A 72,089-nucleotide genomic window follows, 5' to 3' on the forward strand; every position below is an offset into this window, starting at 1 on the left:
CAAACCACAAAATACATGAGATTTAGGACATAAAATTTAACAGAATAATCATCTATAAAAGAGATGAAATATTTGTTTCCTCTTCGAGCTTTTACATTCATTGGAGGACCACAAAGATCTGAATGTATTAAATCTTGGCCCTATAACATTTTCCACTAAAAGATTTTTTGGTCATTATTCCCTCAAGACAGGATTCACATGGTAGTAATAAATCATCTTCTAACTCATTTAGAAGTCCATTCTTTCCCAAACGCCTGATCCTATCGAGGTTTATGTGACCTAGTCTTAAGTGCCAAAGATAGGTGTTGTTACTTTTAGGAGAAATGTGTTGCCTTTTACTTTGAGTTTCAGCAATTTTAAACATCTCATGATTTAAGATTGATTTTGCTTTGGTTGGTCTTAATACATATAAGTTATCTTCTAATCTAACTAAATATATAAGAACACCATTCTTGAAAATGAACGCTTCATTACTTTCAAAATTTACACTATAAGATTTTAAGTAGACAAGAGATAGAAACTAAATTTCCCTTAATTCTTGGTAGAATGTACAAATCCTTAAGAAAACAAATATATCTCTAAAAAAAAAAAAACTTTGCAGCTCCTACGACACTGGCTGAAAAGACATCTCCCATTTCGACCCTAAGCGTAATTTCACCTTCTTCCCAACTGTTGAAAGGAACTATTTCCTTGTAAAGAAGAACAAACATAATTAGTTGCTCCCGAATCAAATATCAAAGTAAACTCATCATGTTATACAAAACACGTTTCTAAAAAAAGTAAATCGTATTTACCTTCTTTTTCCTTCTTTTTTCTCAGCAAGGTACTTAGGGTAATTCCTCTTCTAGTGTCTATCCACATTGCAGTGGAAACACTTGCCCTTATCAGTTAATTTGGCCTTTCCTTTGCCTTTTACAGCAGCGGTGGGAGCCTTCCTCTTATCTCCCTTCTTCTTCTGAATCTTCTTCGAAGCAGAAGATTGAGGAACAGACTTAGTTCCAAAGGATGAATCCTTTTAGAACTTTCTTTTAGATAAGCAACGTTTGTCTCTTCTTCAAATAGTCTCTTATTTTTTATAAGAGACTGGTAATTCTGTAGCTCATTAAGGACATTGGTCAAGTTGTATTGAATTTTGTTCATCATCGCATTGCTGTGAAATTGTAAGAAACTCTTCGGAAGAGATTATATGATGAACGCAACCTAACTGCGCTCGTCTATGACTGCTTTTTTTGCCTCTGCCACATTAAGTTGGACCATCATGTCCAGGATATGTTCCCGAATAGATGTGCCCTCTTTCATGCAGGAATTGTAAATGTATTTGAGGGCATCATGGTGGAGCTAATAGAACGGTTGTCCAAACATCTCCTTGAGAGATTCCATAATCTCCCTCGCAATTACCATGACCTCATGCTTCTTGGATGGATCTTTATATAAGCTCACCAAGATGTAGACATAGGCCTTTTCATTGGCCTTTATCCACCAGCCATAAACATCCTTCGTAGCCTGGATGCATTACAAGTAGGGATCGGAGGAAAATCCTCCGATAAGATAAATCGTAGACCTTCAACAACAAGAATCGTATTCAATTTGGACTTCCACGTAGAGTAATTATAATCGATAAGTTTTTCTTTTTTAAGTAGTGCAATTATTGAGGAAGACATTGTTGAAATAAAAAAACAAACATTGACTGTATTAGTTTTCTTTGCCTTAACCCATCACACAAGCAAATAATTGCAAACTATCCAATGAAGTTAGTAAAAAACAAGCAAATATAGAATCTTAATAAATTATTGATTTAGTTTTTGCAATAATTTTTCAAAGGTTTAAAGCAACAGCCACCGAAGGGTGATCGGCCACTCCTTCTTTGAAATGAGACAGCTTTCAGCTAATTCTGGTTAGAATTAGAAAATACACAGCGAAAGTAAAACGGATCATTAAGCATTCTAATTCATTAATTTTAGCTTTAAATTAATCATGCACATAAACTAATAAGAGGGTTTTATGACATACCTTTGAAGAACCACTTAAAACTCGAATCCAGCTGCAAATCTTCTCCAAATCAATTATGAACTACTTCTAGGCCTTCCCTACTATCCTCTCGGTGCCTTAGATTAAGTTGTGGGATTCAAAATAAGCTTGGATTAAGAGAATTTGGAGATGAGGTTCTGGTTTATCAGCTGAAGAGCCTTCTTCAACCTTTGAAGTTTTTCAGCTTAAAACTTTCAGTTGCATACCCGATTTCTACTTCAATCTTCTTTATTTATTCCATGACTTTCATGCAAAATAAATTGTTGCATGAATTGCACCTCATGCTTGGAAGATTGACTGAAAAATATGGTGGAGTATGTGTGAGCTTCTTGGTTGGAATGTGGAAAAATCCCACTTTTGGGATTTTCCATTTTCCATCTCTTTTCTTTTTCTCTTTTTTTCTTTATTTTGTAATTGATTTCTAAAATAAATTCTTAAAAAAAAATATATCTTTATTAATTTTAAAACAATTAATTCAATAATTAATATTCTAATAAAATTAATAATAAATAATTAATTAAATATTTTAATTAATTCTAATTAATTCAATATCAAATATTAAATTAATTTAACACAAATTCCACCATAATGAATCCCTATTAATGAATTTAATATTTAAATCATATTTAAATATTAATTGATTGTCCAATTTCGTTTAATTCCAAAATTAAACACATAATTATATCACATATAATTACTAATTCCCTTAATTCTAAGTTGAACGTTTCAACTTAACTTATCACGCTACTCTAAAGCTAATCCATTTGTGAGCTAGTAGGGGGACCTCGTGGACCTATAGATCATGGGCTCCAACGATCTGAGATTAATTGGCTAAACTCTTTACACCGAATTAACCTCATTCGTTAATTACTAGGTCACTCCACTAAAGCCTAGAGTTGCACTCCCCTCATTGTAGATATATTGTGTCCATTTGATATAACCATGATTAGTAAGTTAACCCTTCATAGGTTGTTCATAATAACAGCTGGGTCAAATGACTATTTTACCCCCGAGATTACCTCTTGTTCCATAAGTCCCACTGATGCTCTAATGAACAATTAGTTTGTGATCCAATCATTAAATTGAGTTCCTCTCGGGCCAATGAGAGGGTGGGGCCCCTTGTTCAAGATCTAGAGTCAGCACTTAAGGGAACAACCTCTCTACTATCCCTGAAAGCGAGTAGGAGTGAATTCCATCTTGCACCCTATGTCCCCAGTTATCTACCCGGTCTTACCCCTAAAATAGAGGTTTATTGAGTCGGCGCTGTTGAGCCAACCCTCACCTATGCAAATCTAAGGATAATCCCGAATAAACAGGAGTTCATAATTAGCTCAGAATTAAGGTCAATTTACCTAGGTCATTGCTTTGAAATAATCAGTCTTAAAATAATAAACAACGTTATAAAGTAAGAGTGACTTATTTCGTGGTCCAATCTTGTACAAACTCATTACACAGGACGCCCCCACTCCTCATGTCATGACATGTACGATTCAAGATCACTTCGTCTGTAGCACTTTACAACTCCTTGTAATAAATACAGAGTGGGTCGCATCTGATAGTGTTACCAGAATAAGGCACCCAACCTTATTCATATACTATAAATCATTTTGACTATTTACTCGAACCTGATCCACTTTTATGTCTCCACATAAAGTTCATGTACTCATGTAATAGTTATGGATCTTTTAATTTATTGGATTTATTTCTAAAACGAAATAAACAATTCATATATTCAATAACAACTTATTGAATATTCAGAATAAGTTTTATTGTTTACAAACCATGAGTTTTAGGATATAAAACCCAACAATTCTAATACCAGAATAACTCATATTCCTATAGACATTAGCCATCGTTGTTCGGTCAAAGATTCATTAATTTTTAATTCATCCCCGTAAGTGTAACCCTTCCACTTTCAGATCCCAGATGTATACATCAACAGGCTACTGTTAGAAAAGATAATTATTGGTAATTAACTTAAGTAACCCTATCCTTTTCAGGAGCTTACTGTGTCCTGAATCCTATGATCAGGCCCTCCAAAGGGATGGTTGCTCCAGGACAACACATAGGTGGATCATGGGAATTTCATGGTGTGACCTATGGGTGGAGACTAAAGGATACGTCGACACGCATCTTGCTCCCACTTACTATAGACATTTTCCCCATTCACCTTGTTATTGACCCATGTAAACACTTTCCAAAGGGAAGTCGTGCCCAAGGAGACACAAAGCCGAGCATGGATCTCACTTATGAACATACAGGGACATAGGAGTAAAACTTTATATAAATATCTCGTTTTGTACTTTTCCTCCCACTAAAGTGTCTTACCGTATTTTAGAGTTATTTAACTTAGATAAATCCAACTAAGTCAATCTATCTAAGTTTATGCCTATTATAACTCTTATAAAAAGGTCTTTACACTATTTTCTTGCTGAATTAAACCATTTTAATTAACCTAGTGACATTACATACTAGCATTAAACTATGATTAATTCAACTCAAGTTCTAGGTAGTTCCCAGGTAGGAGGTGTTCCATAAACCGTCAACTTAAATATCTCCAGCTTAGACAGAACCTAACTGGTAGAGTTCCTTATAAACATAGGAATATTTTTCCTACTTAGTTCATTAAAACTATTTTAAATACTAAGTAAGAAATAATTCTAATCCTATTAGAATTAAAGTGATTTTAGGTCTAACTAATTTTAAACAAGTTAAAATTAATTGATTTATCCTATGATCCTATGTTTGCATGCAATTCTTAGATTGATGGTTTCTAATCATTAATTTTAAAAACATTTTCAAATTTTAATGATTAGCCCTATAATCATGCTCTATAAGGTTTAATTTAATTAACAATCATATTCTAATTAATTAAATAATTAAACCATAAAAAATGAGTTGCATGACTTTAATATAACAATTATATTATTACTATGGATGTGTCATACTCAATGCATCTTGATTTTTATATTTAATTAACATAACTCCTTATATATAGGATTTGAACCGATAAATTGGCCCTTCGAATAAAATTAAAGAATAAAATTACATTAATTATACAAATTTTATCCTAAAAAATTTCAGCAGACCAAAACTGCTCGAACTAAGTCGGGCCAAACCACTGAACTAGGGTTGATGTCAACATCTTCTGTGTTTCCAACCTCTGTACATCTGCTTTCCGCCGTTTTGGCCAAAAATGGTCTCGAATTTCGCCTACTTTATACCTAATGTAGACTATGACTTATAAAAAGAGTTAATTTACAATTTACATGTCAGGGTCCTTACATGAATGAATCATACAAAAAATGTAAATTCTAAGGTCAATTAACAAAATTAGTTCACAGCAAAACCTAACATTCATAATGCATATCCCACCTTAAATTTTTTTTAAAAAAAATGATGGCTCTGATACCAATTGCTGGGTTGAAATTCCAAGCACAATAAAAAAACAATACATATCAGATTTTAATAACAAATTAAAAGAGGAATTGAAATTTAGAATCTCTTAGTTTCGTTGATGACTCTAGAAGGCTTCACCAACATTTGGATCTACGATCTTGACTCCTCTACTGTAAATCAAATGAATATAACAAAAATAGTTTCACCAGTATTCTCCTTGGGCTAGTGAGATAGAAAGAAGTGTGATCCTTCGAGGAAATTAGAAAGCCAGAAGCCCAGAGAGAAAATTCTAGTATCACTTTTTTTCTTCTGCGATGCTGATAACTGGCAGAAATGCCAGTTATTATAAGCCTTTTATTTAGAATTATGAGGGCTAATAAGTAGAAAATGCGGTGATAATACATAGAATATGCGAAAAATTGAATTTTGCGTCGATTAGCACCTAAATCCTCACTGACTACAATATTATGCATTATTCCATGCCAAAATGTCTATTTTTGTAGCTATCGCAGGAATCAAACGCATGCGTTGGAAATAAGTAATCGCAGACAAATGCATACGCTGAAAACCGAGCTATCGCTAGATGAATGCGCCCATCGCATGGAAGTTACGATGATCGAATGCGTCCATCGCATGGAAGTTGCGGTGATCGAATACGCCCATCGCATGGAAGTTGCGGTGATCAATTGGAAATTGTGGCCATGGAGTGACAACCATAATAGAAAGACAATCGCAAGATTGGTAGAACGCATTGATACTTCAGCTGAATCAAGCTCGGACGCATACCTTGGGAGTATCAACAAGATAAGACGATGTGACATTGCCCATGCCGCGACAAAGACAGCAGTGAGATATAATGTAATCATGATAGTTGTCGACATTTAAACCATATAAATAGCCCTTTCGACCTTCATTTCAAAGTATTCGAACTTCTGCCTCAAGGCAGAGGTTTGCGATCACATATGAGTGCTTAAGCAAGATTTTCAGTGAGAATTCTTCACCTCCACAAACCAGACCGAGTGACGACTGGAGCTTTTGCCAGAGATAGAGCTCGAGAGAGACATCTCCACCATTCATCCATGGCACCACCAGCAGCCTTGACGCAGAGTCCTTCATTTCTCTTTTACCCTCTGTATTGTATTACATTTTAGCTTAAGATATTAAGACATTTTTTAATCAATGCATCTCTTGATTCCTTCAATGCCATCTTCTTCATCATCTTTATCTTTATCATCATTTACCTTCATCGTTTATTTATCAAAGACGATCGCATACTTAATCGTGTAACCTAGAGATAGGACCATGTAGCAACCCACTGAGAGGTGTGTGTTATGCGAGTATAGTGAGTTAATCCTCTTTGCTTGGTGAAAGGCTGTAGCAACGCTTGTCTATGGGTTGTTGCACTGCTTGTCTATAAGTTAAATAGCCGCGTCTAACTGCCTGAGAAGGTAAGAGATGGAATGCACTAAAGCAAAGTATGCATTGTTCCTAGAGATAGACACAATCTTATGTTCGACGTAACCATGCATTATAGAGATATAATCATGCGGCTGACCACCGAGAGGTGTGCAATGCGTTAGTATGACGAGCTGGGATTACTCGAGCGATTTAAGATAATAAACATCACTATGCGTTAATGGTTGTTGTGTATCTATCTATTCTCATCGCAAGTCTTTTATTGCTTAATCTGTTTAGATAGGAGTAGAAGTAATATGTAAATCCATTAAACTTCTTTTTATTTTTCTTTTCATCACCTCAAACGCATTGCTTCACAAGCATTATTGAGTGACAAGTCCCTGTGTTCAACCTCGGATTACCCGAGAAACTTGTGTTCGCATAATACTTGGCGCGAGCGTAAGAAAACTTGTGATAGGAACGCATGGTCATTGCACACTAGATTAACGCATTTTCATTCCAACGCATGACCTCTGATGCATGGGCGTAAACGCATAGCTTAAACCATGTCTAACGCATAATTGCATGTACAACTCCATCCCTAATTCTCCTTCCAACAAGTTTTTGGCGCCGTTGCTGGGGACTTGGGAGAATCTCTCTCCCACTCCCATATAACTCCCACGTTGGAGGGTTTGTTATAACAAAACAAATTAAACTCATTACTTATTTAACCAATAAATTAAATCAAATTTAATTTATTTAATTAAATAACAATAAATTCATTTACTTTAAAACATAAATTAAATCAAAATTTAATTTATTAAAATAAATCAAATAATAATTAATTAATTAAATTAATTAATAATAATTAAATATCTCATATTTAATTAAATATGCATTAGAATCATATTCTAATACATCTCACTCTCACAATCTATAGTTTTAATTTAATTAATTTAATCAAATAAAATTTAATTAATTTAATCAAATCAAATTTAATTTAGTTTAATAATTAATTAATTCTTCAATTAAATATCACATATTTAATTTAACCGTATAATTGAATCATATTCAATTATTTTTTGGCAGCTATTACCTATAGTTTTATTGTGCATCTATTGCGCATTAATTTTAACATATAGTTTTCATATGAATTCTTTCTATTCATATTAAATTTAATATTTGAACTTCTTAAAATATTTAATCCTCCCATAAATTAATTTTTGAATCAAATTCAAAATAAATTTATATTATAAAGTCTAATTAAAATATAAACTTTATATTATAATATATCACCATACATTATATTCTTTCCCTCAGTAAATTTGAACATTTCAAATTACTTTAATTACCTCAATACCGTTTAGAGCTACCAGTAGAACCTAATGGACCTACAGATTAGAAGCTTCAACAATAAAAGATTATGGCCAAACTCATTAACCAAGTTAATCAATATTCGTTAACCGTGGGTACACTCCATTATAGACCCACAGTTGCACTCTTCTCACTGCAGATATATTTCTGTGTCCACAAATATTGATCAATGGTAGTAAATTAGTCCTTCATAAGTGTTCATAACACCAGCTGAGTCAAATTACTGTTTTACCCCTAAGTTATCTTTGTATCCTTAAGTACCAGTACTTCTCTAATAACAACCTGTTTGTGGTCCAACCATTAAACAAAATTCCTTCTCGGGCCAGTGAGAGGGTAGGGCATTTTGTTCAGATCTTGGAGACACCACTTAAGGGAACACTCATCTACTTACCCTAAAGTTGGGAAGAAGTGAATTCCATCTCATGAAATTATGTTCCTAACTCCCTACTCGGTATTGTCCCTAAAATGGTAGGCTTATTGAGTCGGCGAATGGGCCACCCTTACTCATACAAACCAAAGACAACCCCTCGTAAACAGGAGTCCATAATCCACTCACTAAGTTGCTTAGGTCATCCTAGTGAAATAGAAATCTAACTAGTCAACGAAGTTACATCTAGAGGTTACTATTTCGTGGTCCAATCTTATGCAAACTCGTTGCATAGGATACCCCCATTCATATGTCCCCTACACGGACGCGTTAAATCATTCCATTGTATCAAATACAAAATGGGTCGTATCTATAGTGTCACCAGAATAAGGTATCCAACCTTATCCATATACTATAGACCTTTTAGGCTGTATCTTGAACACTGATCCCTGTATGTCTCCACATACTGTTCAAGACTCATACAACAGTCTAGGATGTTAGTTTATTGGATTAAGGTTATTTAGGCAAGACAAATATAAGATAAGTAATAACTATTTATTGTAATAAACATTAACAACACTTTATTAATGATCGGTCAAATGTTACATTTACTATTGACGAGTTTTAAGGTATAAAACCCAATAAACTCCCATTTGAACTAAAACTCTAGTCAGTGGGATGTATATACAATAAATAGTCCAAAGTTTGAAATATCAAATGTATAATGTATATTACATGAAAAGTAAATATACAAATACAATAAACTAGGGCATCCTTATATCCATTACACATCTCCCACTTGCCCTAGATTATACTATATACATGTGTCGTAGACCTAGACTCTCTATATGACTTTTGAACACTTTAGCCAACAGAGCCTTCGTAAATGGATCAGCGATGTTGTGCTCTGAAGCAATCTTGGTGCCGATTACATCTCCTCATTGCACAATCTCCCGTATCAAGTGATACCTCCTCTCTATATGTTTTCCTCATTTATGGCTGCGAGGTTCTTTTGAGTTGGCTATTGCCCCACTATTATCACAGTATAATGTAATGTACAAGTCCATATTTGGAACAACTTCCAATTCTATAAAAAACTTCTTGAGCCAAATTGCTGCTTCACAGGCAGCTACATACTCAACCTCTATAATGGTGTCTGCTATGCATCCCTGTTTGATGTTTCTCCAAACTATTGCTGTCTGTTAAGGGCGAAAACTGACCCTGATGTAGAATTTCTAGAATCCTTGTTAGCCTAGAAGTCAGAGTCGGTGTACCCTATAAGGATCAAACTCTTAGTCCCATACACCAACATGTAGTCCTTCGTTCTCCGAAAATACTTAAGAATGTTCTTAATCGTTGTTCAATGGTCTAAGCCTAGATTGGACTGGTACTTAATGACTATTCCCACTGCATAACATATGTATGACTAGAAGAAGGTAGTAATAAGGTGGGTCTCTGATAAAAAGAAAAAAGAATCATGGCTAGCTAGCAACATGATAAAAAAGACGTCTCTTTTCACCAGCTAGGCAAAGCAAAACAAGAGGAAGAAGGTTTAAAAAAACTGAAGTAAATAAAAGAGAAAGGTTGAAAGCATGAAGAATATTTTTCAAAATTGAAGAGGCAATTACGATTTTCTCAAATAATAGAGATGATTTGGCCAATTTATAGGGAAGAGTTGAGAAGGAGCAAATTTTTATGGTGTACTCAGATCTCCAATTCGAATCACATCAAATTAATAAAATTAGATTCAGATTCAAGATTTGAAAGCTTCAACTTCAGATATCTTGGTAATCTCTTGCTTCCAATTGAATTGATAATGGCAATTATGTCCAAATCAATTTCAAAAGGAGATTTAAATTATTTTGATTATGATTGTCATGGTTAAAATTTGGCTACAATTCAAAATTTGTCCCAAGTTCATTCTATCCAAGTTGGGATTTTTAACCTAAAATCAAATAAAATTGGGGATAAAGTCGTAAATTTATGTCAAATTAAAATTTGACCACATTCCAAATTTTATCTCAAATTCAAATTAAGTTTAGCTTTTATCCTCAATCCAAATCAAAATGAGGGTAAATTTTGAAATTAAAATTTGGTCATATTGCAAAGTTTATCCCAAATTCTAGTTAAACTTGTGTACTAAATTTGTAGTTTGACTAACACGTCAAATTGGGTCAAATTCAAGAACAAGTAAATTTGAATTTTGATTTCAACTTTACCTTTTTCGAGATTCATCCACTCATATATGTGCATAAATCTCGAAAATGGGCATTTGTTGAATAAAAAATTTTGGATCAATCACAAATCGTCACGTCATTTACCAAAGTAATGATGGAATTACAAGTAATTGAATTTTGACTAATTAAAAGTTGACATGTGTCCCAAGTAGAAAATAAAGTCATAAATTGGCGAATTCTAATGATGTCATGTACTTTTTTCTTGACCGTTGGATCAAATTAATTATTTTGATCTAATCCATTATTAAAATTTGGGTAAAGTTAAATTGGGCCCAAGAATATGCTTAATTTGACCCAAATGTTAAAGAAGACCCAAATCCAATTAACTAGGCCAAGGATCAGGTCCGGAGTATAGCAATTCTATATTCCAGACAGCCTAGAGAGACTTCTCCCAACAATCAGAAGGCTCTTAGATTCCTGAAGCTACATACTTCTTGAAGAAACAAGTCTCCTAAAGATACAAAAACTCTTTCAAGACTTCAACTTCAAGAACATCACGCGTTCTGCTTCTTTAAGTCAAGCGTACGTATTCAATTGAGAGAGAATCAGAAGATCAAATACTAGAAATCGAACTACATCGTATCAAATCAACATCAATATCAACACAAGTTCAACTCCACAAAACAAGTTTCTCAAGAAACCTTGTGCGAACACTCACCTTTGAAGAAACTTTACTTCAAAAAAATTTTACATCTTCTTCTTCCTCAATGAACCAATTTTTCACGAACAATATCGTCACACCATCGTATGGGTCTTCCCTGCTATTCTCTTAGCAAGAACTTGTTTGTGGGAATCGATGTTTGAAAGAGATAGAGGGGAATTGAATTTTGGAGATCTTTTTATAGGGAACTCATTTCTTTGTTTTTTTTTAAAAAAAAAAAACATACACATTGAAAAAGAAGAGGAGGAGATGGCCCCCTCCCCCGGTCTTCTACCTTTATCTAAAAAGTAATGTGGGATTAAAACATAACTCTCACTTCTTATTGTTTAATTTAAATTAAAATGAAATAAAATTCATTTAATTAAATTAAATAATTAATAAATCAATATTTTAATTAAATATCTCATATTTAATTAAATGTACATTTAAATCATATTCAAATGCACATCTCTATCATAGTCTATAGTTTTAATATGAATCTCATTCATACTAAATCTTAATCTATAGTTTTAATATGAATCTAATTCATACTATTTTAATATTTGAATCATATTCAAGATATTATATCTCTCTTTATTATAAATTTTAATTTTGAATTTTATTCAAAATTAACTTTATATTATAATATATCTATATACATTATATTAATTGTATCATATACAATTAATGTTATTCCCTATAATAATTTGAACAATTCAAATTCTTCCAAAAATATTGATCTTTGTTTGCCCGTTGTGAACTAGCAGGGTGGCCTAATAGACCTACAGATTAGAAGTTCCAATGATCCAAGATTAACTAATTGAACAATTACATTAATCAACATTGATTAGTTGTGGATCACTTCACTAAAGACCCACAACTGCACTCTTCGCACTGTAGAATATTTTGCATACATGGATTTAACCATTACAAGTAAGTTGAACCTTCACGAGTTGTTCATAATTACAGCTGGGTTAAATTACCACTTTACCCCTATAATTACCTCTTACTTCTTAAATACACCGGTTCTTCTAATGAACAATCTTTTATGGTCCTACTATAAACCATGTCCCTCTCGGGCCAATGAGAGAGCGAGTACCATTTGTTCAAGATTTGGAATCAACACTTAAGGGAACAACTCATCTACTTATCCTAAAGGCAAAAATGAGCGAATTCCATATTGTGTAGCTATGTTCCCAACTCCCTATTCAAACATATCCTCAAAATGACAGGCTTATTGAGTCGGTGACTCTGGCCACTCTCACCGATAAAAATCAAAGGACAACCCTCATGAATAAGAGTCCATAACTCACTCGGGATTGAGATCGAGTTACATGATTATACTATGAAATATAAATCTCTTCAGTCAACGACGTTAGAAAGAGAGATTAAGTATTTCGTAGTCTGGTCTTATACAGTATTATTGTATAGGATACCCCCACTCGCATGTCTCCATATGAACGATTTAGATCATATTGTTTATAATACTTACAGTATGTATAACATTTACAAAGTGGGTCGTATCTATAGTATTTGTTGAAATGCTTTGAATCTGTTTGCTGGCGCTTCGAAAACCTAGTAGTTGCCCCCGAAACCTATTCAGATTTTGTATTCAGCATATTTATTTATTTGCAGTTATTTACGATTTTGACCCTAGGGTTTAGAGTAGTGCGCTATATAGACTCTTTAACCCTAAAAGCGCCGTTTTGATGTAATTTTGAAAATATTCTCTCAAATAATATTGTTCTCCCTCTGCCCGTGGACGTAGCTAACACACTATTAGTGAACCACGTATATCTGTGTGTCGATCTTCCCTACTTTATGTTCCTTTTTGTGTTCTTTAATTATCGATTTCACAACAGTGTTACTACAATAAGACACCCAACCTTATCTATATATTATAGACCCTTTAGGTTATTACTCGGACATGATCCATCTATATGTTCACTACATACTAAGTTCTTATGCAATAACCATGGATTTTTTCTATAATGGATAACTCATTATTGCATTTAAAATAATCAACTATGATATCAAATAACAAATTAACTACGAAGCTTTAGGACATAAATCCCAACAATCATGACAGGAATGGTATTAGGATGTTAGAGGGATATTAAAGTTATATTAGGTAAGGGTGTTACTTATGGAATTTGGTTATAAATAGAGATAAAGAAAATAAGTAAGATAGGCAATAATTTGGTATTAGGATATTAGAGGAATAATAAATGACTATTTTTAAATATAGAAAAATGAATTATTTTGTAACCATCAATGATAGACACTGATAGACACTGATAGAAGTCTATCAGTGCCTATCAACGTCTATCATTTATAGTTTCGAAATTTTGCTATATTTTATAAATATTTTCAACAGTTTTACGATTTAAAATAATTTCCCAATATTAAAGGTATATTAGTTAAGGAAGTTACTTATAGAATTTGGTTATAAATAGAGATAAAGAGAATAGGCAAGATAAACAATAATTTGGTGAGTGATTTAGGACTTGAATGTGATCTTAAGAGGAGAGTCCAAATACCTCGAATTACTTGGTTTATCTTTGACTATTGTTTATATTACAATATATTTGGGTTCTGTCATATTAAAAACATTCGTGATTAAACTTGTAATTTAACCAAATATTAATCACGATCTAACTGAGCTCACTAATACAATACGATAGGTAATAAAATAAATTCGTACTCCTAACAGAAAAAAAGGTTCAAAGAGAGTGAAAGCCAAAGAACTATCTGGATTGATAATTATAATAGTTCCCAACAATTTATTCTAGAACAATAAAAACAACTCTACCATCTCAACAACTACATCAAAACGTGAATGATTCTCGTTTCTGGTGGGTAAAGAAGATTGAGGTCACCCAAACCTGTGATGAATCCGTTCACGATCCTATCTTCTAGCTTACACATTGGCTCACTACTCAGCTCTTTTTTAGCATGAAGAACCAATCAGTACATAGTTTTGCATCAGCCATAAATCAATTGAAGCACCACAAGAATGGAAAAGTGAACAAAACCTCATGGTGGTTGCTCAAAAGCAGGTAAAGAAACCCTGCAAATTTGAGATTTTTCACAGAAGATCAAAAAAGTAATCCAAACCTTGCCCGATTTCCCATATGGAGATACCGGTGCCAAAGGATCGAGCTTCCTCAAGACGTATGAAGATTGATTTCAGTGATGGATAAAAAACTGCATGCTTGTTCCGATTGTAATCAGCGTACAAGAAGAAATGTTCGGAACTGATATCCTCCCACTGCACCACAGGCTCGTACTTCTCCAACAATGATACATAATCTCTTCCAGTGATAGCTCCACCTCCTGTTAATTGCAGCAAAATAGAATCATTATTTAAAATAAAAAGGGGGCACTTCTTGAACTAATGGTATACCTTGACAAACAAGAAAATCTCCAGAAGTCAAATTAAGATTTGTTTATGCTTCGGATAGATAAATGCTAAAAAATGACAGTTCCTGCTACTACTAGAGGATAAAGTGGTTGAAGATCTGCGTTCATACTCGATGCAATTTGAGTACTAAAATTCTTAGAAAGAGAGGAAGAGAAACTGCCTTATTTGCTTTTAGGAACAGTGACAATAAAGATTAAAGAACAATCAACTAGGTTCACTGCCATTGAAAGACGTTGACAATCGAGGATGAATGTCAGAAGCCATGGCTATTTTACCGATAGGATTGCACAGATATTCTAAATTATAGAAACTTGAAATAAAAATTCTATATTACATCGAGACAGTCGTCATAAGTTTGTAGTTATCACTGCTAATTTGATATAGAACAGTTGAAAAGAAATTTACCAAATGTACAAACTTCAATTCTTTATTGATATTGAATAACATATACTTTTTCTTATTACTATATCTAAAATTAATCTGCATTATTATCAAAGAAATATGTTGGATATTAAAGTACATATATTTTCTATCCCGGATGTAGTCAACTGATGTAGAAATTAACCTCTTGGTAAAAGAGAAAGATTGGACAAGATAATCCACAACTACATGATGTTAGTCCGTTACTCGCTAAGGAAATATACTATTGTGAAAAAAGTTTAACTGAAAGATGCAGTTTATCCTATATGAATCCATAATTGACTAAGGTACCTAGATAATAATATTAGTATAGTATTAGTAAGGGTTATCATGGTAATTAGATAGGAAGTTAGTTACTGAATATTGTTAAATAGAAGGATGGTGAGTGAAGAAAGATAGGAAATTCTGTGGAGTGGTCTAGGGGTTGAGTGTGCTCACTCAAGAGGGAGGTTCCAAGTTCCTTAATACTTGGGTTATCACGTACTATTTCCTTTATATTTCAATATATTCTAGATTATCACGTAGTATTTCCTTTATATTTCAATATATTCTAGATTGTGATTCCAGTTAGGAAGTATCCTAACAAATTGTACCCAATGAAAGGAATATAAAAGATAGAATGGTTTCTACCTCCAGAAAGGCTGAAATCATAGCCATAGAAGTTGATTCCAAGAAATATCTTGCTAGCCTTGTGTTGAACAAGGCTAATGTCCTTAGTACCGAGGATTAGCCGTAAAGTTGAACGAATCCAATTCACTGGAGCATTGGGGCCTGGGTTATGAGGACCGGAGTAATCATAGGTCATAAGTGAGAAACCATCCACAGCACCAGTCAGGCTCTGCATATCTTCTGGCCCAAATTCATGATCTTCTAAGGTCTCTGAATGGGGTGGACCAATGACATACACAAGTTGCAACGGTTGCTTAGATCTCGTACTCTCAATCTCCGAATGCAGGGCATTTCCAAGCTGCTTTATAAATTGCAGTGCCTGTAATAGGGAATCAAAACAGATCCCTCAGTTATCCAACATCTGAACTGAAAGACGCATGTATATTCACTTTGACGGCCTCACATACAGGCCGACATCATTGAAAATATAAAGATAAGTTGACAAAACCAATGGTGGCCACCTACGTAACTAGAAAGCTCCCATGATATGCAACAAGAAAGCCTAGGTAATCTGATCATACTAAAAAACTAATTCTAATCTTCTTTTTCTTTTTCTCTCAACTCCTCCAATTTTGGCATGCATAAAAAGAAAGAAAAAACAAAAACAAAATAAAAAACCGCCATTTTTGCCATAAAAATTCCAAAACAGCGAAAAATAAGAAATCCATTCTTACTTTTTTAAGGTAACAGGAAAGCCATATTTCAAGGTGCATATGCATTCTTCATATGAAGAAAACAGGAAAGCCATATTTCAACAGATATCTATCTGTTGAAATATGGAAAACCTCAACAGATAGATAACAGAAAAGCCATATTTCAAGGTGCATATGAAGAAAAATATCAAGGACAAAATCTCAAACCCCGTCCCTAAACTAAATTAATTCCTGTTGAAAAAAGGAACATATATTAAAATCAGAAGAATAAAATATCAAGTAAGCCAAAAAGAAATAAGCATTTAGAACCAAACAGAACCAAGAAAAACATATTGACAAATGAGAAACAATATAGGTGATTTTTCAATGACAACGTTTTTCATTTCTTATGCGACACGTAGTACACAACATCTTCAAAACAGGGAAGGAAACTAGTTACCAAATTCCTCATGTCTGGGTCATGCAATATCCCATGAGTAACCCACCTTGACCAGGATTCTAACACAATACCATCATAACCCATTTCCCTAAACAAAAGAAGACAGATTGTGAGAATTATCTGCAACATGCAAACTAAAAAAAATTGAATCTCCAATTACACATTTTACACCAAAATGATCGAATATATCAAGTTGGGTTATAATCTGAATTTGTGAAAACAACCTTGACTCTGAAATTTGTAAGAGCGTCTAAGAGTTTGACTCTAAGCATGATATAAAAGAAATCCAAAAAGACATACAAAAGTCAAGCAGACCATCCAGTATATTCTTACTTGCATTCTGTTACAATTAGATTGATAGCTTTGTCTTTCAGCTTCTTCTTTCTAAGCAGATCTGCAGGAGATGCTTCAACAGCCACTCTGGGCAATACCTACTTCAGAATTACTGAATGAATTAAATGAATCATCATCCATCCAAGCTCATATAAAATGATTTAAGACTACTAGTCATGAACAAGAGGTACATTCAAAGGCGAGCCTTGAATCAATGCTCCCTGAATGACCTGCAATTTTTCAGAAATTCACAACCTTCCTAAGACAATTCCCCTACCAACAATTGCTCACAAACTTAAACATAAATCCAGGATTCATTAAAGCTTCTTCTAATGAATGTTATATGTTATATGTTCAAACTAATATCACTATCTGTTTGCCTCAAAATAGCCCTGAACATTGCCATTTTTTTAAAAAATACTCTTATTCTTTCAAAAGTTGCAATATTACACTTCCCTTGGAGCAGAGAAATCATTATAAAGAATGGGGTTATTTTTTAAACAAGGGGAAAAGTTGGCAAAGTTCAGGGTTTATATAAATATATAAGTTAGCCTACAAAATATGCATCCTTCGTTGTACCAGTGCATCTCCAGTCAGTCTTAGCTCTGAGATCCATTCTTCATCAGCATTGTGTCTTCCCTCCAACACTATGTGGGAACCATGACTGTATCAGAAAAAAAAAAGTAACATATCTCTTAGTAAGATGGAAAAGAAAGAAATATAAAAAGAATGTAGAAAGCAAACTGCACGATTAAAATTAGCAAAGAATGCTGCTGTCATGTGTTTCTTTCCCGCAATTACACTCAGCCAAAACCCACCAAGTAGAAAATGTAAGTAGAAGTGTGCTGAATGTGCTCCATTATTGCTATTCAGTGAACGTGCGGCTTATAAATAATAGAAAGCTTTTAAAGGTAGAGCAAAAAGAGTCTTGCAATCCAAATGTTCTTAATTATTCAAGTTTGTCATCCATCCTCTAGTTAAGTAAATTACCTCTCTGATTTCACCAAATGATAGATGTTTCATAACTTCCCTTGGTTTTCAGGTTACTTCTTATCCCCCATTTTTGGTATTTCTTCTCTTTATTCATGAAAAGGTCCGTTTCACATCAAAAAAAGAAAAACCCACAATGAAAAGAGGGGAAAAAATGGGCATCATTTGTGTACCTCTTCAAATCATACCACACTGGTGATAAATGTGTAAACTTGGAGTTGAACTTTTTTGCCATATCATATCCCTTGGAGTTCCTGCACAATTTAACATGTGAACTGCGTTAAAGTTTTAAGTTGAGAGATATGCAGACCCCCATGACGATCAGAAAATGCCCCAAAGTTCAAAGTTAGAACAAAGAAATGAAAGGAAAAGAAACGGGAGAAGAGACAAAAAGTGGCATTGACAAGGCAACGACATATAAAAGTTAACAAAAGAATTTAAAGCCCACAAATACTAAAACGATAAAGTTCAGTAGTATTAATGCAGAGAGCTTCATGCAACTCCAATGGAAGTGAAATTCTTTTACGAGCAACGCCCAAACTGGCAATAAACTCAACCCCAGTCATCAACAAATACACTTCCCTGACCCAAAATTACAAAAAGAGATTAAAAGTGGCACGAGTGAGTTTCCAAGCGGATACCACGGAGTAATATAAGCAAGTGAAGGATAATCATAATGACGGTGAGAGACATTTGCTGCGACATTCGAATGCTCCTGTATCCAAAAGAAAATTCTTAGCAACTGAATAACATATTTGCAGAAGTAAATTTAATGAATAACGCTATCCTGTCAGATTACTCTCTATATTGAACAGACAATGAGCTCAGAAGGTTAACAAAATTAATAAAACCCTAGTGACCAAAGCAGTTTATAGTACTTTCGAAGTTGGTGGAAATTCAAAAAGACAGAGTTGCATTCAGCAACTCGAATTATACGTACAGCTAGAATTTCTTGATAGCTGATATCAGTCTTGACGAGGCCCCGTTCGAATACAGATGCGCCAGAAAATTCACCATTTGACGTGTATTTGTGATAGACGAGAACGGAAATGGCGGGAGAAATGACAAAGAAGACAACGAAAATGATGATGAGCCTCCGGTCAGAGGAGGAATTATGGACGATGTCTGGCCGATCGGAAGAGACGACTTGGTTTTTCCGGCGATTCGAGACGGCTTGGCGATCCCGCTTCTTGGACATGGCGGCGCGTCGGTCACGACGACCTTCTGTGGCGTGACTGTTCTGTTGACGGAGTGAACCTGTTTAAAAAATGATGATAGTAAGATTAAATTATAATAAAAAAAAAAAATTAAAAATTACACGTGAATTTTGTGCAAGATTAAGAAATTGTTATAAAAAATTATTTCTAGAAAAGAAATAAAATATGAAAATTTATGCAACTACTCACATCTAAAAGTTACAAGGTTACTAGAGGTGATATTATTTACCACTATATGCAAAATTAAGACTTTATTTTATAACCATTTGATTTTTTGTTGTTTGTTTTTTAAAATGAAGCTTATAAACAATATCTTTACCTTCCAATTTCTTTTTTTATTATCTAATTTTTATCAATAGTTTAAAAAACTAAACCAAATTTTGAAAACTAAAAAAAATAGCTTTTAAAAACTTGTTTTTGTTTTTGAAATTTGGTAAGAATTCAATCATTGTAGTTAAGAAAGATACAAACTATTATAAAAAATTAAGAGAAAATAGGCTTAATTTTCAAAAACTAAAAACGAAAAACGAAATAATTACCAAACAGGATATAAGATTTTTCTCATTATTTTTTTTATTTTTACCTCTCAAAAGTATCATCAAAATCATTTGCATAATAGCCAAAATGGGAATATCTCATCTGTAATTGTCCCCTAGAGATTCATTTTTTTTTAGAACAACAACGGTAAAGATGGGAGATCGAACCTCTCACTTCTAGGATGGGAGGTAATGTCAATTATTGTTAAACTAAGTTCAATTTGACAATTTTTACACATCAATTAGACATTAATTTACATAAGTCATGTTGTAAAAGATGTCTTATCACTACAAGAAAACACCCCTTTTTCAACACTTAAAATATCGAAAAATGGTAAAAAATGCGTCGAGAGATCCACTCTCCACGACGAACTAGTCGTCGGGAGTTTGGTCGGGATATATCCGTCTGGAGAACATCTCCCAATGCGGTAATATAGACCGTTGGAAGTTAACATATCTACCAATACTTGATATATGGCATCAATAGTTCAAAACTCCCAACGGATGTATAGACATCGTCGGGAGTGCATGAACTCCAACTTTCGAGAATGGGAGTTCAATTCATAAAATGAGTTTCTGAATTGAACTCCCAACAGCTAAGAACTTCTAACAATTTTTTATTTGAGATAATTTTTTTTTAATTTGATTTGAATAACCTAAAATTTATAACATCATTAGGAAAATATAAAATATTTACCTAAGGAACAAAAAAAAAACAAAGTTGATAGTATTCTTTATTACACAAAAGAGAGAAAAGTTGGGAAAATGATCTACAAAAGAAAAATGTCTTGACCAATACATAGAAGAAAGAACTCCCAACATCATCTCCAAACAGCATCTCGAACAACATTTCCAACATCATCTCTAAACAGTATCCTACAAAACAAATAAAAACCATAGGTGAATCATACAATCCTACAAAACAAAGAAAATCAACACACTTCCAAGGCCATATGTTCTCAACCTTAAATCTCCACAATACACAAAAACCACAAGTTCAACTCCAAAAGAAAGACACTAATCTCAGCTCACCCCACACAACATTCAAACTTCATAAACCTCCACAAGCACACACAAAAACTCCACAAACACACAAAAACTCCATAAAACACACAAAAACTTCACAAAATACATTAAAATCCAGTTGTTTGGCTACCATAATTGTAGGATAACAAAAAAATCATTATCATAAAGCTAATAGTAAGATATAACTATTTTGCTACCATAACTGTAAGATATGGACATATTGGCCAATTAGATAATGAAGTAATCATACTTAACTAGATGATTCTTCTCTCTGTGATTGCATCATATCTTCAATCATTTTTTTCATTTCTTCCATCTATCTTGCATGATCATCTCTCATTTACTTTTAAACGTCTTCAAGTTTCTTGATCTTCGATTGAGACCGTTCAACATTGCTTTTAGTTCCCTCGCCTCCCTATCATGCACTTCTTGGGATAAGGAAGACTTTTATGACTGATCCCAAGTCCCGTGTGTCTAGTTTGTCCGGTTTCAACAGTCTAATCCCAAGTCCGTGTGTCCGGTTTCGTTGGAATATCCTCAACAGTTTGATCCCAAGTCTGATCCTAAGGAAGACTCTTCGTTGGAATGTCCTCAACAGTTTGATCCCAAGTCCTGTGTGTCCGGTTTCAGAATAAAAAAAGGAAATAGATATCCTTTTCCAATTGGGATAAGGAAGACTTTTAGGACTCAACTATAAATAAAACATAACAGCCTCATGAAAGGTAAGCTCATCTTCTTCCTAAAAACTACTTACGCTAACATTTGTGCAAAGTACCGACTTAAGCATTAGAGTGTCTGTGGAAAGCACCACACCGATGTGTTAGCCTTTTGATTTTCTTATAGGTAGTTCCCTTTCCTAAAATACAAATTTACTGTTGAAAGCACATGAAGGTCAGATGAATTTCTTTGGCCGAATTTTATCATTAACAGTTGGCGCCATCTATAGGGAGAAGTGTGATGCTTGTATGAAGGTTTCAAGAACACATTATTTAAAGAAAAGAAAGAGATGAGTTGACAAGAGAACAAAAACCTTTTCTAGAGCTTGCCTCAACCTCGATCTCTCAAGAAAGAGGCGAAGGCAAGATTCACTATTTTAGAAAAATGGGTGAATGCTTTAGATCAAAACCTAGCTCTAATTAAGGGACTTTTAGAAGCGCAAAGAAACTTCCCAGGTACTGCAAGCTCTAGTTGGTCTCATTCCCTTAGGAAAGAGGTAGAGCCAAAATCCAAGAAATCATGAAGTAAGAAAAATGGACCGAGATTTAGCTTGGATTCCAAAAAATATGATGAGGCAAGACCTACTAGGGAAGATCCCAGGGGTCAACCAAGGAGATGTGCACTTTCGGTAAAGAGGGTATTTCTTAGGAAGGAAATATGAGGCAATCTAACATCCAAAGCCAGGAGCCGCGTAAAAGACAACGTCAAAACAAGAATCAGTTGAGGCAAACAGAAAAGGTGAAAAGAGACAAAAAAAATCCACATGGTTCACATTGCCATTAGAAGCTGAGACCAAGACAAACTTTGGCTAAGCCGAGGCCAAAGTGAAAAATCTAGGACAGGTCGAGTCTGAAGTGAAAAATCGAGGCCAGGATGAAGCTGAGATGAAAAACGGTCGAGGCTGAAGTGAGAAATTCAGGCCAGACCGAGCTCAAGGTAAAAAAAACTTAGGCCAAGCCAAGGGCGAGGTGAAAAGCTTAGGCCAGGCTAAGGTCGAGGTGAAAAATCTAAGCCAAGCCAAGGCCGAAGTGAAAAATTTAGGCCAGGCAGAGACTAAGGTGAAAAGCTTAAGCCAAGGTGAGACTGAAGTGAAAAATTCAAACCAAGTCAAGGCCGAGGCCTAGAAGGAAAGCTCAGGCCAGGTCGAGGCTGAGGGAAATTTGGGCAAAACCAAAATCGAAGTGAACTTAGAAGGGTACGAGGTCAACCAGAGGGGGCAACCCGCAGAGGCCTTGGAATCCATCCCTCTTATATCCAAAGAAAAAAAAGTCAACATTAGGACCAAACTAGGAATTAAGCAGAAGGCAATATTGCTTACCTTCCTTAGAGAAAATGTGGATGTGTTTGCCTAGTCACATGAGGACATGCCAGGAATAGATCCTAGTGTAATAGTACACAGATTGAATGTTAATAGAGATTTTAAGCCCATAAGACAAAGACGAAGAGTTTTTAATCAAGAATGAAATGAAGTGATAGTCGATCAGATCGAAAATCTTCTCAAGGCAGGTTTCATTAGAGAAGTTGACTATCCAAAGTGGCTTTCTATTATAGTGCTAGTTAAGAAGGCAAGTGGAAAATGGCGAATGTGTATTAATTTCACCAATCTAAACAAAGCTTACCCCATAGATATTTTCCTTATTCCAATAATAGATCAATTAGTAGATGCCACAACAGGTTACGATATGCTAAGTTTCATGGATGCATACTCAGGTTATAATCAAATCAAAATGCATGAAGATGATCAAGAGAAAACTTCTTTCATCACTAACAAAGGTTTGTATTGTTATAAAGTCATATCATTTGGCCTTAAAAATTCAGGGACCACGTACTAGAGAATAGTAAACCACAAATTTGACCATCTCACCGGGAAGAATATGGAAGTGTAAATGGACGATATGCTAGTAAAAAATACCAAGAAAAACTAGCATGAAGCTGACCTGAACGAAGATTTTCAAGTACTCAGAAAATACAAAATGAAGTTAAATCCAGAAAAATGCACCTTTGGAATAATGTTATGAAAGTTTCCAGGTTTCATGGTTCACCAAAGAGGTATACAGACCAACCCAAATAAAATTCGAGCTATCATAGAAATGTCATCTCTAATAAACCTCAAGTAACTTCAGAGCCTCAATTGAAGAATAACATCACTTAATAGATTTGTAAGCAGAGCCACAGATAGATGTTTGTCTTTTTTCAAAGTTTTAAGAAATGGAACTCAATTTGAATGGACTAAGGAATGTGAGAAAGCTTTTACGGACTTAGCGTACTTAGGATGAGCACATCTTCTTGCAAAACCTGCTCAAGGAGATGAATTACTACTTTACCTAGCAATTTCAAAAATCATGGCAAGCTCAGCAGAAGAAAAAGGACTCCAACAACCAGTTTATTATACGAGTAGAGCAATGGTGGGAGTTGAAACAGATATCCCCAAGTAGAAAAACTCGCCCTTGCATTGATCACCTCAGCAAGAAGATTACACCCATACTTTCAGGCGCATAAATTTACCGTATTGACTAATTTCTCTTTTGTTGTATTTAATGTCTTAAATCTCATTCACTTCGTAGCAAATTATTGATTTAATAAAATAAGAAGTATTTTATTTGACCTTTAGATAGCACTAAATCAATTCAATAAACTAAGATCCAAGGTCATTTAATGAAACTTGAACAGTATGTGGTAAACATACAACTGGATCGTGTTCAAGTAATGACCTGAAAGGTTTGCAGTATATGGTTAAGATTGGGTACCTTATCCTGGTGACACTGTAGATATGGTCCACTTTGTAATAGTTACATAAGTTGTAAGTGTTACAAATAATGTGATTCTTATTTTTCATGTGAAGATATGTGAGTGAAGGCATTGTATATAAAGAGTTTATATAAGACCGGACCACAAAATGATTAGTTTATCAGAGTAACACCATTGATTAAATAAACTAACTTTTCACTATGATGACCATAGGTAACTTGACCTTAATCCTAAGTTGTGAACTCTTGTTAATGAGGGCAAACCTTTGATTTGTATAGGTGAGAATGACCTTTTTGCCAACTCAAAATGCCTACCATTGTGGAGTTTTGTTCGAGTAGGGAGCTGGGAACATAACTACACAAGATGGAATTCACTTCTTCTCGTAGAAAGAGAAAGTAGATAAATTGCTCTCTTAATAGCTAATTTCGAGTCTTGAACAATGAGATATCAATCTCTCATTAGTCCAAGATGGGTTAGTTTATAGTTGGACTATGAATTATTTGTTCATTAGAGGAATCATTGGCATTTAAGGAGTTAGATGTAACTACAGGGGTAAAACGATAATTTTGACCCAACTGTAGTTACGCAATTTATGAAGGGTCAACTTACTGTTGATTTGTTATATCCAATGGACACAGAAATATATCTACAGTGGGAAGAGTGCAACTGTCGGTCTTTAGTGGAGTGATTGACAGTTAATGAATGTTGATTAATCTAATTAAAGAGTTTAGTTGGTTAATCTCGAATCATTGGAGCTTCTAACCTGTAGGTTCAATAGGTCCCCTTATTAGCTCATTGAGAATAGAAACAAGAATTAATTGTTTTTTGGAATAATTTGAATTGTTCAAATTATTTATAAGAATTTGAGTAATTAATTATATTAATATGATTAATATAATATATGATGTATATCGATGCATTATTATATAGAGTTAATTATAAATATGATTTATAATTAAAACTATATAATATGTGAGAGAGAAATATTTGAATGTGATTCAAATATTTTTAATGGATTTTATACTATAGATTAATATTTAATATGAATCTAAATCATATTAAAATTATAGATTAAAAGAGGAAGTTGCATTATAATGTGATTATAATTGCATATAATGTGGTTACTAATAGTTAGATTAACCATATTATTAATATTATATTGATATTATTATTTAATATTAATTATATTAAATAAAATAACTCCCCACTAAGGGAGTTAATTTCTGCATAACGTGAGAAGGGAGTTACGCTTCTCCTCCTTCTTCATCTTTGCATGAAACACAGAGAAAGATCAGACTCTCTGATTGCTCTGGTTTTTTGCTCTCCTTTTCTCTAAAAAATTTCCCTCTACCAAAATTCAAGAAGCCCATACCTTCATCCTTATGTCTTGAGAATAACGAAGACTCCACATTGGTGGTGTTCTTATTGGGTAGAACAATTTTTGGTTTTTTAACAGAAGGTTTTATCGTAACCTTAGAAGGGAAATTTCGTGAAGATTTGGATTTTCTACAAAGGTATTAAATCCTTCATCTCTGATTTTTTAATTGAAAAAAACTCTATGCTTAGCCTAAATTAGGTTTCTGTAAAATCAATTTTTTTTTTCCCAATCCTAATTCAAAGACAGAACGATAATTCACTTCCACATAAGGATTCAATCCCTTCACTTTTAAGGCAGGTGCTACAAAAACCAGAGGTATCGGAATGACTTAAATGAGCATGATATCCACTATAAACCAAGTACATCAATGAAATATCAAGTCATGGCAGATTCTAGCAAAACTAATTATAAAGGATGTAGGATAGGATAAGGCCATCTCATGACAAGTCCAAGCTGAAACCAAAGCAGAAGTGAACTCTCTCCAATCAGCTACTTCTGAGATCCCGTGGACATTGTGTGGATGGGTCAGCAAATGCAAAAATATGTGAGGTAGGATCGCTATTTACATCCCTTTGGGGAGAACATCTAAGGTATACGTTGAGATTCAATTTTCAGGCTTCAAATAATGAGGCAGAATATGAAGCCCTCCTCGCGGGATTAAGAGTTGCAAATGGCCAAATATCAAGCCAAGGATCAAAGAATGGCAACATATCTATCTAAAGTCGAAGAAATGTTAACCTCATTCCCAAAGTACAAAATAAGGCAGATTTGGAGATCAAAACCTTTTCCCAGAGCAAAGGGTAAGTGAAGTTTGCAATAGTAGAAGTAGATTATTTTACAAAGTGGGCCGAGGCAGAGGCACTGGCAACCATAATCAAGAAGAAAATAACAACTTTATCTAGAAAGATATTATATGCCATTTTGGAATCCCGAATGCAATAGTTACTGATAATGGGAAGCAATTTGACAATGCCGCATTTAGAAAATTCTATTCAGATCTAGGGATCAAACATCATTGTTTGTCTTCGGCTTATCCTCAAGCTAATGGATAGGTCGAGGCGGTAAACAGAATTATAAAACAAAACCTAAAATCCAAGCTCAAAGGATTAAAAGGGTTGTGGCCAGAAGAGTTGCCAAATGTGCTATAGGCATACCGAATGACTATGCGAATCTTTATAGGAGAGACTCCTTTTTCTCTCTCCTTTAGGGAAAAAGCTATCGTTTCAGTAGAAAATTGGACTTTTTTCACCAAGAGTAAAGAAGTTTAATCCTCAAAAGAACAAGGAATCAATGAGGTTGAGCCTGGATTTATTAGAAGAACATTGGGAAACAACGCGACTTCGAGTAGCAGAGTACAAAATAGAATGGTACGTTACTATAACACAACAGTCAATAAGTAAAGTTTCAAATAAGGAGATTTTTTATTAATAAAAGTAATACAAAATATCAAGGACCCAACAATTGAGGCATTTGGTCCAACATGGGAAGGCTTATATCGTGTTATCAAAGTAGTACGTCTGAGGACTTATACTTTGGCCGACTAGGAAGGAAAAGCCTCCCCCACCTGTGGAATGCAGAGCAACTAAGAATCTACGTCAATAAGTTTTAAAAAAAGGGAAAGAAGAAAGCCTCAGTCTGGGCTCTTGGCTGAGCACAACCAAGGCGCAAGCTTGGCACACGCCAATCTAAAACCCCTTCGTCCATCAAGACAACACCACCATCAGCTCGATTCCTTCTCGTTTTTGGCCAAACCTAGATTAACTAGTATACAAAACCATGAGGTAGCCACATGCATGACACATTCCACCTCCTAAAAAATTGGTATGACTTATAATCCTCACCGTTAAAGTTACTATTATTACTATACTTATTACTATTATTAATAAAAAAAAAATGTACATTGTGTACACTTAAGCAATCGAGTAAGCTAACCTATGAAGGTTAATTCTGAAGACTTTAAAGGAAATTTTGTAAACCAATCCTTTGAAAATCAATGGCCCACTATAAAAATGCGATCTAAGGATCATCCGGAAATTAATCAAAATAAGCCACTCAAAGTGGCCACACGCTCAACCCAGAACTCAAGAGGTGCACATCTTGAGGGGAGAGCACCAACAAGTCCAGAAAAAGACTTAGAATGAGCTAAAACATTTAAGCCACCATAAATTTACTCCCAATTGAGACCTTGGTCTACCAGTTAGGCATACACTGAGTCTCAACACGGGAGTAGGAGACTAATGTTATAGATGACTTCAGACCGACAAAAGGTCAAGGGTCAAGATGGAACCGAGAGAGTTACCTAGCCCAAGAAATGGACTTGAGACTGGCTAAAGAGCAAGTCCAAGAGAGTTTCGATAAATAAAAGGAAGATACATTGGGCTCAAAAGAGCCTGATTGGCCCGCCTCGACCTCCATGGGTTTTAAGAGCACAAAACCCGCCTCGGCCACAAAATCCCCTATAGTGAGACCAATCTGGACGATCCTCTTCTTTGGAACATCCTCCACGGCTCGATCCCAAGCTTCACGTGTCCGGTTTCACAATAGGAAAAGGAAATAGATCTCCTTTTCCAATTGGGATAAAGAAAACCTCTAGGACTCAACTATAAATAGAACATGACAACCCCATGAAAGGTAAGCTCATATTCTTCCTAAAAACTACTTGCTCTAACATTTGTGCAAAGTACTGACTTAAGCATCAGAGTGCCTGTGGCAACCACCATATCGATGTGTTACCCTTTAGATTTTCTTGCATGTAATTTCCTCTCCTAAAATACAAATTCACCATTGAAGGGACATGAAATTCAAGTGAGTTCACTTGACCGGAATTTGTCATCAATATTTGTCATGAATTTAGTTGTGATCACTAAGTTTCAAAATGTTACCATTTTACTTTTGAACTTTAAGTTTTATTTTCAATCGAGTTTCATAATGTTTTGAATTTTATTTCCAATTGAAGTTTGAATCTTACGTCCAACTGAGTTCCATATTGAGACCGTCTCTCGATTTCATAATGTTATAGTTTTACCTTTGCATTTTAATTTAGGTTTTAATATTTTAAATTTTTACTAATACTCACATCGGTGTTTAAAAACTTTTAGTTAATTTTTTATGTAGATTTTAAATTAATTATAGTAAAAAAATATAAAAAAAATATTTAAAAATTTTACACTTTATAGCAAAAAGTTTCAAAAGTACTAGATTTTTCTATTTTTAAGAATTTCCTTAATTATAGTCATGAAAGACTAGTGAAAACAAATATAATTATAAGTAATTAACTACTTTCAAATTAATTAATAGATATTAGTTAAAAATGTAAATCTTGAATGCCTAAATATCAAATTGAGACTAAACTCAATAATAAAAATGTAAAATTTTGAAAATTGGAGATTATATAGAAATTTAATTCAAAATTTCGAGATTAAATGGTAACACTACAGAGTAAATTTAAACTAAATCAAAGAGTAAGTAGGAAAAGGTATTTTTGCCTTGCCTTAAAATGATAAAAAGATTGTTTTGAACTCCATATTGGACATCGATTATATCATCTCCACCAATAAAGAATCTATTTCAGTTTTGAATACACAAAACGTGTCTTGGTTACGACTCTCTGATTTAGTTTATAATTATGAAAATCTTTAAATATTACTTGGAAACTTTTCTGAGCTCGTAGTGAACACATGCAATGCAAGTGTCAGTATTAATTTGAAATTTTAAAATAATATTTATATGTCTAAAGAAATAAAACAAATGTAAATATATGATATGTACAACTGTTTTATTACGAACTCATAAATTTTATATTTATAAAGCTTCTAAATTTCAAATCTTCTCATAATTAATGTCGAACATAAGAAGAAAAATAAAACCATACTTATAAAAATAATTTTGATTTTGTTTGCCACTTGATGCTTTATTTTTATGTTTTTAATCTCTCTTAATTTTCTCCATTTTTTAGGGGTATTCAAATGATTCGATAACCTAAATAACTTAAATAACTTAAATTGTCCAATCCAAATTATAAATATATTTGTTTGGGTTGAATTGATTTTTTCCTCTCATTCAAGTTTGGTTGTATCTATTGAACTCATCGGACATACACATTCAAAAAATCACAATTCTTTGTCTTGAAAAGTTGCATTCCATCAACATCAATTGCACCTATTAGACTCAACAAATATCGAAACTTGAAAGAGTTGTGTTTCATCTAAAATGGATCAAATGAGGATTTATTAAGAGTTGAGAGAAAATAGAGCGATAGATTCTCCCTAAAAAATTAGAAGGTAAGTTTCCTTATAATGCTCACTCACTCGACTATATGATAATCTTACACATATTACATAAAGGGTAAATCTAAACTTTTCTAAGCTTGTCTTTCAAGTTCAAAACTTGTCTATACATGTCCCAGATCCACAGGTGGAAATACACACACACATGCACCAACTACGTAAATTAAATATATATAAATTTTAACAAATTTAGAGCGTCATCAACTAAATTTGTAATTTTAAAATTTTAGAGACTTAATTACAAGTTTAGTTTTTGAATTTTCAAATATATGTTTAAAAGGTTTTAATAAATTCTTCGACTTTAAATTTTTTGTCTAATCAATATTGAAATTTGAAATATGTTTAAAAGCCCTTAAACTTTTACCTTTTCGCTTAGGTTCTCAACATATTCAAACTTGAAATATGTCTAAAAGAACCATAAATTGTCAACTATATGACTAGTTGGTGTGAATTTTAAAACATCGTTGAAAATGTCAAGTACCTATCAAACACAACATAAAAAATTCAAAGATTATAAGATAAAATTTGAAAGTTTTAAGAACCTATCAAACACTGAATTCAAAGATTTATAAGACAAAATTTGAAAGTTTTAAAAACCTATCAAACACTGAATTCAGTGACCAAATTGACTAGTATATGGCAATATAAACAGTTACATAAATTCATACTTTCCAACTTTTTGGTTATCCAAACTTTCCAGCTGGGCTATACAAATTTCTCTATCAAAAGATCAAACACCACAGCTTTGTTGTTGAGGGGACGTTTGGGACAAGGGATTGGTTACTATAGTCCTAGATTATTATAGTTGGGCTATAATAGTTTGTGTTTGAGATATAAGTTATTTTAGTTTGGATTATAATAGTACGTGTTTGAGGTGTAAACTATTTTAGTTTGAGAATAAAATAGTAAATACTATAGCAAAAAATAAAAAATTGATGAATGTAACATGGTAAAATTGGTAGCAAATAGTAAATACTGTAGCAAATTGAGATTTTGAAATAATGTTAATGGTAACTTATTGGGGGATTCTGAAATAGTATTACTATAACAAAAGGTGATTATTATAACCTAAGGATAGTTCTTGCCCCAATCGCCTCCAAGCAACTACATATGCAGTCTTTTTTTAACTAAGAACATATCTAATTGTTGTACATGTGGAGGTAGAAATTGGTTCATATTACCAATCCAAAGCAAGATAGACAAGTCCCAGAATCTTGACCATTCCACATTTATTACTTTTTCGAGCAGCCGATTCCAAATAATATAGTAATCAAAACGGGGTCGTAAAGAAGGAAGGAAAAAGAAAGAAAGAATGAAAGAAGAATCTAGTTTAAAAAATATCCAGTCATAAGTTCATAACATAACAAAAGTAGAGAACAAATTCTCAGGAAAATTATAGTCAAGAGTCAAGACTGACATGTATTGAAGCGATATACTAACTTATTTCAGGACTAAGTATGTACAAAACATACATAGCAGTAATGCCTTAAGCTACAAATGCATAGGCCCTAAATTTCTGCTACCATGTTGCACAGACTGAAGTTAATTAACATAAAATAAGAATCTTCCAAATTTCATCCATGGATAGCTAGCGAAAGTAACGAAGGAGACTCGTCCTCAAACCGAGTAACACGAAAGATAAAAGAAAAAAAAAGCATGTAAAAAACCAACCAAATGCATCTCCATGTGATGGAAAATCAACCGCCAGACTTACACCCAAAATTTCAGAGATTTGTGATAGGATAGCTCTGAACAATCTTTACATGGCACAACACAAGTGGGAGATAAAATGGCTTCTGGGTCTACCATGAACTATTCACATCATCATCAATGTTCAGTTGCTTTCCTCCCTACCGACTACTTCTCGAGCGGTTCAGTTTGCCCCTGCACAGCCATCCTCTCCGATACATCGGCCAAAGATTTAAGATTGCATCTGATTAACGCTTTAACAAAATAACACGTCTCATCTTTTGTGTTTCCATTAGGCACATCGACCACAAAAGACTCGATCACAAGCGTTCCAGGTCTTCCATCAATAACCTTTGGATGGACAGTCATGATGGAAGAATAGTTCTGCATAATTTAAGCAGAGATGTCTTTAAATCATGGAGATCTTTGAACAGAAGAATACTTTTCATTATCAAAAGACCCCATCAAACAATTGAGTTAGAGAATTTATCATACTTTGAGCCGATGATCTCCACCAACGATTCTGATTCCGAGTATATGTTCTTCATCATCAAGAAGCTCCAACCTCTCAGTACTAGTGGTTGCAGGAAGACCAGATTTCACATTCACTTCCCTGACACTTCCAATGCCCAGGTCTCCTTTCACCACACAACGACTAACAAAAGGCTTATACTTCTGGGGCTGATCGAATCTCCTCACCAGTGACCAAACCTGATATAATGCAAACCCAATTGAAATCATTAGACAAATTCAACAAAACCCTCCACAATTATTCGACGATTGCGAAACTGCAAGAAAGATCAAATCAAGAAGTCACTGAGGTTAGCTATTCACCTAGATTATATCATTTCACAAGAAACAAAGAAGAAGCAAGTAAACTCTCAGTCTCACAGTCTCACGGTCGCATCTCAATCAGGATATGCAATCGGGTACAAGAAAGATATAACTGAATAAGATTAGGCTTTATTTGGCAAGGAAAAATTGTTCCAGAAATAACCAGAAAACAAAATCACAAAAAGAACAAGTTAAGTAAAATCCGCATCTCATTAAACGATAATAATTGACATCGAGTTATAAAAGTCAATAACGATTCGGAAAGGAAAAACAAACGCTACAGAAATCCGCACCAAATTAAGACGGAAAGGGAAAAGGTAAAGAAGCAAGAAGCTAAAACAGGCAAGTAAAGGAATAATTGAAGTGAAACAAGAATCCATCAGAAAGGAATCGGAAAAAACTTGCCGGATCCCCATGAGACATCTGAAAACAATTTCCAGAACAGAGTTGAGAAATGGAAGAAGGGAGAAAAGAATCAAAAGTAAGAAATAGTGGGATCGGAACTCACAAGAGGAACCGGAGCTCTAACGTTCTTGAAAACGGCAGAGGTACACTGGTTGTCGTTGGGATGGTGACGGTGATGGCGGCGTATGTACTGAGCCTCCATAACTCCACATGCATCGTCGTCGTTCATGATGGGATTGGATTGAATTGAGTACCGGAGCGGCTCTGGCGAGTAGAGTAAAGAGAGGGTTTGAGGTTTGTGAAGATGGCGATAATGGAAGGTTTTGTGAGAGAGGAAGAACTGCTTCAATCTCAACCTCCTTTGGTTTTTGCAGAGGCACAGTGCCCCACGTCTTTAGCTCTATTTCCGCAGGCTCTTTTTTTTTTTTTTTTTAATCTTTTTTTTTAATATTGTCATTTAATATATTAATTTAATAAATACCACTCACACTCATTCACCGACAAATTTATTATTCATTTCTTTATTTCTCCTTTGCAACTTGCAAGGACCACTCCACAATTCGCCAATTACATTACAATCTTTTTTTTTCTTTAATTCAATAGAACAAGACAAAAAAGAGAAATAAATAAATAAATAAAAACAGAACGAAAATAAAAACCAATTACATTACAATTTATAATTTCTCTCTCTATATATATATTATTTAATTAATTTTAATATATTTTCTTTAGTATTGCGTGTGGTTCTGGCACCCTTAAAAATATTTTTAATTTTATTAAAAAATTAGTGTAGGTCTAATTTGACATCTCGACATATAGAATTGGCATTTGCATTATATTTTAAATAATGGTAAACCATATATAAAAAAAATTGAATAATTTTTTTTATGATAGAACTGTTAAAATATTTTTAAATATGACAAATCTATAAATATCAGTAATATTTTATTATATTTATAAATAAATTAAGTTCATTTTTCTATATTTAAAATAATACAAGAAAATCTATTATAAATATAATGTATATAATAAATATTCTGATTCAATAATAAGTGTACAATTTTATTTTATGTTTTTATGTTTCTTTTTGATAAAACTAAATATTTTTATAAAACTGGGATCTGACATTTCTATCAACCTATGATATTTTAAACTTTACTTTTACTATACAGAGAGAGGATGTACATACAGATATAATTGTTTTAATATATTTCTGTATATTTTTATAGTACTGTGTATGGTTCTGGACCTCTAAAAAGATTTTACTTTTATTTATTTTTCTTTTTTTTAAGTAAATAAATAAATAATAATCAGCGTGAGTGAGTCTAACTTTGGCATCTTCGTACGAACCATTAATTTTATAGTTTAAGACTAAGGGTACAATCTTGATTCTTGAAATCCATTTTTTCCCCTAAAAAATTAAAAATATATATATATATATATATATATATATATTTTTAATTGTAGGATTTGTTTAATTTCGATTTTTATTTCAACACTTGTCAATTTTGAATAAATACCAATATTTTTTAATGAATAAAAATTTATCATAATTCAATTGATTAAAGAATATACCAATAACTAAAATGTTAAAAAAATGTAGACTCCATTTGATAAATATTTTATTTTTTAAATTAAGTCTATTTTATCGTATTTTCTTATAATGATTTACATTTTTTTTAAATATGAGAGTTTGAATTCTAAGTCAAATTTAAAAAACACAAACAAGTTTTTAAAAACTGTTTTTTTTTTTTTTTAGTTTTCAAATTTTTTGCTTGACTTTTCAAAATATGGGTAAAAATTAGATAATAAAGTAAGAAATCTAGAGATAGAAGAGATGTTTATAGACTTCATTTAAATTTTTTTTAAAAAAAAAAATCAAATAGTTAGGTCTCGTTTGATAATCATTTAGTTTTTTGTTCTTGTTTTTTTTAAGATATTAAGCATGTTTCATCTATATTTCTTATAATAATTTTAAAAAAATTTAGTACAATAATTGAATTCTTAGCCAAATTCTAAAAACAAAAACAACTTAAACTAATCTTTTTAATTTTCAAAATTTGGCTTGGTTTTTTAAACTATTGATAAAAAGTAGATAATAAAGAAAAAAATTTGAAAGTAAAAATAGTGTTTATAAACTTAATTTTCAAAAACAAAAATTAAACATAAAATTATTATCAAATAGATCCTTAACAAACGGACTTAAATTTTTATTTCTATAGGTTGGTTGAATTCAAATAGTTGAAGTATGTAATTTTAAACAACCGTGTTAAGATATACCTTTTGAAATAAATTTAGGCTATATTTGTGAGAAAAAATTTATTGAACAAAATTACACCTTTTAAAATAAACTAAGGGTTATATATTCTGTTTTAGAAAAATAGCTTTTAATCTCTTTTAAATAAATAAATAAATAAAAGCTTTTAATAATTAATTATGGAATTGGTGCTGTCGCCACCACCAATTTCTCTTTAGTGGATTCACATGCATTTCATCGTGCCAGGTACAACTCAGGCTAGGAGATCGCTCTTTATATACATATAACAAAATACCAACATTACCCTTGCTAAGATTCTTTAATATTTTTTTAATTGAAAAATGTTAAAATTGCCCTAGCCTGAATATTTTCTTTTCTTTAATGTCATATTACCAATTTGTTTAATTGAGTTGAAATTTGTGTTGCCATTTTAACATTCTAGTAACTTCTTACTCAAAATATCATTAAAAATCTATACAATATGAAAGTGGTAAAGTTTTAGTTAGAATTTATGTTTATTTGATAGTTTTTCAATCAATGGTAAGGATGGATCAAATTTATTTTGTGAAACTTTATTTTATTGAATTTCATGGGTTTATGAAGATTTTTACACGATCTTTTGTTAAAACTAGTGAAAAAGATTAGCAAATATTTTAATTGAGGATAATTGCAATACTTATTTAAGTTTAAGATCCAATACAATGAAATTGAAAGTTTAAAGTTTAAATTGATACAACCTATTAAGTTCAAGGTCAAAATTGATTTTTTTAAAAAAAAATTTGAAAACTTTATTCATACTCATTTATTTTAAATTATTGTTATATAAGATACCAATTACTATCCACAAATTAATAATGACATGTGATAATATTTAATAATATAAAAAGATCAAAACATAATTTTGGTTTTTATGCTCAACTTGAACTATTTTAATTAATGAACATTCAAATGTTTAAATATAATCAACACTAGATCTTAAAATAAGTCTACATCATTAGTTTATTATTTACTTTCTAAAAAATCTCTATTAGCCTTCCTTCTATACATATTTCAAAAAATATATATTCATATTGCATTCATAGATGAAAATTTTGATTATTGTTTAACCAAATTTGATAAAAAAAAGAAAAAAGAAAAAAAAAGAGAGAGAGAGAGAGAGAGCACTTCAACTAATTTAAGAGCTTGTTTTAATATTATTAGTAGTAAAAAAAAAAAAAAAAAGATTTGACCAATAGAAAAATACTAAGACTAAAGTGGAATGAGTTGAAATGTTTGATATTAAAAAATGACATTTAAAAGATACTTTAACTTTTAATAAACTATTTATTAATTCGTTAAGATGAACTTAGTTTAATGATAATTACTCTTCTTTCTTAAAATTCGGATAAAATGTTTAGGTTTGAAATGCAATTTTCTTTTTCTTTGCGTACTTGATAAGTACAATTTCGCCTTGTAGAAATAAAATAAATAAAGCCATCTTCTTTTATTTATATACATATTTAAAAGTTTTTTTTCTTGATAAAGAAGGAAGAAAAGAATAATAATGTCAAATGTCAACGTGCATGCCACTCCTCCACGTTACTTCCACTGTAATACTTAAAACGACTGTACAAAATTGAAATATTTTGTGTTTGGACGAATTAATATAATAAATTCCTCCAATTTTTTAATTTTCCACTTAATTATTGTTGCTTCATAAAATCATCAAAATTAATATTTAAACCACCATTGAAATTAGTTTTCAATACTTTTAAACACTTATTTTAAATTAATTTCAATTCATATTAAACTAAAGATGGGAAGAGGTTTCAACTATATATAAAAATTGCAAACCCTAACAATTTATGATATACAATAAACTAAAATAAGCATGTTTTTTTATAACATGTCTCACCATATTTCCTTATGATATACTCTTTAATTAGGATTTTAGCTCGTGCATGATTTTACATTTTGAAATTATACCCTAAAATCACCATATCAATTGAGATGTCTTCATGTTTGTATGTTTAGGATCCCCTAAAATTACAAACTTAATTTATCAAAATTATTATGTCTCATAGTTTTATAAATTTTTAAAAGTATCTAGGAGAATCACGAGTTTTCAATTTTGTATCTAACAAAATTAGTGACCGTAACTTTAAAGGATATGTAATATATCTCCAAATTTTCAATTTTGTATTTAGGTCATGTTTACTCTCTGTAATCAAAATTAATGCATTGTTTTTATTATTCATAATTCACATAATATTGTTAATTAGTTTTATGAAAATGTCTTTAGATAGGTCCCATTTTCATATTACGATTGATTGATTATGTTTACTGACCATACTTAAATTTCTAATTCTCAGTTTCGTATCTAATAAATCATTAACCTAATCGATGTGTCTTAGATTTCACAAACATATGTATTAAAAATAAAATTAAAGGTCTAAAGTTCAATTAACTCTCTTGTGGTTGTGTTTGTTTGTGCCGTGACCACAGACTATAAAATCTCTTTCTCATTCTAGCAATTAAATACCCTTCCAAAATATATATATATAACTTATGAGTAATAGATCCACAAGTTTTATTAAAATAATGAATGTCATATAGAACCTATTAGTTAGACACAACATTAAATATTAGCTCAATTGAGATATAGTATTTATATTATGAATCTCGAAGTTAGAGACTCGATTCCACCTCCCTACACATGTTAAAAAAAAATCAAACATTTTTTTAAAAGATTTAGAAATTTTTAAGGGGCGTTTAGGGCAAGAAATTGATTATTATAGTCTTAGATTATTATAGTTGGATTATAATAGTCTGTGATTGAGGTGTAAATTTTTTTAGTTTGGGTTATAATAATATGTGTTTGGTGTGTAAACTATTTTAGTTTGGAAAAGAAATAGTAAACAATACAGTAAAGAATAAAAAAAATAATGAATGTAAAATAGTAAAAACTGTAACAAATAGTAAATACCATAATAAATAGAGGTTTTGAAATATTGTTGACCGTAACTAATTGAGGACTACAAAATAATATTTACTATAATAAAAGGTGGTTATTATAGTCTTATATAGTCTTTACCCTAAACACTTCCTTAGATCCAAACTAAAAAAATTCATAGACTAGAGTTATTATTTAAGCAATAATTATTAATATGAAATAATATATGTATATATATGGTGTCATACTTTGGTACCCATGTGGGGTTGAGATGTGGATTGTTGCAAAGTGTGAATGGTAAAGGGTTGAGATAGGGTTTTGTGGAGCCAAAGAGGGGACTTATGGTTCATTGACTCCACATAATATATGATTAATAAAGATAAATAATTAAATTAAATTAATGTTTTAAAATGATAATATCCACCGACCAAAGCAATTTAAAAATATAAATCGGTACAATCTTTCTTTACCCATTTGATGAAGAAAGGTATTCCATTGAAGCGACAACCAACATTTGCTTTTAATCGCAAAAATCAATAAAATAATAATAAAATAACATCTCCTCCTAAAACCCAAGCTTGCACTATTTCACAAGATCAAGTGGATTACCATTATTACCATTCTTGTACCCATTTTGTCCTTCTCTTTTTATCTCTTTTCATTCCTTTTTTTTTTCAAAAAAAATAATAATAGTAATAATTGTCACATCGTATGAATATATAAGTTCAAAAAATATCTAAGACTACGATTTGTTCTTTTGACCAATGAGTCAATTTTTCGAGATAATTAATTTTGATTAGCGACACTTTTTATGTGTTAATTAAACGAATTTATGGTTATTCAACTGACTTATAATTATATTTTATTTAATTATTTATATGATGTTCTATAATTGTAATTGTAGTTGTAGTTTAATATAGGAGGGAAGTGTTTAAAGATTAAAAAAAAGAATATAGAAAAGGAAAAAAAGCTATAAAAGGTTAGTGTCACAAGTGGGGCAAAGAAAATGTGCAAGTTGGGTTCTTTAAATAAATATTTTGAGGATAATTTTGGAATATGCAAGGAATATATACATAAGATAGGTTTGAAACAAAGGAGTGTCACATAATTCTCAAGAAAAAAGGGAAAGAAAACTGAAAAAAAGGTAATGCAGTCACGTGATGCATCCCATCCCCTTGGCCCATTCATATACACTTCAATTCAACTTTGACCCAAAATAATTGGAGATGTTTGGTTCACAGGGTCTCAATCTCTGGGTTCTAGATTTTCAATATTAACATTAATGTTGGATTTTAAAAGTTCAAATTCAACTTAAAAAAAAAAAAGAAAGAAAGAAAGAAAAGAGAAGATTTTAGACCCCATTCCATAATAATTTCGACCTCGTTTAGAATCATTTCATTTTTTTTTTTTTTTTTGAAAATTAAGTCTATTTTCTCTTTATTTCTTACCATGATTTATATCTTTATTAAATACTGTAGTTGAATTTTTAGCCAAATTCTAAATTCCAAAAACAAGTTTTTAAAAGCTAATTTTTTACTTTTCAAAATTTGGCTTGGTTTTTTGAACCATTGATAAAAAGAAAATAATAAAAGAAGAAATTTGAAGGTAAAATAGTACCTCTAGACTTAATTTTTAGGGGAAAAAAAAAACCAGATGATTACTAAACATGGCCTTGATTTTTGGTTTTTCCAAATTAAACGTCTTAACATTCTTTCCATTGTTAAATGATTTGTTTTGTTATCTACTTTTTATTAATGATGTAAAAAAATTAAGTCAAATTTTAAAAACTAAAAAAATGGTTTTTGTTTGTTTTTTTAAATTGAATTAAAAATTCAATCATTTTACTTAAAAAAAAATTGAAATCATTATAAAAATTTAACGGGCTGTTTGGGACGCTAAGTTGAGATAGGATGTCTGGAGTTCATATATTTATGAAGTTTATATTTCTGTGTGTTTGTGGTGTAGAGTTGAGTCCATATGTCTAAGGTATCTGGTGCAGTTTTTTGAATTCTAAATAATTTACTTTTAAGATTACTTTTTGAAACTTTCTTATTCAATAATTCTACCTATTTTTGTTTAAATAAAATATGAATTGCAATTTTTTTTCCTTTTAATTCTTAAAGCTTTTATTTCTTTTTTTTTTATTCTTTGGTAATGAACAACAATTAATCACTATATTTCTTGTAGAAATATGGTTAAATAAAATGAAAAACCAAAGAGAAATCGAAACTTTTAATTCCTAATTTTTCTCCATGAATTTCATCATTACCTTCTTTGTTTTTCTTCTTCTTTCTGTTGTTGCTTTGTATTTTTACTCTGTCATTATTTTTTCAATTGAATATTCCCCATCATCGTAGTCGCCGAGGGAATGGCACTACATTTACAAATCTCATTTTTCACTAATTCTTCTAAGAAAATGTTCTAGTAAAAAAAAATCTCTATTTTATGGTTTTTTTTATATGTTACATATTTTTCAACTATATACATATTTTTTCAAATATTCTTAATACACATTTGATATGTGAATTCAATTAAATAAAAATTATATTTTATAAATTTCTATGTATAAATATTGCATTTAATGTAAAGAAAATACTATTATTTATATAATCAACCACTCTAGAATATACTTTAACAGTCATCAGTCTTATAATAGTCGAAAGTGATTGTCGAAGTTGATTATCGAAGATGATTTTTGTTGGAGTTTATAGTCGAAGGTGGTCGTCGAAGCTTGAAGTTGGTCGCATGAAGGAAATATTGAAATTGGTTGCCGAAGATTGTCATCGGGGGTGGTTGTCAAAGCTCGAAGTTGGTCATCGGAGTTGCTTGCTCGAAAGTGATTATCGAAGGTGATTTTCGTTGGAGTTTGTAGTTAGGAGATAGTTGTCAGAGCCTACGAAGAGGGTTGTCAGAGTTGGTCATTCGGAGTTTATTGTCGAATGTGATTATTGAAGCTTGAAATTGGTCATTAGAGTTGGTCACGAGAAGATAGTCATCGGGGTTGGGCACTGGAGTTGTCGCTAGAGGTGGTTGTTAGAGTCCGGAATTAGTTGTTGGAGTTGTTCGTGTGAAGGTGGTCATTCAAGTTGGTCGCTGAAATTGTCATCGAAAATAGTTGTCGGAACCCAAAATTGGTTGTCGGAGTTATCATCGAAGGTGGTTGTCGAGGTCGGAGTTGGTTCCTAGAGTGCAACGGCAATAGTCGTCGACAGTGGCCGATGGGTGGAGCCATTGAAAATATTGGAAGAAATGAGAGTTGAGGTAAGTTGGTAAAATATACCAACTCAAATCCACTAACATTTAAAGTTAGTGGATCAAACATTGAGTTGGTATATTATACAAAATCAATTCAATTCATGTTGGTAAGTCAAACACTCCTAATAGAAAATAAACTTAATTTTTAAAAATAAAAGATAAAAAAACTAAAGTCACGTTTGTTAACCATTTCGTTTTTTAAAATTAAGGCTATTTTCTCTCAATTTCTTACAACGATTTGCATATTTTCTAAGTATAATGATTGAATTCTTAGCGGAATTTAAAAAACAAAAACAAATTTTTAAAAGCTATTTTTTTTTTTTAGTTTTTCAAATTTTGATTTGATTTTTTAAACCATCTATAAAATATAAATAACAAATCAAGAAATTTGAAGATAAAAATAGTTTAATTTTTAAAAATAAAAAATAAAAAATAAAATGATTACAACCGAAGCTAACAAATTATAGACATTTGCTTATTCTTCGGTTGTAGTAATTAGTTATCGACTAATGCTTGTCTAGCCAATGTTTAGACGACACTAAAGTTACCCTTTTTTTTTTTCTTTTTTTCTTTTTTTTTTTATGGTGTACCCCACCTCTGACCCTCTTTTTAGAAATTTTTATGAATATGAGCGAACAGTCCTACTTATCAAGTAATTTCAATGTTGTTTGCTTCTCGCTTAACCAAGGATTAAAGTATGGACGATAAAGATTTCAATTTTATGGATATATTGATAGAGATATCATAAAATATTGATATTGGTGGATATTTTTACAAGTAAAAAAATTTAAAAAATTTGTTTAGAATGATATTTATGTTGTTTTTACTCTCAAACTAAGTTAAGAATATTGTTATTAGTATTTTTATTCATATTGGATTAAATAAATAACGTTTTTATGTTTTACGAGTATTTATAAAAGATACCAAAGATATTCTTGGATATTTAATATTGATGTCGAATCTTTCAATTTACAGATATATCAACGGATATTTTCATCCTTGCTCTCAACTAGTAAATTCCATTACAGCACTTTCTATATATTTTTTAAGTATAACAATTGTGGGGTTAAACTTAATATTTTTTAAGTATAACAATTGTGGGGTGGGAAGTTTAACCTTCAATCTCGAGAGAAGAGAGTTATACTAATTACCACTGAGCTAAACTCACTTTTGCAACACCTTCTATATTTTAATTAAATTTATGTCGTTAAAGCGACTTTAGTTCAATGATAATTGTTATGATCTTCTTTTCTAGAGATCGGAGTTTCGATTTCTCATTCACACACTTGTTGTACTAAAAAAATTAGATTTATGTTAATTGTTTGTAAAGTTAAAACTTATGGTCTATTTCTTCTTAGAAAAAGCTTAGGGACTATTCGACAAACAATTTGAAAATAAAGTTGTATTTCATGTATTCTGTTTGGTAATGAATTTAGAAACTGGATTCTAATTTAAATAGTTATCTGAAATATGTTTGTTAGTGTATTAATAAATCATAAAACTAGTTGTAGTTTTAATTATTTTAATATAATTATACATTTTAAAATTCTAAACCTAAAATTAAGATAACACACACAAAAAAAAAATGTTATTTTCAAAATTTACATTGTTTGGATTACATAATTCAAAAAATATTTTAAAAAATAAAACTAAGATTACTTACCAAACATATATTTATCGAACTAAATTCAGATTATTTACTAAATAGGCGTTTATCAACTCGCGACGAGTAGATTTCAAAACTATAAGCTTGACTCTCTTAATTATTCTTGAACTACACTAGTCTAAAAGGTAAATGAAGAGTGTATTTATAAATATGTATGTGTGGTAGTTGGTTAGGTGTGAGATGTGATAGGGAAGTTAAAAAGAAGAGAGGGACAAAGGAAAAGAAAAAAAAAAGAAAGGGAACGATAAATATGTCATTTTTGAGAACAGTTGAGAGTGGAACTTAAATTCGTCTTTTTCTCCAATGTTCAACGTACCTTCCTTGTCATCTTCTTTTCCTTTCTAGAAAAAACCTCTCTTTAATCCCTTTTTTCTTTTTCTATGTTCAACGTTTTTATTTTAGACACCAATAGAATGGGTTTCAAAAGACCCCCTTTTTCATTTTTTTAAAACTAAAACTTCATTATTAATTAAAAAAATAGAAATATCTTAAGACTTTTGACAAAACTATATATTTATCGCACTTTCTTTAGGGATAAGAGACTTCTAACACCAAATAAAAGGAAAAAAAAAATAAAAAAAAATCAAAATCATCATTACAAACCAACAACCTTTGCTAACATGTGAGCGACAACATTATCAGGATCTTAAATAATAAGTGAATGGAGCCACATTCACAAAAAAGCTAAGTTAACAATTTTGTCTACGTACATGAGATTATATTTTAGTAAGATCCACACTCTCTATTCACAATCTTGATAATGTCAGATGAGGTCGACTCAATATAGGGAGAAGAGAGGTAGGTCAATTCTTTCTAGAAGTTAGAAAGCAAGACAAACCGTAGATTATAACAAGTGCTTCTAGTTCTTTTATCAACTACAAGTTTCTAACTCGACTCTTTTAAATTTATATGTATATATTTTTAACATGATGTGGTTGATTTACTTGATATTTGTAACTTTAGAAAATACACCTGTTAGCATAAATTCTTTATATCTATATTGAATAGATAAATTCTATGATCATTCATGTCAAATTGTCAAGAATAACATACCGGATTCCATTGCAAAATTGATGATTGCTTCAAGATGATGATAGATGACTATGGTCTTCCTCAACCAAAATTTCAAATGCCCTTAGTGGGATCTCTCTCTAGATGGGATTCAAGAAAGACTAAATGCTTATTGTTTTAGTATATTGGGGACCATAGCCCTAAGGTCTCTCTTTATATACTAGTTCAATTAGGGTTCTCATTAAACCCTAATTAACTAGGAATGAGCTTCTACCTATTAAGTCCATACTCAATTAGGAATCTAGGACCTTAATTAATTAGATCATATAATAGGGTCCAATCTAATAAAATAACCCAATGTGATAAATTATTAATCTACATATATAGCCCATATTTTAATTAAACATATTATTATTTAAATATGTCTAACAATCTCCCACTTGGGCTATGTCTATGTACCTTAAGCGCGCATAAACAGGTTATTTCAATAGTTCAATCTGGTCCATCTCCTGTATTAGCATGGAATCAAGGCGACTTTCGTCACTATCCTTCCTTGATCACCAATTCCAATACATTCAATGACATAGATCAAGTATGGATGGATAGCATGGAAACTACATGCAAAGTGATCTGGATCATGCCTGTTTCCAACTGGTCCAAATTCCTTAATAAGATCATTAAAAAAAAAAAAAAAAACTTTATGCTAAACTGCATGCATGATAAACAAGTTCAGATAATAAAACATAAATCATCAACTTTATTTTATATAGAAAATAAACAAAATAAGGTCAAAGAACATCCTCAATAACAAACTCCCACTAAACCATAGAATCAGAAAAGTGACTAGCACCCATGTGAGCAACATGCTCATGAAAAACTTTAGTTGGTAAACCTTTAGTCAATGGATCTGCCACCATAGAGTTTGTTCCTATGTGTTCTATCAATATTTGACCATTCTGAATTCTTTCTTTAACAACCAGAAACTTTACGTCTACATGCTTTGACTTCGTATTGCTTCTGTTGTTGTTGGAATACATCATGACCGACTTATTATCACAAAATAATTTTAGTGGTCTTTCTATGCCAACCACTATCGGCAACCCAGTGATAAAATTTCGCAACCATATTCCATGATTGGATGCCTCATAACATGCTATAAACTTCGCAACCATGGTAGAAGAAGATATAGCCTGAAGTGGATCGCAAAGTGTCTTGACATCTAGCACAATCAGAATCAGAATACCCAATGATCTCCAAAACTTCTGATCTCCGATAAGTGAGCATATAATCTTTTGTTCTCTGTAAATACCTTATAACCGTTTGGTTGCTTACCAATGATCCATCCCCAAATTACTCAAATATCTGCCTAACACTTCAACTATGAATGCAATATCTGGACGCGTATATACTTGAGCATACATTAGACTTCCAATGGCCGATGCATAGGGAACCTTCTGCATCTCCTTAATCTCGAGTGCGGTCTTGGGGCATTGACCTAAATGAAATTTATCTCCTTTAGCGATCGGGTTATCTCCCGGCACACAGTCTTTCATGCCAAATCTACTCAAGATCTTTTCAATGTAGTTCTTTTGTGACAATCTCAAAATACATTGAGAACGATCTCGCAGTATTTCAATTCCTAATACAAAAGAAGCATCACCAAGATCCTTCATCTAAAAATTTCTTTTGAGAAATCTCTTAGTGTCATGCAATAAACCTAAATCATTACTAGCTATGAGTATGTCATCAACATATAACACCAGAAAGATTGATTTTCTCCCACTGAACTTGTGATATACACAATCTTCCACAATGTTCACCTCAAAACCAAATGAGGTTATCACTTCATGGAATTTGTGATACCATTGATGAGAAGCTTGCTTGAGACCGTAGATATATTTCTTTAATTTGCACACCATAGACTTTGGATTATCAGACACAAAGTTTTCTTGTTGCACCATATAAATCGTCTCATCAATGTTCCCATTGAGAAATGCAGTTTTTACATCCATCTGGTGTAGCTCTAAATCAAAGTGAGCTACCAGTGCCATGATTACCCTAAAAGAGTCTTTCGATGAAATCGGAGAGAAAGTCTCTTTGTAATCAATGCCTTCCTTTTGAGTAAAACCCTTTGCAACAAGACGAGCCTTATATCTTTCGATATTGCCATGTGAATCCCTTTTGGTTTTAAATATCCATTTACAACCTATGGGTTTCACTCTTGATGGCAGTCGACAAGTTCCTAAACATCATTGTTTTTCATGGATTTTATTTCCTCTTCCATTGCACTTATCCAATTTTTGAGAGTTAGAACTTTGTAAAGCTTGTTGGAAGTTGATTGGATCATCTTCCATTACGCCCACATCATCCTGATGTTCTTGAAGAAACACAATATAATCATCTGAAATTGCACTTCTTTTCTCTCTAGTAGATCTTCTTAGTGGCACTTCTTGAGGTTGTTGAGTTTGAACTTCAGGTTCAACAATGGGGACTTCAATGTTGTCTTGTTCTATAATTGGTTCAATAATGAAGTCAGGAATTGGAGCCTGAACATCATTTATAATCACATGAGGAAAAGAAACCAATTACTCTTCAAAGACAACTTTCCTTATGTTATCTTCCCCCCAAACTCAACATCCTCAAGGAATCTAGCATTTTCTGTCTCAAACAATGATCTAGAAGTGGGTTCATAAAATTTGAAACCCCGAGAGTGCTCAGAATATCCAACAAAATAGCAACTAATAGTTCTTGAGTCCAATTTTCTTTCATTAGGCCTATAAGGCCTAGCCTCAGCTAGACAACCCCATATGTGAAGATGCCTAATACTAGACTTCTTTCCTATCCACAACTCATAAGAGGTTTTGGCTATTACTTTACTAGTACCCTATTAAGGATATATGTTGTAGTCTTTAGTGCCTCACCCCAAAGGGATTCTGATAGAGAAAAATGACTAATCATACTTCTTACCATATCCTTAAGTGTTATATTTTGCCTTTCCGCTATACCATTCATGCTGGGTTTGCCCGACATAGTGTATTGCGGGACGATTCCACATTCCTCTAGGTATTTGGCAAAGGGCCCTAGACGTTGTTCACCCGATCCATCATATCTACCGTAATATTCACCACCATGATCAGATTTGACAGCCTTAATTTTCTTTCCAAGTTGAAGTTCAACTTCAGCTTTAGCTTTGAAAGACTTGAAAACGTCCAAGGATTGAGACTTCTCATGAATTAAATATAGGTACCCATATCTTGAATAGTCGTCTATGAACGTAATAAAATATTGTTGTCCATTCCAAGAGGCCGTAGGGAATGGACCACAAATGTCTGTATGTATTAGTTCTAAGACGTCTGAGCATCTGTTGGCACCTAATATTTTTATGTTTGTTTGTTTTCCCTTAATACATTCCACACAAATGTTGAAGTTACTTAAATCAAGGGAATCAAGAATTCCATCTGATACATATTTCCATAATATACTCCCTTATGTTTCCATTGCCCTTATACCTCATAGAAGTTAAAGAAGTCCAAAGACTTCTTGCTTCCCCTTTCTCATTTTTAGCAAAATATTTCTCAATTTGAGCAAGGAACTTATTGCCATTTTCACATTCCGTGATTGAGCCCCCAAAAGACTCTGGAATGGAGTGTTTAATGATCATCAGACACATACGATTTGACCGTTCACACTTCTCTATTTTAGCCGTATTTAGCTGTTCCTCAGTAGAAGTAGGTTTATCGGTCCTTCATGCAAGGTCAAAATCCATACACCCAAGAAGTATCTCTAGACTTTCTTTCTAAATCTTGAAGTTTGATCCATTCAACTTACGGATTGAACTTAGATTTCCAGATAATTGAGTAAGACCAACTGAAACAATAAACAACAAAATATATGCTCACAATTAAAATATAAAAAAATAATTTCACATATGTGGTGGGTCCCTTTAACAAGATACCTAGCACAACATTGATGTCCAGCCTTTGGGCAAAAAACACCAACTATAAATGGTACTCTCAACGTAGTAATCAAAGTGCTGACAATTAACTCTGTAAAAAAAAAAAAAAAAAAAAAAAAAAAAAAAAAAAAAAAAAAAAAAAAAAAAAAAAAAACCCTTTCTTTGGACCGACTACTTTTCACATGAGTAATCCTTATAATTGCCACATACTCATTACCACATACATACCCACAATTTGGCCAAATAATTATCTTCCTTTGGGCCGATAATTATCCGAATAAATTCATGAATATGCACATCTTATATTTCATAATTAAAACGATCTAGATAATAGAGACCACTTTGGTAACATATTATTTTTGACCAATTCAATCTAAAATATAAGATACAATAATATAATAATATTATTGTACAAAAAATAAATGAGGAAGAACACCAAATAGTCTTTACAAAATTCACTTAATAATTGCATACACATAATACAATTAAAGTAACATAAACATGTGAATATCACAAAAACAATCAAATTGTAGATTTTAATCACAAACTTATCAATCAAGAACTAAGAATCCTTTTCAAGAATTTCACCAAGTTATTAATCAATAAAACTTAGAAACACGGGCAAGAAGTTCAATCAACAATTAATCCAAATAGTTGACAAATTCAATATTATCAAACTATTAAAAAATAAATTCACTAAATTCAATTAGTTTTTTTTTAACCTTAAAAAAAACCACCAGTGTCCAAAATTATCAATCACAATTCAGTTTTTTTTTTTTTGAAACTCATATTCATCAATTAAGTATTAACATAACTTTTCAGTTAAAAAAAAAAAAGAGAAAAAAAACAACGATAACATTAACTTTTCCATTATTAATCAAATTTAAAACCGAACTCATAAAGTCATCCATTAAGAATTAAAGAAAAAAAAACTGATAATTAAAACCAAGAACCGCGGGCAAGACTTTAATCGGTAATTGACCGATACCTTCGCCCAACAACAACTCCATTCAGTCATTAACCGAAAGTCTTGATGGGTAAAACTTGCAGCAACTAAAGACCTAACTCCTTCGATCGGTCTTAACTTTTCTCTAGTGGATTTCATCACATTGGTAGACTTTTGTCAAGAATGTTGAACTGAACATCCTTATTTTTGACAATAATAGAACTAAGGTTTTTTTTAGGAAACCACGTTCAATCAAAATAATCAACAAAAAAAAAATCACTTTAATCCACCACTAGCACATCATTCATAATCGGTGATGAGTATGCCAAATACCACAGACAAGAATACGGGTTGCAAGAACACATATTGCCAAAGAAAAAAATGACCGTCGAGATTTCCATCCTACCGTCGATTAGTTTACGGTGCTGCTATAGTAAGCCAACCATTTTTTTTTAATTCTTTAAATTCTTTACCGAAACCAAAATTGGAAAATGCATAAACTAACAATCCAATTTGAAATTCGTGCTCTGATACCACTTGTTAACATAAATTCTTTATATCTATATTGAATAGATAAACCCTAGGATTTATTCATGTCAAATTGTTAAGAATAACATACCGGATTCCATTGTAAAATTGATGATAACTTCAAAATGATGATGATGACTATGACCTTCCTCAACCAAAACTCCAAATGCCCTTAGTGGGATCTCTCTCTAGATGAGATTCAAGAAAGACTGAGTGCTTGTTGTTTTGGTATATTGGGGACCATAGCTCTAAGGTCTCTCTTTATATACTAGTTCAATTAGGGTTTCCATTAAACTCTAAATAAACTAGGAATGGACTTCTACCCATTAAGTTTAATGGACTTTTACCCATTAAGTTCATACTCAATTAGGAATCTATGACCTTAATTAATTAGATCACATAATAGGGCCCAATCTAATAAAATAACCTAATGTGATAAATTATTAATTCACATACATAGTCCATATTTTAATTAAACATATTATTATTTAAATATGTCAAACAACACCTATTTTTAATAACTATTATTAACTCGAACTCTTTGATAGATATTTAATTTTGTAAGATTTGAAATGGGTAGCGAATAGTTCATTTGATATGACCCTAAGTTGGATGGATTAATTATGGAGAAGGAGGTCTTATTAATAAATATGACAGACACTTACCACTACTTTCAAGAAAGAAAAGAAAAGTACCACCTACCATGTCATTAATCCATTCTATGAAGTTATCATGAAGGCTTGTATTTTGTAAAAGAACGAAAAAGTCAATTCATTTGCCATTAATAGAGAGTGTGCGGATAAATTATTTTTCTAGGTTATATGGTTGAAATTTATGGTATGATATATATATACACACGTACATGCAAATACAATTTTTTTATGACAAGGAGAAAGTAGATATCATTAAGAAATAAGAATGCCTATATTCGGATTACAAGAGAGAGCATCATGCTCGATTTTAGGACAAAGCCCAACTGAATTGCTAGAACTAGGTTGATGTCGTTCCATAAACAGTTGATAAGCACTTTTTGTTGTAAAAATCCCATTATTTGAGATGTGCCCTATCCCATAAACATTTGTGTGATCTTTAGGTGTTTTAAGTTAAAAGAAAATTTTCTAAATGTTAGAGTGATGGGCTATGTGTTGATCAAGGAAGAAAAGAAGGAGAATTTGGCCAAGGAAAGAGTGAGCCTGCATTGAATGTGAAAAGGAAGAGGAGGAAATTTGTTTTAAGTATTGGGAAGAAGGGAGACCCGAGAGCTATAAGTGTAGAGAGAGTTCTTTTAATTAATTTAATTAAATTTCGATAATGGTTAGAAAATTATATTTTAATTATATTATTTGTTATTTGAAGTGGCTAAGACAAGATTAGTCAAGGATTAGTGGGATTGAAATGATTATGGGAGGAGCTGCCAAAATTTTAAGCAAGCTTGAAGAGGCAGTCAATCATATAAATTGGATGAAGAAAAAGATGCACAATTCACTCGAGCAAAGTGTGATTTTCTTCAACCAAAATTTAGGGAAACTAGTGAAGAAGGTGAACTGTCATGGAGAAATTCAGCTGGAGAGATGAGAAAAATTGAAGAAAACTTGAGGTTGGTCTGAACTCTAAGCAAAACTGAGCTAGGTGAAAATTTTGGTGGATTTTGAGCAAGTAAGAAGGAATTAAAAGCTCAAATTTAAAGGTAAGTTAGTTTAAAGGTTGTTTAAGAGGTTTGTGAAAGAATTTGATGTTTAATTTGGCTGAAAATGATGAAAAGAGAATTGAAAATTCAAGTAAAAACAGGGAGGCTATCAGTTGGAGGTTGAAGAAGGAAGGCAGTGGGACAAGGGTTATCCATTGATAGCTTGTAAGAATACAAACTATCATAACCTTTTACTTAGAATAATGAGGGTAGATAAGCAGAATATGCGTTGATAATACTAAAAATTCATATGAAATAATAAACTTGCGTTGATTTACACTAAAAATCCCAGCTAAACCCATATCATGGGTTATCCTGTGTCAAAGTGTCTATTTTGTAGTTATCGTAGGAGTCGATAGCATGTGCTAATTACAATGAAGAAAAGTTGATCACATGTACTGCTACAACTACAGAATGATAACCATGATAGAAGTATAATCACATACCTCGGGATTATCAAAGCGATAAGATCATGATGACATTTTCACCTATCGTGTCAGTAATGACGGTGATTCAGATCGGGATTATCAAAGTTGTTGGTATTTGGCTCTACAAATAGAGCCTTGACACTCAAGTTCAAGCATCCGGGACTTCTGCCTTGAGCAGATTCTTGTGATCACAGACAAGAGTATGAGCAAGAATTTCTCTGAGAGTTCTTCACTTCCACAACCACCTTTGATTGACAACCGGAGCTTCGGCGGAGATAGAGCTCGAGAGGGCCTACTCCATCGCCTATCCATTGCACCACTGACAATCTTGACATACATCTTGAAGGAAATCGGAAACGAGATTTTCATGAGCAGCAAAAGCAAGTTAATTTCAAATTACAATCATGAATGAACAAATCATTTATACTCGACTTCAAACATAAACGGTTATGCAAATCATACAGAAATTACAGCATGAAAGTCTCAAAAGTACAAAGGGAAAACTGTACAAATAATGGCAGAAGCGTCTCCACGTTCTATTGCGCACGAACGCTCGAACAATCAGCAACCTCGAATGCCTGATCTACACGACCGCAATGCCACAACAAACACAGTACGAACACTTCGCGCTCGTCCTCAACGATCTCCTCAGTCATGAGGCACCTTTGCTTGTGTCCCCCTATGGCTGACATTTGCATGATTCTTTACCTCAACTCTAGAAATGGATAGGATTACTTTAGTTTTTGCCTCAATTGGTATTTCTCTAGGGTTGGCTCACTAAGGGGAACTCTACAATCTAAAATGTGGGGTTACACTTACAAGAAATGTTAAGTGAGTTTAACAATTTCTAGTCCGAATAATGGTGACTGATAGTTACAGTAAAATGAGTTATTCTGTCTATTGGTTGAAATAGTGTCATTTCAATGAAGGGCACCTGATCAACCTACGGTGGCTTTTGTTCTGTCTCACTGAAACATCATTGCAAAATAGATGTCATTTATGGTGCATTAGATTATTTTGCTAAATTTGATTGGTTTTTCCAAATGGGTTAATGCATAGATTATTAACATAAATAATTTGTATGGTTTCAACAATTTGTTAATTATGATTTTCGTGACACTTAATTTGCTCGCCACCGACAAACTTACAGACAAAAATTATACAACATGGAAAAATACAATCAACACGATTTTAATCATCATGACTTCTGTTTTTTCCTTATGGTGGATTGTCCTCCTATTCCAGCTCCAAATATTGCTCGAAATGTTCGAGAAGCATACGAGTGTTGGACATGAGAAAACGAGAAGGAAACTTATTCATGATAAGAAGAAGCAACATGTTCATAGGATTTTTTAACATGATTTGCTTATAATTAAAAGTATTTTTAGAAATTAGAGATGAGAATTGGAGAGGGAAGAAAGTAATCTCGATGTGGATAATGTATTGTGTTTGGGGGAGTTGTAATTTAGAGCTTTTTTTTTTATACATTCTTAATATTTGTTGCAATACATTCTTTCAAGTCATTTATATTCTATTTAAGTTATGTGATAGAAACTTGTAGGATATACTAGAGTTTGATATGGATTATCACCAGATCAAATTTATAGGATTGCATTGATTGTATACATTGTAAAAGAAACTTACTAATGGTTAGCAACTTCTGTTCACTGGGTTTCTATGTCTACCCTTTAAATCTTGATTTTGTTTGTTTGTCTGTCTTTTTTTATGGTGGTTATTCTTTGCTATTTGTTATTTGCTTTACTTACATCTTTTGGTGGTTGTTCTTTGTTATTTGCCTTAGTCTATTTTCTTAGTCTATTTTTCGAAGTGTTCAGCTGTGTTCTTGAAAATTTAGTCATTTCATAGTTTTACTTGGAAGGTTTTTGTTTTGCCTCGAAAGAGTGGTGTATTTGTGTGCCATTTAGAACTTTTTTACATGATTTTCATGGTCAAAATGAGGCTAAGCTCATTTTAAAAAACATTTGAGTTGGTTTATTCACGGCTTTCTTTTAGTATTTTAGACACTAATTAAATGTACATTTAATTTATCTAATGGTGAGCGAGATACACAATGACAAATGTCTTGGATGCTAATGCTTAGGTCATTTTTTTTTATTGATTTCTTCTTTTCATATGGATTAAATCTAATTGTTTGTTGTGTTTCATTTTAAGAAGAGACACAATTAAAGGAGACCAAATTCTTTTCTTTTCAAGCAGTAAGAAAGCAAACTTACCAAAAAAAGTCTCACTAGCAATGGGTATATAAGTGAGAACAACTATCTCCATTGGTATGAGACTTTTTGGAGTAAACCTAAAAACAAAACTATGATGGCTTATGCCAAAAGTAGACAAAATATCATACTATTGTGAAGATATTTGGAGAGTTGTTGTCCCTAATAAGTGGTATCAAAGTCATGCCCCTAATTTAGTCATGTTGATATAATCCTTAAGTGTCGAACAAAGATGTTTTGGAACCTTGAAAGTAGTCTGGTGTGATTCATGGTTGAATTATATCGGATAGGTAATATGTTTCGGTGAAAAGAAGTTAGCCTAGATAAGAATTAGATTGATGGACGGCTACTTCAAGGGAGATATAGTTGGTTCTTTGTTCGAGGGGAGGATTATTGGGGATACGACCATGTTGGATGTAGCAAGCATACAACAGAAAATTTTAAGATCATTAAGCACTCTAATTCATTAATTTTAGCAACAAATTAAGCATGTTCATACAATATGAAGAGGATTTCAGAAATACCTTCATAGAACTCCTTTGATCCATGAATTCAACTCCAAATTTCAATCCAAATATGTAGTAGACCACCAAAAGATATTTTCTACTATTCTCTTGGACCTTAGATTGAGTTGTGGGACTCAAAATGAACTGAATCAAGGGAATTTTTAAGTTTTTTTTTCAAGTTGAAGAACCCTTCTTCAAACCCTTTTCTCTACCAAAATCTAATTTGCATGAATGCTAATCAGCTGAAATTAGTTGGTTTTATCACTTCCAGCCATGCAACCATACTGCATTCAAAAGGGAGTGCTCCTACTTAGAAAATCAAAGTGAAATTTTGGTGGAATTGTGATTCATGTTGGAAAAACCCACTAAAGTTGGGTTTTTCCAATTTTTCAATTAAATTAAATTTTAATTTGATTGAATGTTTCAATTTTCAAAATCAATTTCTATTTTAAAATTGATTAAAATCAATTAATTGAACTTTTATTAAAAATCAATTTTTAATCTAATTTTTCAAAAATTAAATTAAACAAAATTGATTTTCAAAATTCAAATTTCAATTTTAAAATTAATTAATTTAATTAAGTAAATAATTTAATTAATTCTATTAATTTAATATCAAATATTAAATTAATTAAACACCAATTCCACCATCATGAATCTTTATTCATGTAATTTGATATTTAAATCGAATTTAAATATCAATCAATTTCTCCAATTTCATTTAATTCAGTAATTAAATGTGTAATTATATCACATATAATTACTAATTCCCTTAATTCGAAATTTGAACGTTTCAAATTAGACTCATCACGATATTCTAAGGTTTATTCCGTTTGTGAGCTAGTAGGGGGACTTAATAGACCTACAGATCATGGGCTCCAACGATCCGAGATTAACCGACTAAACTCTTTACCTAATTAACTAACATTCGTTAACTACCGGGTCATTCCACTAAAACCTAGTAGTTACACTCCCTTCACTGTAGATATATTATGTCCACTCGATATAACCATGATTAGTAAGTTAACCCTTCACAGGTTATTCGTAATAACGGCTGGGTTAATAGTTGTTTTACCTCCGAGATTATCTCTTGTTTCTTAAGTCCCACTAATCCTTTAATGAACAATTGGTTTGAACTCCAATCATCAAACCAAGTCTCTCTTGGGCCAATGAGAAGGTGGGAGACTCAAAGTAGACACTTAAGGGAACAACCTTTCTACTATCCCTAAAAGCGGGTAGGAGTGAATTCCATCTTGCACCCTATGTCCCCAACTATCTACCTGGTCTTACCCCTGAAATGGGAGGCCTATTGAGTTGGCGCTGTTGAGTCAACCCTCACCCATGCAAATCTAAGGATAATTCTAAATAAACAGGAGTTCATAGTAGGCTCAGAATTATGTTAAGTTACCTACGTCATTGTTTTGAAATAGTTAGTCTTCAACAGTAAACAACATTATAAAGTAAGAGTGACTTATTTCTTGGTCTGATCTCATGCAAACTCTTTACATAGGATGCCCCCACTCCTCATGTCTCCACATGAACGAATTAGGATTACTTCGTTTGTAGCACTTTATAACATTTGTAACATCTACAAAGTGAGCCACATCCGATAGTGTTCCCAGAATAAGCTACCCAATCTTATTCGTATACTATAGATCATTTTGGCTATTTACTCAAATCTGATCCACCCTTATGTCTCCACATAAAGTTCAAGTACTCATATAATAGTCATGGATCTTTTAGTTTATTGGATTTATTTTTAAAACGAAATGAGCAATTAATATATTCAATAACTATTAAACCAAACTTCAATAGCATCTTTATTGATTGACAGAATAAGTTTATTGTTTACAAACCACGAGTTTTAGGACATAAAACCTAACAGACCAAAGTCCCACATTGATTAGATAAGATCATGGGCATATAAGTGTACATATATATAATTTCAATTGATTGAAAATTTTTATTGAGCATGTCTAGAATCTTGAAAAGAGAAAATGAAGAGTAATGGTTTATGGTTGTCATATGATTTAGCAACTTATGAAGAGACACTATGAACTAAACATGGATCTTCAATTTCTGAAAGGAAACAAACCAGTTTGGTTTAAATGAATCTTCAAATATTTTGATGCATATTCTCATATGACTAAAATATTTTAAATGGCCACTATAAACCTTTGATAGCATTTGTATAATACATCGCATAGATATAAAAAAGTATTTACTCAAGTTGTTTGAGTTGATTATGTGAATATTTGTTAATATCCTTTGATACATGCATGTACTCAAATTTATTTGAGCTGATTGTGTGATTATCCGTTTATATGTTGAGGATATACTATTTTTTTTATACAAACATAGATGAAAGTAATAATAGTAAGTTATTTATGTCTTCACAATTTGAAATGAAAGATATAGGTGAGGATGATGTGATACATGGTGTTAAGATAAGGAAAACTTTAAATGGATTTTCTTTATATTCATCACACGTTGAAAAATTAGATTTGATTGCTTTGATGATGCTCCTATAAGAACACCTTATGATGCTAATATGAATCTTAAGAAAAAGAAGGAAGATAGTGTTTCTCGATCTGAATATGCAAAGACTATAGGAAGTGTTATGCTTTTATGAACTATAATAGACCTATGATTAAAGATCATTTGATTCCTCTTCGTCGTTTATTAAGGTATCGTAATAGTACAATAGAATATTGTTTACATTTTAATATTTTTCTATCATACTAGAAAGGTAGTGTATGTAAACTGGGTAACTTAGAATGACGAAGTAAGCTTTACTAGTGGATGTGTTCTTATTGGGTAAAGGAGCTATTTCATGGAAGTCTTCAAAATAGACTTGTATAGTAAGGTCCACTATAGAGTCTAAATTTATTGCTCTAGAATTAGCAGAACAAGAGGCTGAGTGACTTAGAAGTTTACTGGGAGATGCACCATTGTGGGGGGCATCAGTATGAGTGACTTAGAAGTCTACTGAAGATTTACCATTGTGGGGGAGCATTAGTACCTGTCTTTTTGCATTGTGATTCACAGGTTGCCATAGGAATTGGCAAGAATAGTGTATATGGTGGCAAGAGGAGACATATACGCCTCAAGCATGGGGCTGTGAAACAATTACTGAAAGGAGGATTATTTCATTGTAAGGTATGGGAGGAATTTTACAGATCCTCTCACTAAAGGCCCAAAAGGAGAGTAATTCTAGAATTTTCAACAAGTATGGGACTCAAACTATTAGAGTGGTCCATAGTCCTTTATCTGGGTGGTCTATTACGATGGATTTGATGGTCCATAGCCCTTCCTTTGGGTGGTCCTGGAATGGACTTGATGGATAATTTTCATAGCTTAGTTTTTGAGTGGTTTGTCTTTGACAGACTTGGTGAAGTTGGTATGGGCTAGATGTGAAGTCTTCATAGCTTAGTTTTTTAATAATCTATTGCGATAGACCTGATGAAGCAATTAACATGATTGTGAAGGTATGACAGCCTTCTATGAAAAAGTTTAAGAGTTTTTTTCTAGAGCTTTCACGTTGACCCGAGGTTCTATGTGCATGACCTTAAATAACACGCTTTTATCATGGAATCGATGGAAATTTAAGGAGTAAAACGTGTTATGGGGGTCTCAACCATAGTTATTGAAAATTCAAGAGGCAACTAACTCTCTCTAACAAAGTTCTTGCCCTACTTTACTATGCATCAATTCAATCGTTAAGATATCAATGTTTAAGTTTGTTCTCCTATCTTTCCTCAGAAAATAGATTTTATAAAATGTGCTTTTGTTTTGTTTGCTATATTAGTTATTCGTGGGGATTGTTGGGAATAACTTTTGGCTTTTGGACCATACCAAAAGAAAAAGGAGTTTTTAATAGTTTTGTAACCGTTTATTTAAATTAATTCAAGAATTAATTAATTAGTGAAAAAATAATTCTTCAATTACTTTTAAAGTGGTTTTTATTTAATTGTTCAATTAATTCTAAAAACGCTTTTTATTCTTCAATTATTTTTCCTTTAAAAAGGGTTCCTAGTTTTTGAAAAAAAAACGAAGAAGAGTTTGCCTTTTCTTCTTCCTCATGTTTTCTTCTCAAGATCTACTATTTTTTGAGCAATTTTTCATCAATTCTAACCCATTCTCCAACGAGTGTATGTCAAAGATCGGGAGTTGTGTTAACTTTAGGGAGCAACCGGCTTTGGCGATTTAGCACCGAGGTCGCGCCGATCTTGCTCTCAAGATAATAGGTCTATCTACGACACAACGATCGACATTCGGTTCCAACAAGTCGTTCTCCTGTCGTGAGACTAAAACAATTAACGTTCTATCAAAACTCCATGGTCCTGTATTCATGACTCGTGCCTTTTCCATTCGTGATTGGAACTGAATGAAGAATAAATTCTCTACAACCATTTCAATTTGAGTGTTGTGGTGCACCTTCAATATTGATCGCATAAATCGGAATGCGTCATTATTCACTCTCTTGGTTGTTAGAACTTTGCCGCACAGCCTAAGATAACTTGATCGTCCGTGACCAGAAAATTCGGATCCTGAACTTCACATGTGGCCTCTTCCCTATTTGTTAAAGAAAATTTTTTCCAACCTTCCTCTAGCTCCTCCACCACCCTAGAGACAACAAAATATATGTTGTACTTTATGTTAAATTTAAAACAATGCTTTATGTCAATATGATGTATATTGATGTTGTTTAAATGTTTCTAACAAGGTAAAATTATATGGGTTATAAAAAACACTGAAATTTTTGCATTATTCAAATACCTTTTTTTGAAAAACATTTCAAAAATAATTTTGAAGTAGACATTCATTAATATTTTAGTTGAGATTGGGACAAAGGAGAAGTGTATTTATGGTGACATGTTGTGACAATGTTCAGACTCATGTAGTTCCGTTTCACTCTAGATTATTAGTAATATCGTTTCAAAACCTAATTTTTGTCCAACATTCAAGCAAATTTATTTTCCAAAAATGATTTTGAAACATTGGTGAGAATTTATGGGTAATGTTATAACTTTTGGAAGAATAAATGTATTAATTTTTGCAACTTAACCTATTGCATATTGGACCACGGATTTAGCAACTTTGTAGGCTAGATGTGTGTGTATACCATTGCATAGTGGTCGAGATAAGGTTTTGTGGATCTAAAGAGGAGACTTGTGGTTCATTGACTTGACACGATAATAATAAATTAAAAGAAAAATGAAAACATTTTTAGTCCATAAATTTTTAACTATAGATTCATTTGGTATCTCATAGCAATGACAGAAAATAAACGAAGAATGTGGTAACAAATTATGCAAATGACAAAGATAATTGGAAATTTAAAACTCTGTGAACAAAGAAAGTATTATTTTTCCTTGTTATTTGTTACAAGATATCTGATTCATCATTGACAAATTATTATTCAATTACAAGTAAAAATATAACTACAGTATCCAAGTACCTAAAAAATATTCACTTTTTTTAAAACGAAAGAAATAATATCTATCGAATAATATTTTTTACACACGTGTTTATATAATAAAAGACTACAAAATCTTAAAACTACGCATTTGGATCTTGTAAGACCAAGCTTTCCTTTTGATGCATTGAATATGTGATGAAGATTTTAAGATAATGCAGCTATGCCAGTAAAGCCACCAGATCATCAATGGATTTCAATGTCTTCTCGTAATACAAATACGACTCATACACCTTTGGTGTGCGAACGTAATAATCCAACTGAAATATCAATTCAAATAAAAAAAAAAATTGAATGACAATCACAAACCAAATTAATCAATTAGATTATAGACTAAATTTAGTACAATGCTTCCCTACCTACACCTCCATTAAAACACTTACTCACATTTGAATATGATGTTTATCTATTTTGTCTATTTTTATTGCATTTAATAGATTTAAAATATCCACAAATAAAATAAAATGATAAATAAGACATATTCCTCTTACATATATATTCTTGAATTTATATAAACTAGAGTAAATAGTATTATTCCCATATTTAATACATACATTTGTGTATCTTAATTGACAATTTGCTAATTTCAAAAACTGCAAAATAATTACCCTTTAATATATTTTTTTTTTTTTACTTAGATACAATTGTGGGTAAGGAGAATTGATTCTCCGACCTTAGACTAATATTATTGAGTCAAGTTCACTTTAGCAATTATTCTTTTATATTAAATCGTGGTCGGTATAATTTTAGATGTCTTACCCATATTAAATTCCAACAATCTCACAATTCCTAAAGCACACTTTGTTAAAAATAAATAAATATTATTTTTTGATCTTAGATTTTGAGTCTATTTTTTATTTCATCCTTATATTACACATGTTACCATTTTCATAATTATTAAGTTTTGAATTTGATTTCAGTTTGGTATATAAGTTTTAAAATGTTACACATTTATCTTTGATATTTGAGTTTTGTTGCAATTTGGTCCCTAATTTCAAAATTTATATTTTTTGTCTTGAATTTCCACTAAATACTTACTTTCAATCTTTAGTTTTAATATCTATTAATTAATTTAAAATAAGCAATTTACAACTAATTAAATTTCAATATTTCTTCTCATTATAATTAAAGTTAATTTGAAAATTTCACTTCATTCTTATTTTAAACTAATTAATTAATAGACAATAGCGCATAAGATTGAAGTGAATTTGTAAATTTGAAACAAAAAGATCAAATTGAAACAAAACTCAAATCTTAAGAGTAAAATTGTAACATTTTGAAACTTAGGGAATATTAAATTGAAATTAAGCTCAAAACTTAAGAATTAAAAAAGTTATATTTTTTAAACGTATAGGAATCAAAAATATAAATTAAACACGAAATTTAGGAACAAAAATGTATTTTTCCCAAAAATATTCAATTTTTGATATAGGTTCAAACCATTTTCCCTGATTAATAATCAAAACACAAATAAAATCCAACAATAACATATATTAGAATATCAAATTCCTCCCTCATAAAATTATGCAATTTTTTTTTAGTATCCTACATGTATAAGATCCCACATTCAACATTTATGTCTACATTGTATTTTTAAGTTATGAAATACGTGAAGCTTACATACCTCGGCCATGTTATCAACCAACTCATTAGCAGTCTTAACAAAGTCATTTTGGCGAGCTTGTGGCAAAACAGACATGGCAGTTTTCAAGTCTTGGGAGAGATAAGCCGACTTTAGTCGAATGTAGAAGATCACATATCTCCATGACATGGTCTCCAGCATCTCACGAATGCTATGAAGTCCTTCCGCGGTCTGTTTTATCCTCGCCACCGCCTCCTCTGCCGATAGCCCGGGCTCAAAGTACCGCTCCTTAATGAACGAGTGGGTACCCCAGCTTTGGGCTAGCGCGAGGGGCGCTGTGGCCTGCAGGCCAATCACAGCCGCGAGGGCTGTCGCGATATGGCGGCGGTGGATGGAAAGAGAGGCGGTGATGATGGGGAAGTGGTGGCGGCGGCGATGGCTGCATTTGTGAGGAGTGGAAATGCGAGAGATGAAGAGAGTGTTGGCATTGGCAAAGGAAGTCATGGCTTTGGATAAAGTTATGGCTTCTCACTTTTAATTTCCATAGGGAAAGACACAACGCACTTTGTGGCCTTACCTTACATAATTCTTATCCATTTCATTCATCCGCAACCTTACATTTTATCACTTTGTGTCCCACTCCCACTATCGTGTTTTTAAAAGTATGGGGGTAAATTTGCTAAAATCCTCAATCTTAATATGAAATTATTTAGATGTATTCCAGACATCATTTATCCATGTACATCCTATAAAATTATTCGATCACAATTTGATAGGTGGTAAATTCTTTTTATTTATTATTATTTTTGTATGAGTAATGATAAGAGATGCATAGAGATAAATGCATCTTGTGATACATCCAAATATTACCCATCTTAATATTTATTGTACTAACATTTTTCACTCTGTTTAATTATTGTGTGACACATTAGATGCTTTCAAAAATAAAGTGGGACCCACAAAATACACATGACTTTTTGTTACCAAGAATTAAGGGGGTCCCATTGGCCCAAAATGATAAAATCGAGGTGGACAAGTTTCAAAGGGATATTAGAATTGACTCAGTATTCGTGGTTGTATATAGGATTAGCAAAAATCCCCGTAGGGTCGGTTCCCGTTGGTCCGGTTTAACCTGGGATGTGGGTCAAATAGGAAATTATAACCGGGTCCTCGATCGGAGACGGGACGGGGACGAGGAGGTATCCCCGCCCCGTCCCGTCCCCAACCCCGTCTCTGATTAGCTTTTTTATTTTTTTTAATATATATATATATATATATATAACAGTGATGGATCCCCACAGGGACCCATTTTTCCAACGGGAAATTCCCGTCTCCGTCCCCACCTTCAATTGGTAAGATGGGGCAAAGATGGGGGAAAATACCCTGCAGGGACGGGGATGGAAAGTCCCTCCTTCCCCCGCCCTGTTGTCAACCCTAGTTGTATACTAAAATTGAAGATCCCAAAAACTTCCTAAAGGTGTATAGATAATGACCGTTATATATACATATATATTGTACAGAGAATGGATGCTATGTCAAATCTAATATTTCTACATACTATGCACAATTTCAAAAGTTATGCACTTGGATTTTGTCTTTTCTATGGTCCCCTCATTCTTAGTAACAAAAAGTGAGTTATTTTAATATGAGGTCTACTAATAACAATACAATAATTTTAATTTAGTGATATGAGTATAAGTTGAATGGATTAATTATGAGGACGATGACCTTATTAATAAGTATAACATAGAATAATATTTGGGTGCATCCCAAGATGCACTTATCTCTATGTTTCTCTCTCTTATCACTCACATTAAAAAATAATTAAAATATTTCAAAATATAAATAAGAATAATTTGTATAAGATAATTAAATAGAATATATAAAAATAGGTATTCGGGTCCCAATATGTACCTAAGTATTTTTCTATAACATTACCCTACTACTTTCAAAAGAAAGAAATGAAAACAAAAACAAATACCACCTGCCACGTCATTAACTCATCAAATGAACGTATCATGAAGGCTTGTATTTTGTTTAAGAACCGAAAAATAAAAAGTCAATTCATTTGCCACACATGCCTTTGTTTTTTAAAGATGATTTTTCTTTAAAAAAAAAAAAACATTTTGAACTTTATATTTTCAATAATAGATGCATTTAGTTGCTGAATTTTCAAAATGAGCATTTTTAGTCCCTAAGTTATAAGAAACATGTTTAAAAGGTCACTTCATTAGTTTTTCCATTAGTTACATTAACAGAAAAATATTTTTATTATTTTAATACTGACGTGGAAATAATAAAATGTAACCAATAATTAAATTAATTAAAAAAACAAAGATAGTGGTAAATATAACAATCAGACTCAAAGTAATATAAAATAAGGTAGAAAAATTATAAATTATACCACTTGTAAGAGTCTATCGTTGTTATAAAATGCCATCTATTGGAATTACAAAAAAAAAAAAAAAAAAAAAGGAGTGTTCATGGGTTGGGTTGAGTTGGGTTGAAAGACTTTTTAAACCTAACCTAATTGTTCGGGTTGTAAATTTCTTCAACCCAAATAACCCTTATTAAAAATGAACCCAACCCAACTCATGAAATATTTGGATTAGGTTAGTTCGGATTAATCAGTTCATTTATTTAAAAAGAAGCAAAATATAAATATGTAAAAATCTAATTTAATTATTTTCATATATTTAATTAAGATTAATAACTTAATTTCAATTTATATAGTGAAAATTTAGAAAGTGAAAAAAAACTACTTTTAAGAGTTGTTGAAAAATAAATTTTCAAAAAATATTGAAATTAAATAAAATTAAAATCAATATATGTTATAAATAATTGTGTTATAAGTAATAAAAAATATATGTTTTAAAGTTAATAATAAATTTAGGTTGATTCGAGTTGATTTGAGTTATATTAGATGAACTCATGAACTAACCCAACTCATAAAATTTTTATTTATTTGAATCAACCTAACCCAAATCGCATGGATTGAATTAGATTGATCGGTATTTCGGATCATCGGGTTTTTTTTTTAAACAACCTTACAAAAACCCCTCTTTCTCTCGCTTCAATGTCGTTTATCTCATTTTCATTCTTGTCCTTGCACCTTCTTTAGAACCACATCCAACACCATTGCCCCCAACCTCCTCTTTCGACACTCTCCCTCGTCGGTATCGGTGCCACTTTTATCCTCTTCTTCTTTCATCTTCTTAACACAGTTGAAGTCTAGTTTAATACTTTACTCTCTCTATTTCTCTCTCTAAAAGATAGTCATTTTTCCTCTTTCCTCTCTTCTTCTTCCATTGAAACAGAGTAGAGACCCAGATGTTATAAAAGAAACTCAAATAAGAACAATATTTCACCGTGATTGTTTGTTTCTTCATTTGTTTTTCCTTTTAGCCTTTGCAATTGTGTTTGGGTTTCTCTCTTTTTTCCCCCTTCTCCATCTAAGAACTATGAAATACAACGTGAACATTCCTCAATTTTGTTGTTCAAAAGATTTTTCTTTAATTTTTAGTTTTTGCCCTTTAATTTTGTAATCTTATATAAAATCGGAGTTTAAAGTGTAAAGAAGAAAAGTTCCTAAAAAAGAAAAAAGAACAGAAAACAATGTAAGGTAGAAAAGAATAGAACAACGGAGAAGAGGGACGGAGAAGAAGGAAGGCAAGAGAGAACGAGGAGTGATGGAAGCTGGAGAAAATTTAGGAGGAGAGAGGGGATCCCCATTTACAAAAAGGAGAGGGGGAGTGGGGGAGTAGAGGAGAGACGGAAGTTTATGTGTTTGTTATTAATTTTATTATTTTCATTCACCATTAAAATAATAAAAATATTATTAAGGGGAGAGACTTTTTAAACCTATTTCATATAACTTATAAGGCCAAAAAGGTCCATCTTGAAAATCTATTGACCAAATGTACTTATTATTAAAAATTTCTATTCTTTTTCTAGGTCAAATGGTTAAAATTTTGGTAGGATGTAAACTGATGTTTAAATGTTTCTAAAAATGAGGTATATATATATATGTGTTAATTCTTTTATTAAAATAAACATTGTTTTTAAAAAGTTATAATATTACACACGATTTTTTTTATAAATATTTTAAAATTAGTTCAAATGGTATAGTAGTGGTGTTCGACCCCACATTTCACCTTAGGTCATTGTTATACAATTTTCTGTTTAAATTTATGTCAAAGTTTTAGTAGTATTTATAATTTAGTCATGAAGCACAAAGTTATTCAACTTTTTACCCTCTATTTCTACTTATAAAAAAAACTAACTAAAAACTAAGATAAATTGTTTTTTTTTTTTAAAAAAAAAAAAAAAAACTAAGATAAGTAGATTTAAATGAGAAAAATAAATTATGAAATTAGATATATCTAGTCTAAATACCCAATTCTTTTGGTTTTTCTTAACAATTGAGTGGCAGACTTCTTATGAGTAAATTGTTAAGTTAAATAACAAATTTAGTGCCTAAAATTTAAGTTTCGTATTTATTTTGTCTTTAAATTTTTAAAATTACAAATTAGTTCTTCAATAATTTGATTTTTTTAAAATACAATGATTTACTAGCCTAAATTAAAAGTTTAAGATTTTACTAGCTATAAATTTCAAATTTATATTTCATGGATGAACAAATATTTAAAATTTTCAAATTTTTCATAGTCCAATTAGATACAAAATTGAAAGTTTAGATACATGTTACTCTATTAGATTTATTTAAAAGCTCGAAAATAAAATAGACATAAATTTCAAAGTATATGGAGTTGCAAAAATGGCTTCAATTAGGGGTGTGAACGGTTCGGTTCAGTTCAATTTTGGGCCGAACCATGAACCAAACCAAAGTCCATGATTCTCAAGTAAACAGAACGGTTTGGTTTATAATCGATGGATTTTTTTTTTAATTAGACCAAAAAAATGGACTTATGGGCTTACGGCTTATGGGCTTATGGGCTTATGGGCTTATGCTATGGGCTGGGCTTATGACGGATCAATATTACTTTTACTTAATATAATATTTAATAAATATTAATATATAAGGTTGGTTCGGTTTGTTTTTTTTTTTAATTTTTTTTAGGACAAAGAATCGTTGATGGAATCGAACCAGTTGATTCGACTACTTAGTGAACCGATAATTGTTTCTTTTTGAAAAAAAAAATCGGACCAAATCGACTGATTTAATCCGATTCTCCAATTTTGGTCGGTTCCTGCACACCGCTGGCTTCAATCCTCCACATGTGCAATTATGCATTTAAAGGTCGTAATCACTCAAATCTTGCCAAATAGTTTCGATTTTAGTATAACATGCTTCAATAGACATATTACCTTGAAAGTAGTCACCAATTTCTTCCGCAATTGATAGATCCGAGGACCGTTGCTCTATTTGAATCAATCTCTAAGTTCATCCAGAATTCCTTGACTGAACCATTGTAAACTATACTTGCTGCAATAGTTTTCAAAACTAAGTTCAGAATCTATGAAGCAACAATATCATTTTTGCATTCCCATGCTGCAAGCAGATTGCCAAAAGATTCTTTAAGTTTAATGATTCTTCCTTTGATGAAACCAATTTTGTTCTTGCCGGAGAGAGCTATCATCATCGCACTACTCCAAGGTACATAATTGCTTGCACCGAGAAGAGGTTGAGTGACAAGAACGGAAGTTGGAGCAAAGGAATGGTGGAGAAGATATAGATTGAACTGCAAATCTAGAGAGTTCTATTGCATCTCTGTTGAATTTGAAATTGGAATAGAAGTCAGATTTAACATCTCACGGATGTGATTCATTGACTCAGAAACTTCAAAATTTTGTGGATTCGACATAAAAAATCGAAAAATCGCTGAAGAAGATGAAGATCCAATGAAGGTGCAAAGAAGATCGCAACGAAAGCGAAAAAAAAAAAAAATTCGTCATATAACCGCTAATAAAGGAAGAGAGAGAGTACTCTCAATATATTGTCATTAATTATGAAAGTCCTTCAGAATATAACATATAAACAAATGCCCTCAATGTCACATGACTAAAGAATAAGAATGACTAATTACATAATTAATTGTAAATCCTAATATGGACTAAAGTGGTAGTTTATACTAATTTTATTGTGAAGATTTAAGTCATGATATGTAAATTTGTGATTATTTAAAGAAATAACAATGAATTACAAGGAAAATTAAAGAGCACCATTGTTTTTTCTACCTAGATGTAGGCTTTTCAAATCCATCGCCTCAATGGACACCTTTTATCATAAAAGTCGTCCATTTAATTCCATCTTTGAATGGCCCATCTGTTTTTGGAAATCAATATTTTAAAATTAAATACCTATTTTTTAAAAAGAGATTTTTCTTTTCAAGGGTAGATATTATATTTTGGTTCTTATACATTCAACTTTAGTCATTTTATTATTAAAAAAATTAAATCATTTAAACTTTTATACTTTTAAAATATTCAGTTTGGTCTTTATACTTTCAACTTTAAATCATTATAGTCCTTATTTATTAAAATGTCTATTTTGACCATTATATTTCTTAATTCTTACATTTTCAAGGAATTAAAATAATCACTTTTTTAGGAGTACGACATTACAAGAACGAAAGTGAAAAAAAAAATTTGAAAGTATAAAAATTTAAATAAATATTTCTTTAAAAATATATGAACCAAAATAAATCAAAATTAAAATGATGTGAATTAGAATAAACACTTTAAAGTAGTCACACTAAAATTAACTTAATTGGAAAGGAAGTGAACAAAAAAAAACCCACTACGTAAGAATATAAAATATTAGTACTACAAGTTCTCTTTTTAGCACATTTTTTTAGATGTTTGATTATTTTGAAGTATTTTCATAAGTTTATTTGTTATGTAGTCATATAACATACAATTATAGTTTAAATAATAATTACTGGTACCTCAAATCACACTTAACTCAGTATTATTTATTCTTATTATTAATTGAGAAATAGTCATCAAATTTTCAAACATTTCACATACTACATTTCAAATGCTCCCTTTAATGCCCACCTTTCTTTTTAAAAAATTCTCTTTCCACTTTTTTCTTTTTCTGGAATTTGTCTCCCACAAAACCCATTTCCAATAAATCTTTAGAATTTACTATGACTTTAAAAATTAAAATGTTTATAAATATAGTTTGTTTTCAGCTGCATTTCATTCTAATTACTAATTAGAGTTTTTTTTTTTTTTTTTTTAACACATAGAAAAGGTGTAAGTTTTTAGAGGCAAGGAAGTATATTAAAAATAGGTAGATTAATTTTGTAACTATTTGTAATTTTAAATTTTTATAAATTTTCATTAAACATCCCCACACACACAAAATTGAGATGAATTTTTTTTGGCATTGTTGGACTCTTTGGCACAATAAAGGGCATTGGGTAGTTTCAAAATAGGTGAGCCAACTCTCCCCTAGCCTTTTGGGCCATTAATCTTACTCCTTCCTCATTTGCATTTATCTCATCACAAATATTTTTATGGTTTTTTTTATAGTTATACTCATATTGGTAAATTATTATTCAGATGTACAAATTTCAATAGTAACTTAATTTTATGTATAGTTAATTCATATTATGTGATATAATCTCACTAAAACTTCAACAGCATCTTTAAATAATTTTGATCAAATAAAAGTAAAATATAGTTTTAGAAAACATTTTGGGTCCTTCAACTTTTATAGAGACGACAATTTAGGATCTCTTTGGAATGACTAGAGAAAAAATGGTTTTAAAAAAAATCATTTCTATTTAAACTCTTTTGATGAAAAATATTTGAAATATACTTTGAAAATGGGAAAAATTATTTTGAGTGATTGTTAAACACTTCAGATTTTTTTTTCTTTTCAAAATGACTTATTTTAAAATTAAACACTTAAAAAGTTAAAGCAAACACATCCTTAGTCTCTAAACTTAGATTTGTAATGGTTTTGTTCATGTACTTTCACTTTTATAATAATTTAGTCATAACATATATTAGATCTCTAATTAATTTATATCATTTATTTATTTTATTTTATTTTTTATAATAGATAAGGTGAGAGATTGAATCTCAAATATACAGATTCATGTCAAATGCTCACATTGGCCTCTAACTAATTTATTGATGTATCTATATAAGAAATTTCATTGAATATTAACAATAAATTTCAATGTTACAAATTTTAAAGTATGAGAATTAGATTGTAATATACTAGTCTAGACATTAAATTGTTACAAAATTGAAAATACAAAAATTAAAACTAAAAGCGGAAGGTCGAGTCGGATTCTTGGAGATTATCAATATCCTATAAGGATAACATGAACTTATCAGAGACGTTAAATATTGCTGAGAATATTCTTTTCCCTGCTCCTTAAATGAGTATTATGAGGTTTTCTTTTTGTAATAGAACTTGCAATAAGGTTGCTCATGTCCTTGCGAGGGCGAAGGTCTAACTTCCTCGTGATATTCTTTTATAATGTCTCTTCTTCGATTGATAGATCAAAAAAGCTTATTTGGTTTGGTCTTTTTTCAAATAGGGTGTCCTACGCTTTGTCTGTGGACCTCAACTATATTTAGTTTTTCTTCGTTTTTTAATTATTTTTTTTTTTTTAAAAAAAAAAACAGAAGGATTGACTTATTATTACCATTATTATTATTTATTGTTAGTACTACATGTACTAAATTGTTACGTACAAGTTTTAAGATGGTTTATTAACATTTTTAACCAAGTAAATTATGAAAGAAAATAGATTGAAATTTAATGTCTAGCCACGTCACGACTCACGACAGCGTCGTGTGGAAGAGAAACACAGCGGGAATTTTGAAAGTTGTTCGTCCCTCCATTTGACTCGGGTCCCGCTTCTCAACGGTCATTCTGTTGCCACGCTTCTTAGTTCCCCTAGTGACACGTGTACGTCCCAAGTTGATTCCATGGGGCCCACGTCTGACAACCAAACTTGTCAGCATGCGGCTTATTGATTGGGGGCATAGGAAAGAAACAAACTGAGCGACACTTGTCAAATTCTAATTGGAGCTTTTTCAATTATCTTAATTCACTTTCTTATGTTTGGATTAACTTTGTTAATTAAAAAATTATTAATCATATCAAACAGAAACCTCAAAGCTTATGGCTTAAATTCAGTCACGTGTCTATCACGCTCCACTCGTGACCAGGTTGCAGCCGCATGAGCCACGGCCGGCTAATCTAAATCAGCCGCCAAGCTGTATGAGATGGATGATTAATATTATAATATGCGAACTTATTAAAAATTAATCTAGTTTTTTTTCTCTCTCTCTCTTTTTTTTTTTTTTTTTTAAAAAAAAGACTATGTATATTAATAATAAAATATTTTTAAATAAAATAAAACATTCTGAAAAGTAAATATAATATAAAAAAAACTAATGTAAGAAAAATCAGTGTGTTTTACTGTAAGATTTTATATCAATAACTAGTGTTTTTATCTTTTTTATCTTTGGAAATTCATATGTATATATAGCGAGGAACTTTGGAGTATTTCTGATAATTACATGGTTTGAAATATAATTTTGAATTTCGAAAGTATTAAAGATAAAGTTGTATTGACTAATAAACTATGATATCAATTTATAATTAACAATTTAATTGGTGTAAAAATGTAATATAGAATATTAGAGATATTTTTTTATTATTGCTTTACGTAATTGACCAATGTAAGATAAAAACACACTAAGTGAAGTTGTTACGACTTTTGAATTTAAGAAAATCAATTAAATATGATCGTTTTAACTTTTAACCTGGAAAACAAATTAGAATTAACAACATAATAGAGAACTCTATTCATATTTTTTAAAATAAACATAAAAGACAAGGAACAATAGTAATCATATTATTTTAAAGTTTAATGAAATCTGTAGCACTATACATTAAACATGTGAATGTGATATGTTATTTATTAAAAAAGAATACAATCGAATTAATTAATAAGTCGTCTCATAAGAGTGATAACTTGAAAGAAACTAAAAATCAAGTTTTCTTTATTGGGTGTCTTAACAATTACATATGGGGAGGGAACAAATTGAAATTAGAAAACTATATTGAGAGAGGATTTTGATTTTGATTGACATGATGGAGTGGCGTGCAAATATTAATTTTTGAATGACTAATTGAGCATTGAAAATATTGAAATTGACAAACAAACAAATTATTGCCCATAAAGTTTTTCTTCAAAGGTATGGTCGAAACTTGAATACTTAAAGAGACCATTTCGTTTTGGTATGCTTTCTCTCTCTTTGATGCGACTTTTCTTTGGCATGGTATTGAAAAGGTTACATTTTTTTAAAAGAAAAATACCCACCAACTTTGATTATATTTCAATTATGATTGTTTCCTTTTGATTATATTTCAATTATGATTGTTTCCTTTTAAATTCTTTAAACGTAGACAACGTTTATCAATTC

The 72,089-nt window shown here is 31.6% G+C and overlaps 3 protein-coding genes across 3 annotated transcripts; all 3 read right to left on the bottom strand.

The window, feature by feature from the left end:
• Positions 1–14,173: 14,173 nt before the first annotated feature.
• On the bottom strand, positions 14,174–19,734 carry LOC120084814 (Glycosyl hydrolase superfamily protein). The gene is made up of 8 exons (XM_039040655.2): positions 19,309–19,734; positions 19,010–19,083; positions 18,542–18,622; positions 17,958–18,042; positions 17,379–17,476; positions 17,046–17,133; positions 15,915–16,272; positions 14,174–14,776 (listed from the first exon to the last, which is right to left on the bottom strand). The coding sequence occupies exons 1-8, from the start codon at positions 19,564–19,566 to the stop codon at positions 14,529–14,531; spliced, it is 1,290 nt and encodes a 429-aa protein (XP_038896583.1). The 5' UTR covers positions 19,567–19,734; the 3' UTR covers positions 14,174–14,528.
• An 11,871-nt stretch (positions 19,735–31,605) lies between these two features.
• LOC120069946 (abscisic acid receptor PYL3-like) lies at positions 31,606–33,688 on the bottom strand. Its single transcript, XM_039021791.2, has 3 exons — positions 33,308–33,688; positions 32,461–32,676; positions 31,606–32,349 (listed from the first exon to the last, which is right to left on the bottom strand). The coding sequence occupies exons 1-3, from the start codon at positions 33,431–33,433 to the stop codon at positions 32,134–32,136; spliced, it is 558 nt and encodes a 185-aa protein (XP_038877719.1). The 5' UTR covers positions 33,434–33,688; the 3' UTR covers positions 31,606–32,133.
• Positions 33,689–59,956: 26,268 nt separating this feature from the next.
• Positions 59,957–62,436, bottom strand: PNSL2 (PsbQ-like 2). Its single transcript, XM_039024839.2, has 2 exons — positions 61,710–62,436; positions 59,957–60,345 (listed from the first exon to the last, which is right to left on the bottom strand). Exons 1-2 carry the CDS (start codon positions 62,169–62,171, stop codon positions 60,247–60,249), a joined length of 561 nt encoding a protein of 186 aa, XP_038880767.1. The 5' UTR covers positions 62,172–62,436; the 3' UTR covers positions 59,957–60,246.
• Positions 62,437–72,089: the final 9,653 nt, after the last annotated feature.

The sequence above is a fragment of the Benincasa hispida genome, chromosome 1 (assembly GCF_027475165.1).
Source record: "Benincasa hispida cultivar pf3 chromosome 1, pf3_genome.v1.1, whole genome shotgun sequence".
Lineage (NCBI taxonomy): Eukaryota > Viridiplantae > Streptophyta > Magnoliopsida > Cucurbitales > Cucurbitaceae > Benincasa > Benincasa hispida.

What these genes read in the sequence shown, in the direction of transcription:
- LOC120084814 (XM_039040655.2), bottom strand. Translation starts at nt 19,566, where the DNA reads ATGTCCAAGAAGCGGGATCGCCAAGCCGTCTCGAATCGCCGGAAAAAC. An exon ending in GACTGACTGGAGATGCACTG is followed by an intron (nt 17,477 to 17,957) that starts GTACAACGAAGG and finishes ATTCTGAAGTAG; the next exon opens with GTATTGCCCAGAGTGGCTGT. An exon ending in TGATTTCAGCCTTTCTGGAG is followed by an intron (nt 14,777 to 15,914) that starts GTAGAAACCATT and finishes TGCAATTAACAG; the next exon opens with GAGGTGGAGCTATCACTGGA.
- LOC120069946 (XM_039021791.2), bottom strand. Translation starts at nt 33,433, where the DNA reads ATGAACGACGACGATGCATGTGGAGTTATGGAGGCTCAGTACATACGC. An exon ending in TTAGAGCTCCGGTTCCTCTT is followed by an intron (nt 32,677 to 33,307) that starts GTGAGTTCCGAT and finishes GCATTATATCAG; the next exon opens with GTTTGGTCACTGGTGAGGAG. An exon ending in GTGGAGATCATCGGCTCAAA is followed by an intron (nt 32,350 to 32,460) that starts GTATGATAAATT and finishes TAAATTATGCAG; the next exon opens with AACTATTCTTCCATCATGAC.
- PNSL2 (XM_039024839.2), bottom strand. Translation starts at nt 62,171, where the DNA reads ATGACTTCCTTTGCCAATGCCAACACTCTCTTCATCTCTCGCATTTCC. An exon ending in TGGTTGATAACATGGCCGAG is followed by an intron (nt 60,346 to 61,709) that starts GTATGTAAGCTT and finishes TTGATATTTCAG; the next exon opens with TTGGATTATTACGTTCGCAC.